At 39.1% G+C, this 72,089-nt stretch overlaps 2 protein-coding genes across 2 annotated transcripts in view; both read left to right on the top strand.

Annotated features, from left to right (window-relative positions):
- Window positions 1–21,793: 21,793 nt before the first annotated feature.
- Window positions 21,794–52,967, top strand: vdac1 (voltage-dependent anion channel 1). Its single transcript, XM_061934298.1, has 10 exons — window positions 21,794–21,812; window positions 21,920–22,041; window positions 34,927–34,996; window positions 35,124–35,173; window positions 42,847–42,999; window positions 43,074–43,126; window positions 43,186–43,413; window positions 46,721–46,871; window positions 49,192–49,249; window positions 52,158–52,967. Exons 3-10 carry the CDS (start codon window positions 34,930–34,932, stop codon window positions 52,247–52,249), a joined length of 852 nt encoding a protein of 283 aa, XP_061790282.1. The 5' UTR covers window positions 21,794–21,812; window positions 21,920–22,041; window positions 34,927–34,929; the 3' UTR covers window positions 52,250–52,967.
- A 5,303-nt stretch (window positions 52,968–58,270) lies between these two features.
- Window positions 58,271–72,089, top strand: part of lg03h5orf15 (linkage group 03 C5orf15 homolog) — a 15,023-nt gene continuing 1,204 nt past the window's right edge. The window contains exons 1-2 of the mRNA XM_061934288.1: window positions 58,271–58,432; window positions 67,798–68,675. Of these exons, the coding sequence (XP_061790272.1) occupies window positions 58,321–58,432; window positions 67,798–68,675 (990 nt within the window). The 5' untranslated portion in view covers window positions 58,271–58,320. The remainder of the gene's footprint in view (window positions 58,433–67,797; window positions 68,676–72,089) is intronic.

Genomic DNA, 72,089 nt, shown 5'->3' with positions numbered 1-72,089 from the left:
ACCTAGTGTGTGTGTGACAATCATTGGCACTTTAACTTTAACTTTAACTTTAAAAGTGTGTAGCTAATTTAGCTTAACACCTTACAGTAACAGTAGGTTGTTTTTAGAGCTGTGTGAGAACTTTCAAGTCAACATGACTGATGGGGTTTTAATAACAGCGCCACCATGTGGTGTGTAAAAAGAATAGCACACGGTATTTTTTGGCACTTCCATAAAGGAAATAGCGTTACTCGTTTGATTGATTGATTGATTGATTGATTGATTGAAACTTTTATTAGTAGATTGCACAGTACAGTACATATTCCGTACAATTGACCAATAAATGGTAACACCCGAATAAGTTTTTCAACTTGTTTAAGTCGGGTTCCACGTTAATCAATTCATGGTATTAATATATACTATCATCATACTACAGTCATCACACAAGTTAATCATCAGAGTATATACATTGAAGTATTTACATTATTTACAATAGGGTTCGTGAACGTTTAGGGGGCTTTAACGTGGTGGTCTCCAACTGATGAGTCCTCAGGTGTACCTAATGAAGTGGTATATGCGTGCACGTAAAAAGCCCACCAAACGCGAGCCGACAGCCCCTTACCTGCCAGGTTAGTCGTGAAATCCCGATTTCCTCGGCTGGTGTCTCGGGGGGGCCAACGTCTGCGGTCGCCGAGATACCACGCCGACCCTTTGATGTCGGCGAGGAACCCGAGGGCGACAATATGGAAGACATTTCTCCGATTATTAAGAACGCTCGCTCGCGGTTAGATAATTTGTGCTTTAAAACTGAAAAAAAAAACAAAAAAACCACAAAAAGAAAGCACTGGCACAGGTGGAAAAAGTCTCTTCGCTGTGTCTCAGCTAGCATACGTTAAGTTGTCTCTCGGCTAATTGTTATTCTTTAGGTTATGAGCAAAAATTTAGGTTAGGAGCCTCCGCACGGCGAGTTGGCGTAGTGAATGTCACAGTGAACACGTAAGATCCAACCAAAACATCTGCTCTTACTCGCTAGCATTAGCTTATAGCTAGCATTAGCTTAAAGCTAGCATTAGTTTATAGCTAGCATTAGCCTATAGCTAGCATTAGTTTATAGCTAGCATTAGCTTATAGCTAGCATTCGTTTATAGCTACCATTAGCTTATAGCTAGCATTAGTTTATAGCTAGCATTAGCTTACAGCTAGCATTAGTTTATAGCTAGCATTAGCTTACAGCTAGCATTAGTTTATAGCTAGCATTAGCTTATAGCTAGCATTAGTTTATAGCTAGCATTAGCTTACAGCTAGCATTAGTTTAATGCTAGCTATTTCTAGTTTATAGCTAGAAATAGCTTATAGCTAGCAATAGCTTATAGCTAGAATTAGTTTATAGCTAGCATTAGTTTAAAGCTAGCATTAGTTTAAAAAGCTAGAAATAGCTTATAGCTAGCATTAGCTTATAGCTAGAATTAGTTTATTGCTAGCATTAGCTTACAGCTAGCATCAGCTTAAAAATCTGTTGACACAAAGTTTTTTTAATGTTTCATGCCCTTTTTTTTACGGCAAAACCACAAATTATGCAAAATTTTCCTCAAAACATTTTTCAAGCTAGCATTAGTTTATAGCTAGCATTAGCTTACAGCTAGCATTAGTTTATAGCTAGCATTATCTTATAGCTAGCATTTGTTTATAGCTAGCATTAGCTTACAGCTAGCATTAGCTTATAGCAGGGGTGTCCAAACTTTTTCCACTGAGGGCCGCACACTGAAATATCAAAAAAGTCTTATATAATATGTTTTTGTTTTACTTCAAATATTAAAAATCTGTTGATATAAAGTTATTTTTTCATGTTTTATGCCCTTGTTTATGGCAAAACCACAAATTATGCAACATTTTCTTCAAAACATTTTTCAAGCTTGCATTAGTTCATAGCTAGCATTAGCTTACAGCTAGCATTAGTTTATAGCTAGCATTAGCTTATAGCCAGCATTTGTTTATAGCTAGCATTAGTTTATAGCTAGCATTCGTTTAAAGCTAGCATTAGTTTATAGCTAGCATTAGTTTATAGCTAGAAATAACTTATAGCTAGTATTAGCTTATAGCTAGAATTAGTTTATTGCTAGCATTAGCTTACAGCTAGCATCAGTTTAAAAATCTGTTGACAAAGTTTTTTTTATGTTGTATGCCCTTTTTTACGGCAAAACCACAAATTATGCAAAATTGTCTTCAAAACATTTTTCAAGCTTGCATTAGTTTATAGCTAGCATTAGCTTACAGCTAGCATTAGTTTATAGTAAGCATTATCTTATAGCTAGCATTAGCTTACAGCTAGCATTAGCTTATATCAGGGGTGTTCAAACTTTTTCCACTGAGGGCCGCGCACTGAAAAATCAAAAAAGTCCTATATATTTTGTTTTTGTTTTACTTCAAATATTAAAAATCTGTTGACATAAAGTTATTTTTTTTAATGTTTTATGCCCTTTTTTATGGCAAAACCACAAATTATACAAAACTTTCTTCAAAACATTTTTCAAGCTAGCATTAGTTTATAGCTAGCATTAGCTTACAGCTAGCATTAGTTTATAGCTAGCATTATCGTATAGCTAGCATTAGTTTATAGCTAGCATTAGCTTACAGCTAGCATCAGTTTAAAAATCTGTTGACATAAAGTTTTTTTTAATGTTTTATGCCCTTTTTTACGGCAAAACCACAAATTATGCAAAATTTTCCTCAAAACATTTTTCAAGCTAGCATTAGTTTATAGCTAGCATTAGCTTACAGCTAGCATTAGTTTAAAGCTAGCATTATCGTATAGCTAGCATTAGTTTATAGCTAGCATTAGCTTACAGCTAGCATTACCTTATAGCAGGGGTGTCCAAATTTTTCCACTGAGGGCCGCGCACTGAAACATCAAAAAAGTCCTGTATATTTTGTTTTTGTTTTACTTCAAATATTAAAAATCTGTTGACATAAAGTTATTTTTTTATGTTTTATGACCTTTTTTATGGCAAAACCACAAATTATGCAAAATTTTCTTCACAACATTTTTCAAGCTTGCATTAGTTTATAGCTAGCATTAGCTTACAGCTAGCATTAGCTTATAGCAGGGGTGTCTAAACTTTTTCCACTGAGGGCCGCAAAATGAAATATCAAAAAAGTACTATATATTTTGTTTTTGTTTTACTTCAAATATTAAAAATCTGTTGACATAAAGTAATTTTTTTTAATGTTTTATGCCCTTTTTTATGGCAAAACCACAAATTATGCAAAATTTTCTTCAAAACATTTTTCAAGCTTGCATTAGTTTATAGCTAGCATTAGCTTACAGCTAGCATTAGTTTATAGCTAGCATTAGCTTATAGCTAGCATTAGTTTATAGCTAGCATTAATTTATAGCTAGAAATAGCTTATAGCTAGCATTAGCTTATAGCTAGAATTAGTTTATTGCTAGCATTAGCTTACAGCTAGCACCAGCTTAAAGATCTGTTGACATAAAGTTTTTTTTTAATGTTGTATGCCCTTTTTTACGGCAAAACCACAAATTATGCAAAATTTTCCTCAAAACATTTTTCAAACTAGCATTAGTTTATAGCTAGCATTAGTTTATAGCTAGCATTAGCTTATAGCTAGCATTAGTTTATAGCTAGCATTTGCTTACAACAGAGGTGTCCAAACTTTTTCCTCTGAGGGCCGCACACTGACATATCAAAAAAGTCCTATATATTTTGTTTTTGTTTTACTTCAATTATTAAAAATCTGTTGACATAAAGTTATTTTTTTTTTTTTAAATGTTTTTGCCCTTTTTTACGGCAAAACCACAAATTATGCAAAATTTTACCCAAAACATTTTTCAAGCTAGCATTAGTTTATAGCTAGCATTAGCTTACAGCTAGCATTGGCTTACAGCTAGCATTAGCTTATAGCAGGGGTTTACAGTTTAAGAAGATCATTTCTCAATGAGCTTTTGCAAGGAATTTAGGGATTTCACCATCTATGGTCCGTAATATCATCAAAAGGTTCAGAGAATCTGGAGAAATAACTGCACGTAAGTGGCAAGTCCGTGACGTTTGAGCCCTCTGTCGGTACTGCATCAAAAACCGACATCAGTGTGTAAAGGACATCACCACATGGGCTCAGGAACACTTCAGAAAACCACTGTCAGTAACTACAGTTGGTCGCTACATCTGTAAGGGCAAGTTAAAACTCTACTCTGTAAAGCCAAAGCCATTTATCAACAACACCCAGAAACGCCGCCGGCTTCGCTGGGCCCGAGCTCATCTAAGATGGACTGATGCAATGTGGAAAAGTGTTCTGTGGACTGACGAGTCCACATTTCAAATAGTTTATGCAAACTGTGGACGTCGTGTCCACCGGAACAAAGAGGAAAAGAACCATCCGGATTGTTATAGGCGCAAAGTTGAAAAGCCAGCATCTGTGATGGTATGGGGGTGTATTAGTGCCCAAGGCATGGGTAACTTACACATCTGTGAAGCCACCATTAATGCTGAAAGGTACATACAGGTTTTGGAGCAACATATGTTGCCATCCAAGCAACGTTATCGTGGACGCCCCTGCTTATTTCAGCAAGGCAATGCCAAGCCACGTGACTGTATAGTAAAAGAGTATCTTATCCACCTGCAAATATCAAACTAAGGGGCCTTATCCTATTATGTGCTCAAACTGAGCTACCACAATTTAATTAAACTTGGTGGTTTGCTTTCTCCAAGGTGAATATGAACATTCACCATATGCAAAACATAATATGATGTCATTAATTCACTTCAATGTGTAAAAATAGGAACATTCAAAATATTTTTTGACTCTGTCAGTGATGGCACAATTCCACCTTTCACCTGCAGGGGGCGCCAGCAAACGCACAACCTTGAAAAAAGAACAATATCGGACCGTATGGTGCAGCGTTCAAGAATATTGATAATTATTGATCATAGTGGTTAGCAATTGGCTACATTAGCATAGCATCTCAACGGTTGCCATGGAGACACCAGGTGTCACAGGTGGACCAGCCTGGACCGCTTTCATGTCGCATCGGTGCCAGCTGGGAATTGCTTTCCAAACCAAAGATGATAAAAAGGTGCCTGCGCGACATTTTTATAAACATAACGTTTGTAGCGCGGTTATGAAACTAACACAGTTAAATATGAAGTAAGAGTTGATTTTGGAACAAATGTAACCACACTGCTCCGTTTCCTACAGGTGTGTGTGTGTGTGTGTGTGTGTGTGTGTGTGTGTGTGTGTGTGTGTGTGTGTGTGTGTGTGTGTGTGTCGCAACACAACAACGCTTATCTGCATATCTGTGCCACACTGACTGTACACAGCTGTACATTTCCTTGCACACACACACACACACTCACACACACACAAGCAAACACACACACACACACACACACACACAGCTGAGTGGGAGTCAGTGGGGCTGCATGCCGCTTTGACATTTTCTCGCGTGTAATTTAACGACGTTTAGACAGGAAGGCAGCCGTCGCCGTCTCGCTCTTCCCAGCCTGGCGACCACATGCCGTTCCAAAATTAAACTAGCAAAGATTTATTCTAGACTTTGCATGTGTAAGTTATATGCTACCGGAATGATCTGATACTTGTTCGTATCGACAAATGCGCTTTTATCAATCAACGGTTATTACGTATGTCTGGCTTGTGTGCTTGGCTGTTGTGTAGCTGTTCGCAAAAAAATCACATACAAGTAAACAGGGCTGCAGGACGGCTTGTATCGTATTTCACATAATATCGCACACTTGAAAGATACTGCAGGACTGCTTGTATTGTATTGCACATGATGTCGCGCACTGTAAGGATACTGCAGGACTGCTTGTATTTTATTGCACATGATATCGTACCCAAGTAAAGACACTGCAGGACTGCTTGTATCGAATTGCATATGATATCTCACACAAGTAAAGACAACGCAGGACTGCTTGTATCGTATTGCACATGATATCGCACACAAGTAAAGACACTGCAGGACTGCATGTATCACACATGGGATCACACACAAGTAAACACGCTGCAGGATTGCTTGTATCGCACATGATATTGCACACAAATAAAGACTGCAAAACTGAATGTATCGCACATGATGTTGCACACAAGTAAAGACAGTGCAGGACTGCTTGTATCGCACATGATATCACACACAAGTAAACACCCTGCAGGAGTGCTTGTATCACACATGATGTCACACACAAGTAAACACGCTGCAGGACTGCTTGTATCGCACATGATATCACACACAAGTAAAGACACTGCAGGACTGCGTGTATCACACATGATCTCACACACAAGTAAACACGCTGCAGGACTGCTTGTATCGCACATGATATTGCACACAAGTAAAGACACTGCAAGACTGCTTGTATCGCACATGATGTCCCTCACAAGTAAAGACACTGCAGAACTGCTTGTATCGTACATGATATCACACACAAATAAAGACGCTGAAGGACTGCTTGTATCGCACATGATATCACACACAAGTAAACACTGGAGGAATGCTTATATCATACATGATATCATACATAAGTAAACACACTGCAGGAATGCTTGTACCGCACATGATGTCACACACAAGTAAACACACTGCAGGACTGCTTGTATTGCACATGATACCGCACACAAGTAAAGACACTGCAAGACTGCTTGTATTGCACATTATATCATACACAAGTAAACACGCTGCAGGAATGCTTGTATCGCACATTATATCGCACACAAGTAAAGACACTGCAGGACTGCTTGTATCGCACATGATATCCCACACGATTAAAGACACTGCAGGACTGCTTGTATCGCACATTATACCGAACACAAGTAAACACACTGCAGGACTACTTGTATCGTACATGACATCACTCACAATTAAACACACTGCAGGACTGCTTGTATCGCACATGATGTCACACACAATTAAACCCCCTGCAGGAATGCTTGTATCGCACATGATGTCACACACAATTAAATACACTGCAAGACTGCTTGTATTGCACATGATATTGCACACAAGTAAACACACTGCAGGACTGCTTGTATCGATCGTATTGTGTATGATATCATGTGCAATACGATACAAGCAGTCATGCAGTGTCTTTATAGTGCGCGATATCATAAGCAATACAATACAAGCAGTCCTGCAGGATCTTTACTTGTGTGCGATATCATGTGCGATACGATACAAGCAGTCCTGTAGGGTCTTTACTTGTGTGCGATATCATGTGCAATATGATACAAGCAGTACTGCAGTGTCTCTATAGTGCGCGATCTCATTGTGGAATACGATACAAACAGTCCTGCAGGGTCTTTACTTGTGCGAGATCTCATGTGCAATACGATACAAGCAGTCCTGCAGTGTCTTTACTTGTTTGCGATATCATGTGCAATACGATACAAGCAGTCCTGCAGCGTGTTTACTTGTGTGAGTAAACACGCTTGTACCGTCTTGCACATATCGTACACAAGTAAAGACATTGCAGGACTGCTTGTATCGCACATGAAATCAAACACAAGTAAACACGCTGCAGGACGGCTTGTATTGTATTGCACATGATATCGCACACAAAGTAAAGACACTGCAGGACTGCTTGTATCGTACTGCACATGATATTGCGCACTATAGAGACACTGCAGGACTGCTTGTTTCGTATTGCACATGATATCGCGCACTATAAAGACACTGCAGGACTGCTTGTATCGTACATGATATCACACATAAGTAAACACACTGCAGGAATGCGTGTATCACACATGATCTCACACACAAGCATACACGCTGCAGGACTGCTTGTATCGCACATGATCTCACACACAAGTAAACACGCTGCAGGATTGCTTGTATCGCACATGATGTCACACACGAGTAAACACGCTGCAGGACTGCTTGTATCGCACATGATATCGCACACAAGTAAAGACACTGCAGGACTGCTTGTATCGCACATTATATCATACACAAGTAAACACGCTGCAGGACTGCTTGTATCGCACATGATATCAGACACAAGTAAACCCGCTGCAGGACTGCTTGTATCGCACATGATATCGAACACAAGTAAGCATGCGGCAGGACTGCTTGTATCGCACATGATATCACACACAATTAAACACCCTGCAGGACTGGTTGTATCGCACATGATATCGAACACAAGTAAGCACGCGGCAGGACTGCTTGTATCGTACATGATATCACACACAATCAAACACCCTGCAGGAATGCTTGTATCGCACATGATGTCACACACAAGTAAACACGCTGCAGGACTGCTTGTATCGCACATGATATCGCACACAAGTAAAGACACTGCAAGACTGCTTGTATCGCACATTATATCATACACAAGTAAACACGCTGCAGGACTGCTTGTATCGCACACGATATCAGACACAAGTAAACCTGCTGCAGGACTGCTTGTATCGCACATGAAGTCACACACAAGTAAACACGCTGCAGGACTGCTTGTATCGCACATGATATCGCACACAAGTAAAGACACTGCAAGACTGCTTGTATCGCACATTATATCATACACAAGTAAACACGCTGCAGGACTGCTTGTATCGCACACGATATCAGACACAAGTAAACCTGCTGCAGGACTGCTTGTATCGCACATGAAGTCACACACAAGTAAACACGCTGCAGGACTGCTTGTATTGCACATGACATCACATACAAGTAAACACGCTGCAGGACTGCTTGTATCGCACATGATATCGAACACAAGTAAGCACGCGGCAGGACTGCTTGTATCGTACATGATATCACACACAATCAAACACCCTGCAGGACTGCTTGTATCGCACATGGTATCACACACAAGTTGTATTCAAATATACAATAATAGTTTTAGTTAATTTTGTCCTCCACACTTTTTTTTAGCAATGTTTGCAAATGCATTTAAAATGAAAATAAATATTCACAGCCTTTGCCGTGAAGCTCTAAAGTGAGCTCAGGTGCATCCTGTTTGAACTGATCTTCAACTGTAAATACAAATATTATATTCATACAATCTGGCAAAAGAAGTGAATTTATCGACTATATTTATCTAATTCCATCATTTCCAGAGCTCCAAAGATTGATGAGGAAAAGAAATGTTATGAATAATCCCCAGAAAGCAAAGTGCTTATTATCATAAAGCACAACTGGCATGGGACTTTTTTTAATTGCTGCCCTCCAAACTTCCATCATGGAAAGAAAAAAAACATTTGCTGACATTAAAAGAAATTAAATGTTGACCGTGTTGTAAAAAAAAAAGAGTTTGGTTATGATCGTGGAAAAACATTAAAGTCCTGAGCAGCACATGAAAGAAGTTAGAAGTGGGCGTGAAAGAAGAAGACATTTTGTAAATCTGTCATTGTTTTTGTCTTGTCACACATAATATTCATACAAACATCTTTCAGATCAATCGTGCGTGTTTGCTGCAATGATACTAAGTAATCAAACATGACATTATTGCAATGCAATAATGTCATAACAATAATGTAATAATACAATAATGCAATAAGGCTATATTGAAATAATGAAACAATAACAATAATGCAATAATGCTATATTACAATAATGTAATATTGACTATAATGACAACATTGCAATAATAAAGACAATGCAATAATGACAACATGACATTAATGCAATAATGCTACAATGACAACAATGCTCTATTGCAATAATAACAATAATGAAATAATGCAATAATGCTATATTACAATAATGTAATATTTACAATAATGCAATAATAAAGATAATGTAATAATGACAATATGACATTAATGCAATAATGCTACAATGACAATAAGGCTATATTGCAATATGCAATAATAACAATAAAGCAATAATGCTATATACCAATAATGTAATATTGACAATAATGACAATATGACATTAATGCAATAACGCTACAATGGCAATAATGCTATATTGCAACAATGAATTAATAACAATAGTGCAATAATAACAACAATAATTCAACAATTCTATATTACAATAATGTAATATTGACAGTAATGACAGTAATGCAATAATAAAGACAATGCAATAATGACAATATGACATTAATGCAATAATGCTACAATGACAATAATATTTTATTGTAATAATGCAATAATAACAATAATGAAATAATGCAATAATGTTATATTACAATAATGTAATATTTACAATAATGACAATAATGCAATAATAAAGATAATGTAATAATGCTACAATGACAATAAGGCTATATTGCAATAACGCAATAATGCAATAATGCAAAAATGCTATATACCAATAATGTAATATTGACAATAATGACAATATGACATTAATGCAATAACGCTACAATGGCAATAATGCTATATTGCAATAATGCAATAATGAAATAATAACAATAGTGCAATAATAACAACAATAATGCAATAATGCTATATTACAATAATGTAATATTTACAATAATGACAATAATGCAATAATAAAGATAATGTAATAATGACAATATGACATTAATGCAATAATGCTACAATGACAATAAGGCTATATTGCAATAATGCAATAATAACAATAATGCAATAATGCTATATACCAATAATGTAATATTGACAATAATGACAATATGACATTAATGCAATAACGCTACAATAACAATAATGCTATATTGCAATAATGCAATAATGAAATAATAACAATAGTGCAATAATAAAAAATAATGCAATAATGACAATATGACATTCATGCAATCATGCTACAATGACAATAATGCTTTATTGCAATAATGCTACAATGACAATAATGCTATATTGCAATAATGCAATAATGTAATAATGCAATAATGGAATGATGGAACAATGACAATAATTACAATAATGACAAAAATGCATCAATCTATAATGCAATAATGACAATAATAAAAATATTGCAATGATGCAATATTGACAATAATGACAATAATGCAAAAATGCAATATTGCAATAATGCTATATTACAATAATGTAATATTGACAATAATAACAATAATACAATAATGCAATAATGACAATATGATATTAATGTAATAATGCAATATTGACAATGACAATAATGCAATAATTCATTTATGCAATAATGACAATAATAAATATGCAATAATGCAATGACAATAATGCAAGACTGCAATAATAACAAAAATGCAATAATGCAATAATGGAATAATGGAACAATGACAATAACTACAATAATGACAATAATGCAATAATGTATAATGCAATAAGCGACCCCCTGCGACCCCGAAAGGGATAAGCGGTAGAAAATGGATGGATGGAGGGCAATAAAGACAATAATGCAAAAATAACAATAGTGCAATAATGCAATATTTAATAATGTAATAATGCAAAAAGGCAAAAATAACAATAGTGCAAGAATGCAAGATGCAATAATGTAATAATGCAATATGCAATAATGTAATGATGCAATAATAACAATAAGGCTATAATGCAATAATACAATAATGCAGTGCTTCTCAATTATTTTCTGTTACGCCCCCTCTTGGAAACAGAAAATATTTTGCGCCTCCTCCACTCTCCACCGTGACTATAAATGGTATAAAATTGTTGTAACTATACCTCTGCATAACTTTGTAAGTTAATTGACATTAAAGGAGACAACACACCGGTCTTTCCTCGTCTCTCACCGTGGTAACGGTGAAGCCAAGTGCGACATACGCTTCATCATATTCTGGTACGGCAAAAAAAGCATGTTACTTGAGGTGACACACGCACCGTGCCTCCCCAAGGAGGCCCACCCCACTATTTGAAAAGGACTGCAATAATGGAATAATATAATAATGCAATATTGATATAATACAATAATGTAATAATGCAATAATATAATAATGAAATATTGATATAATACAATAATGCAATAATACAATAATACAATAATGTAATATTGACAATAATGTAATAATGCAATAATGACAATGATGCAATCATGTAATAATTAGGGCTGTCAAAATTAACACGTTAACTATAATGTCACTATTTTTAAAACATTTTTGCGCACGTTTTTTTTTACCCTTTGGCCGTTCCGTAACGGGAGGAACTTGGCTGCGTTCACTTGTTACTAATGGGCCACAAGCGGGAAAATAATGAGCAGAAATGGATTAAGACATTGTCAAGCAGAGATATGAATACCATGTACAACATGTAATGTACAGAATATCATAAGCATCTATTCAGGTAGAAATATCACAGATTTACCTTACAAAACATTGTAGACAATCAAAACATGATCGTAACAATCCACATTTTGTGTTATTAATGTGTGAAACTGGTATCTGTCATGATCCGTGGTCCGGATCATGTTTTGTTTAGTTATGTTCTGTTAGTTTTGGACTTCTTTAGTTCCCGTTTAGGCTTCCTTGTTTGCTTTTGTCACCATGGCGACTTATTGTATTCACCTGTCTCTGATTAGTGCTCGCCCGCTCACCTGCTTCCCGAGCACTAGTCAGAGGCATTATTTAAGTTGCCTTTGCCAGTCAGTCGGCCTGGCTTCACTGTTTATGTCACAGTGTTTACGTCACGCCTGTACCAAGTGAGTTTCTTGTTCCATGCCACAGCTTCTGTTAAGTCCTAGCTTCACGTGTTTTAGGGACGCCTTTCTTTTTGTTGTGTTGTTTGTGTTTTTGGTAGTTTGGATTATTTATGTTAATAAATCCCATCCTACCTTTACGCCTTCGTCCGCAGCCGTCTTTTTGCATTGAAAGAACGAACCGCAGCAAGCTGCAACCCCCACGTGACAGTATCTAGCTCCTCTACAGTCAGGCAATTTTTTATTTTTATTAAAAGTATGTTTATGTCCTTTTTGTATTTGGATATTTAAAAAGCATAATGATTCAAAAACATTTCATTAAACCAAATTAATTGTCCAGTCATGCTGTTAAAACCTGAACTTTATCTGTCAAGAGTAGACGTATTAATAATGAAAAACTATATCCATCTGTGATTATCGCGATTAATTTTGAGTTGACTACGAACAATGCGATTAATCGCGATAAATATTTTAATTGTTTGACAGTCTTAGTAATAAAACAAGAGTACAATATTAAAATAATGCAATAATGCAACAGTGTAATGTAATGTAGTAATGTCAATAATGCAATGATAAAGTAATGTAATAATTTAATGATAAAGTAATGTAATTACGCAATGATAAAATAATGTAATAATGCAATAATAAAATAATGTAATAAGAAAATAATGTAATAGTGTAATGATAGAATAATGTAATAATGCAATAATACAATAATGGAATGAAAGAATAATGTAATTATGCAATAATAAAATTATGTAATAATGCAATGATAAAACAATGTAATAATGCAATAATAAAATAAAGTAATAATGGAATTAAAAATAATGTAATAATGCAATAATAAAATAATGTAATAATCCAATGATAAAATAACGTAATATGCAATAATAAAATAATGGAATGAAAAAATTATGTAATAATGCAATAATAAAATAATGTAATAAGGCAATGATAAAATAATGTAATAATGCAATAATGAAATTATGCAATAATGCAACGATCAAATAATGTAATAATGAAATAATACAATTATGTAATAATGCAATGATAAAATAATGTAATAATGCAATGATAAAATAATGTAATAATGCAATGAAAAAAATGTAATAATGCAATATAAATAATTTAATAATGCAATAATAAAATTATGTAATAATGCAATGATGAAATTATGTAATAATGCAATAATAAAATTATGTAATAATGTAATGATAAAATAATGTAATAATGCAATGATAAAATAATGTAATAATGCAATGACAAAAAATGTAATAATGCAATAATAAAACAATGTAATAATGCACTGATAAAATAATGTAATAATGCAATAATAAATTAATGTAATAATGCAATGATAAAATAATGTAATAATACAATAATAAAATAATGTAATAATGCAATAATAACATAATGTAATAATGCAATGATAAAATAATGTAACCATGCAATGATAAAATAATGTAATAATGCAATGATAAAATAATGTAATAATATGTAATAATAAAACAATGACAACGCTTTTAGACAGAAGAAAAAACATCAAAAACAAAAAACATGTGCTGTCTTAAAATCCATCATCCAAGTACGGTAGCTGCTCTGAGCTTGTGGCTCATAAAAAGCACACACTTGGACTCAATCAATCAATCAATCAATCAATCAATCAATCAATCAAATTAAGATGTATAGTAAAAAAAGAAAAAGAAGATTTAAAGGATTGGAAAAGACGAGATGAAAATTTCAAGAAAAAAAAACCTTCAGAAGTTTGTGTTTAATTGCCTGCAGTGAAATTGAGATCATGTGTAATATTTCATATTTAATACAAACCCTCGCAGACAAGAGACGACATGTTTCATCTTGTTAATCTCATCAAGTCAAAATGTTTGGCTTGTTAATCCTTCTCCACAAATAATTTCATGTAACCAAGCACAATATTGCGTTTGCATTGATCTATTTAATAGAAAATATGAAAAAAGTGAATTTGGAAGAGATGCAATGTAATAATAAATATATTGTATAAAATAAATACCACTATTACTGATAACAATATTGGATCAACAAACTATACAACTCTACTGTAATATATGTGAAATTATTATTTTATTTTATTATTTGTATTTTATTTTTATACTTTAAAAAAAAAGAAGAAGTAATATTTGGTAAGGAAAATGCAGCTCAAAAAGATTAATTATGTCTTCTCTTTCATATACTTTTAAATTGTATTGAAAATTACATGAAAAGTGTACAGTAGTCCCACTCCAGCCAAATAATACAAATTGTTATCTAAATAGTAATATTTCTTCACATAGACATTTTTTAAGTTTACAATTTAAATAAAAATATACAAAAACAACAAAACTGCAAAAAACAACAACAAACACACAAAAAACATGGCATTCTTTATTCAGTTAAAGTTAATTTGATTCTAGAAAAAATATACTTTTAATAAAACTTAGCTAAATTATAAAACAAATACACACATCGGTTTTAAAACGTTGTTAAAGTAACTTTAAACGGTTTTTTTTTAAATATTATTTTTGGTACAATTTGTGTAACATTTCAAACAGCATTTGAAATATGAAGCCACAGAATAGTGTGTGAGATGAGGTCAACACTGACATCTAGCGGCTGTAGAGGATCACTGCATTGCTACAAATCAACACGTAGTATCTATTAGAGAAGGTGACAATATTCCATCCATCCATTTTACTACCGCTTGTCCCTTTTGGGGGTGGCGGGGGGTGCTGGAGCCTATCTCAGCTGCATTCGGGCAATATTATTGCATGAAAATGTTTGGCTGTTAATCAAAAGCCAGCAAGTCCAATAATAATTTAGGCTGAAATGAAAGTCATTCATGTCAAATAAGTAAAGACTATAGCTATGGGCCTGCTGCAATGCCAGCGCCCATTCACTGCTGAGCAGCCCATATTATTATTGCTCATACTTCAACTTTTGTTATTTTTATTTTTTTATTATAGTTCCGCATGTTTCTCTTACGCTTAATATGAGACGAACCGGCCAACGAACACCCACATATGTGTGCTAACGTTAGAATGCTAGAACGCTAACGCAATGGTCAATAAAGTGGTTTAAAATGTGGAAGACGTAGTCAAAAAGGGAAAAAATTAGAAAGACAGCGATTATGAATAGTGGGAATTTCAGTAAAAGCGGGAATTTTTGGAATTTTTAAAATTGTTCGTTCGATTATGCGTGCTAACAGTTAGTATGCGTCAAGTAACAACATATTTTAGTCTGAGGTAAATACTGCAAAACAAGCTAAACCCATAGCATACTAACTGTCAGAATAATTGTATCTAAGTTATCACAAAACTTTGTGTTGCTATGAGTTCCCGGCGAGAAGGCAAAAGCTGTCTTTGATCCTACCAAACAAAAGGCTTGTAAAACTCCACTGTGTAGGATGTGAAGCAACACGAAGATGTTCTGTTTCTTTCATGTATTGTAATCAACAGAAAGATATTGTCTTGACCCGAGATCTACAAAGCGAAGAGGAGGCAGGACCAGACTCCCCTCCAGGCGCCGCTTCTTTGAACTGTTTTACGACCTTTTCTTTGAACTGTTCTGTAACCAAAGGCGATTGCTGTTTACGACCCCCGTCCCTTAGAAACAGTTGTTGCCATGTAATCAGGGGAAGTCCAAATAAAAGAGGAGGCGTACAATCATTCGGCAGAGCGTAATGACACTGTGTAAGGGTACAGATGTACACGTTTCTCCTCACTGAGCCAAATTGAATTCTGTCTTTGTTTGATTCTTTGCTTCTTGTCTTGTTTAATACATGTCATCAGTGTTTGAACCTGACACTAACTGTTAGCATACTAACACTATACCTGTAAACCCGTATACCTGCAAAATATAGCTAAAATAGCTACTATACTAACATGTGAACAATAGCATGCTGACAGTTAGCATACGTCCAGTAACAATTTTTTTGACTCGAGCAACAATTGCTAAGAAGCTAGCATGCTAATATTAAAACATTAGCATGTGAACATTAGTTAATTATTGAATTATTACATTGATAGTTTATGTAGGAGTCCATCAAATAGTCTTGGGTGTCTTCTTCTGGGCGGTACAGCTCGGTTGGTAGAGTGGCCGTGCCGGCAACTTGAGGGTTCCAGGTTCGATCCCCGCTTCCGCCATCCTAGTCACTGCCGTTGTGCCCTTGGGCAAGACACTTTACCCACCTGCTTCCGGTGCCACCCACACTGGTTAAATTTAACTTAGATATTGGGTTTCACTATGTAAAAGCGCTTTGAGTCACGAGAGGAAAAGCGCTGTATAAATATAATTCACTTCACTCAGCCAGGTCACATCTTATTTTGAGTTCAAACAGGATTTTATATTAATGTTTAATATCAAAATCATGCGCATATTTTTTTTTAACATTTGACTACAATAGGATTTTATATACATTTTTAATATCAACATTTTTTTTCTTCGATATTTTCCAGGTCATAATTTATTTTTAACATTTGACTACAATATGATTTTTTTTTAAATTTTAAAAATAAAAAATAAAAAAAATTACAAAAAATAAAAATAATTATTTTTTCCTTATTTTGAGTTCCATCCATCCATCCATCCATCTTCTTCCGCTTATCCGAGGTCGGGTCGCGGGGGCAGCAGCCTAAGCAGGGAAGCCCAGACTTCCCTCTCCCCAGCCACTTCGTCCAGCTCCTCCCGGGGGATCCCGAGGCGTTCCCAGGCCAGCCGGGAGACATAGTCTTCCCAACGTGTCCTGGGTCTTCCTCGTGGCCTCCTACCGGTCGGACATGCCCTAAACACCTCCTTAGGGAGGCGCTCGGGTGGCATCCTGACCAGATGCCCGAACCACCTCATCTGGCTCCTCTCGATGCGGAGGAGCAGCGGCTTTACTTTGAGCTCCCCCCGGATGACAGAGCTTCTCACCCTATCTCTAAGGGAGAGCCCCGCCACCCGGCGGAGGAAACTCATTTCGGCCGCTTGTACCCGTGATCTTGTCCTTTCGGTCATAACCCAAAGCTCATGACCATAGGTGAGGATGGGAACGTAGATCGACCGGTAAATTGAGAGCTTTGCCTTCCGGCTCAGCTCCTTCTTCACCACAACGGATCGATACAGCGTCCGCATTACTGAAGACGCCGCACCGATCCGCCTGTCGATCTCACGATCCACTCTTCCCTCACTCGTGAACAAGACTCCGAGGTACTTGAACTCCTCCACTTGGGGCAAGATCTCCTCCCCAACCCGGAGATGGCACTCCACCCTTTTCCGGGCGAGAACCATGGACTCGGACTTGGAGGTGCTGATTCTCATCCCAGTCGCTTCACACTCAGCTGCGAACCGATCCAGTGAGAGCTGAAGATCCTGGCCAGATGAAGCCATCAGGACCAAATCATCTGCAAAAAGCAGAGACCTAATCCTGCAGCCACCAAACCGGATCCCCTCAACGCCTTGACTGCGCCTAGAAATTCTGTCCATAAAAGTTATGAACAGAATCGGTGACAAAGGGCAGCCTTGGCGGAGTCCAACCCTCACCGGAAACGTGTCCGACTTACTGCCGGCAATGCGAACCAAGCTCTGACACTGATCATACAGAGAGCGGACCGCCACAATCAGACAGTCCGAAACCCCATACTCTCTGAGCACTCCCCACAGGACTTCCCGAGGGACACGGTCGAATGCCTTCTCCAAGTCCACAAAGCACATGTAGACTGGTTGGGCAAACTCCCATGCACCCTCAAGGACCCTGCCGAGAGTATAGAGCTGGTCCACAGTTCCACGACCAGGACGAAAACCACACTGTTCCTCCTGAATCCGAGGTTCGACTATCCGGCGTAGCCTCCTCTCCAGTACACCTGAATAGACCTTACCGGGAAGGCTGAGGAGTGTGATCCCACGATAGTTAGAACACACCCTCCGGTTCCCCTTTTTAAAGAGAGGAACCACCACCCCGGTCTGCCAATCCAGAGGTACTGCCCCCGATGTCCACGCGATGCTGCAGAGTCTTGTCAACCAAGACAGCCCTACAGCATCCAGAGCCTTAAGGAACTCCGGGCGGATCTCATCCACCCCCGGGGCCTTGCCACCGAGGAGCTTTTTAACTACCTCAGCAACCTCAGCCCCAGAAATAGGAGAGCCCACCACAGATTCCTCAGGCACTGCTTCCTCATAGGACGACGTGTTGGTGGGATTGAGGAGGTCTTCGAAGTATTCCCTCCACCGATCCACAACTTCCGCAGTCGAGGTCAGCAGAACACCATCCGCACCATACACGGTGTTGGTAGTGCACTGCTTCCCCTTCCTGAGGCGGCGGATGGTGGTCCAGAATCGCTTCGAAGCCGTCCGGAAGTCGTTTTCCATGGCTTCCCCGAACTCCTCCCATGTCCGAGTTTTTGCCTCCGCGACCGCTGAAGCCGCACACCGCTTGGCCTGTCGGTACCTGTCCGCTGCCTCAGGAGTCCCATGAGCCAAAAGAACCCGATAGGACTCCTTCTTCAGCTTGACGGCATCCCTCACCGCCGGTGTCCACCAACGGGTTCTAGGATTACCGCCACGACAGGCACCAACTACCTTGCGGCCACAGCTCCAATCAGCCGCCTCGACAATAGAGGTGCGGAACATGGTCCACTCGGACTCAATGTCCAGCACCTCCCTCGTGACATGTTCAAAGTTCTTCCGGAGGTGGGAATTGAAACTCTCTCTGACAGGAGACTCTGCCAGACGTTCCCAGCAAACCCTCACAATGCGTTTGGGCCTGCCAGGTCTGTCCGGCATCCTCCCCCACCATCGCAGCCAACTCACCACCAGGTGGTGATCGGTAGAAAGCTCCGCCCCTCTCTTCACCCGAGTGTCCAAAACATGAGGCCGCAAATCCGATGACACAACTACAAAGTCGATCATAGAACTGCGGCCTAGGGTGTCCTGGTGCCAAGTGCACATATGGACACCCTTATGCTTGAACATGGTGTTCGTTATGGACAATCCGTGACGGGCACAAAAGTCCAATAACAAAACACCACTTGGGTTCAGATCCGGGCGGCCATTCTTCCCAATCACGCCTCTCCAGGTTTCACTGTCGTTGCCAATATGAGCGTTGAAGTCCCCCAGTAGAACGAGGGAATCACCCGGGGGAGCACTCTCAAGTACTCCCTCGAGTGAATCCAAAAAGGGTGGGTACTCTGAGCTGCTGTTTGGCGCGTAAGCGCAAACAACAGTCAGGACCCGTCCCCCCACCCGAAGGCGGAGGGAAGCTACCCTCTCGTCCACCGGGTTGAACTCCAACATGCAGGCTCTGAGCCGGGGGGCAACAAGAATTGCCACCCCAGCCCGTCGCCTCTCACTGCTGGCAACGCCAGAGTGGAAGAGAGTCCAGCCCCTCTCGAGAGAACTGGTTCCAGAGCCCTTGCTGTGCGTCGAGGTGAGTCCGACTATATCCAACCGGAACTTCTCTACCTCGCGCACTAGCTCAGGCTCCTTCCCCCCCAGCGAGGTGACGTTCCACGTCCCAAGAGCTAGCTTCTGTAGCCGAGGATCGGACCGCCAAGTGCCCTGCCTTCGGCTACCGCCCAGCTCACATTGCACCCGACCTCTATGGCCCCTGCTATGGGTGGTGAGCCCATTGGAGGGGGGACCCACGTTGCCTCTTCGGGCTGTGCCCGGCCGGGCCCCATGGGGACAGGCCCGGCCACCAGGCGCTCGCCATCGTGCCCCAACTCCGGGCCTGGCTCCGGAGGGGGGCCCCGGTGACCCGCGTCCGGGCGAGGGAAATCTGAGTCTCGGTTCTTGCATTTCCATAGAAGTCTTTGAGCTGCTCTTTGTCTGATCCCTCACCTAGGACCTGTTTGTCTTGGGAGACCCTACCAGGGGGCATGGAAGCCCCCGGACAACATAGCTCCTAGGATCATTGGGACACGCAAACTCCTCTACCACGTTAAGGTGGCAGCTCAGAGAGGAGTATTTTGAGTTCAAACAGGATTTTATATTAATTTTTGAGTTCAAACAGGATTTTATATTAATTTTTAGTGTCAAAATCATGCGCATATTTTTTTATTAAACATTTGACTACAATAGGATTTTATATACATTTTTAAGAGTAAAACATTATTTTTTTTCTTTGATATTTTCCAGATCATATTTTATTTTTAACATTTGACTACAAAAGGATTTTATATACATTTTTAATATTAAAAAATGATTTTTTTCTTCTATATTTTCCAGGTCATGTTTGATTTTTAACATTTGACTACAATATGATTTTTTTTTTAAATAAAAAATAAATAAAAAATAAATAAATAAAATAATTATTATTTTTTCCTTATTTTGAGTTCAAACAGGATTTTATATTAATTTTTAGTATCAAAATCATGCACATATTTTTTTTTTTTACATTTGACAACAATGGGATTTTCTATACATTTTTAATAGTAAAAAATTATTTTTTTCTTCGATATTTTCCGGGTCATATTTTATTTTTAACATTTGACTACAATAGGATTTTATATACATTTTTAATATTAAAAAATGATATTTTTTTTTATAAGTTGATTGGCAACACTAAATTGGCCCTAGTGTGTGAATGTGAGTGTGAATGTTGTCTGTCTATCTGTGTTGGCCCTGCAATGAGGTTGCGACTTGTCCAGGGTGTACCCCGTCTTCCGCCCGATTGTAGCTGAGATAGGCTCCAGCGCCCCCCGTGACCCCGAAGGGAATAAGCGGTAGAAAATGGATGGATGGATGGATTTTTTTTTTCTTCGTTATTTTCCAGGTCATGTTTTATTTTTAACATTTGACCACAATAGGATTTTATATACATTTTTTATATTACATTTTTTTTCCCGATATTTTCCAGGTCATATTTTATTTTTAACATTTGACTACAATAAGATTTTATATACATTTTTAATATTAAAAAATGCTTATTTTTCATTGATATTTTCCAGGTCACGTGACCTAGAAACTTAATTCCACTTCATATCAGTAGTGCTCGTCTTGCTAAGCTCAGACCAAACCCCCAGTAACAGAGTGGGAGTCATCTTGCCGCCATTGTTTCCTGCTGTATCTATGACGGCTGCTCACTAACAGAGGGGGGAGTCATCTTGCCGCCATTGCCTCATGTTGTATCTTTGACGGCTGCGAACTAGAACGGGGGGGGGGAGGGGGGAGTCATCGTACCCCCATTGCCTCCTTTTGTATCTTTGACAGCTGCTAGTGAACAGAGGGGGAGTCATCTTGACACCTGTTGTATCTTTGACAGCTGCTGGCTAACAGAGGCGGGGTAATTTTGACGCCATTGCCTTCTGTTGTAGCTTTGATGACTTCTAGCTAACACGGGGAGTCATCTTGCCCCTTTCGCCTCCTGTTGTATCTTTGATGGCTTGCTAGCTTGTTGCGTGACTGCTAACGTGCCGACGCCGACCTTCCTCCTCCTTCTTTCGGCATCCCTCTTTGGTGCAGTCCACACTTCTCCAGCGCGGCCCGGACAAGGAGAGCACACACCCAGCGAGGTAAGAAGGTTTCATGTCTCAAATGTGAGCTTTGTGTGTCCTCCATGTTAGCAGGTAGCATTAAGCATGTAGAGCTACTGAATATAACAGCATAGTAGAGTGGAGGCCCTCTGCTAGCTCGGCGGCTAATAATGACTTTGTCATAACAACAAGGTTGCAGGACTAATGTTCCATGTTAGGCATAATTATCTAAAAAGATATAATCTTTTTAACCCAGCACGGTGTGCTGTGTTCAACTCATATAGACTACAAGGCAGCAAAAGGGCGTGTTTGTCCGCCGGCCACCTTGGACACAAGCTAATGCTTATCCGTCAGAATGTCATCATCTAAACTAACATTAAACTAAATGTAGTTGACTATTAAACACACACACATGTATTTAACATGCAACACTGGTTTACATCAATTATAAAATATACAACATAATGTTCTTTTACTTCACTGCAGTGAAAATCCTCCATTGAATTAGAATATAGGTCTTCCATCTAACTGTCCATCTAACTGTCATCCATCTAACTGTCATCCATCTATCTGTCATCCACCTATCTGTCATCCACCTATCTGTCCATCTATGTATCATCCATCCATCTATGTATCATCCATCTATCTGTCCATCTATCTTGTCATCCAGCTATCTCATCCATATATCTGTCCATCTATACATCATCCATCTATCTGTCATCCATATATCTGTCCATCTATGTATCATCCATCTATCTGTCCATCTATGTATCATCCATCTATCTTGTCATCCAGCTATCTCATCCATATATCTGTCCATCTATACATCATCCATCTATCTGTCATCTATCTATTTATCATCCATCTGTCTGTCCATCCATCCATCAGCCATCTATTTATTATCCATCTATCTGTCATCCATCTATCTGTCCATCTATTTATCATCCACCTTTCTGTCCGTCCAACCATCATCCATCTATCTGTCCGTCCATCTATCTACATGTCCATCCATCTATCTGCCCATCATTGATCATCCATCCATCTGTCCATCTATTTATCATCCATGTATCTGTCCATCTATTTATCATCCATCTGTCCATCCATCTTCCATCTATCTTGATCATCCATCTATTTATCATCCATCTATCTGTCCATCCATTTACCATCTATCTGTCCATCCATTTACCATCCATCTATCTGTCCATCTATTTATCATCCATGTATCTGTCCATCTATTTATCATCCATCTGTCTGTCCGTCCATCCATCATCCATCTATCTGTCCATCCATTGATAATCCATCTATCTGTCCATCTATTTATCATCCATCTATCTGTCCACCCATTGATCACAGCGTGGGAGTCATCTGTTCATCCATTTATCTGTCCATCCATTTATCTGTCGATCCATTTATCTGTCCATCTATTTATCATAAATCTTTCTGTTCATCCATCGATCATCCATCTATCTGTCCATCCATCTATCTGTCCATCTATTTATCGTCCATCTATTTATCATCCATCTATCTGTCATCCATTGATCATCCATCCATCTATCTTTTTGTCCATCTATCTGTCCATCCATCCATCTATCTGTCCATTCATCTGTCTGACCATCCATTTATTTTCCCATCTATTTATCATCGATCTATCTGTCCATCTATTTATCATCCATGTATCTGTCCATCTATTTATCATCCATCTGTCTGTCCGTCCATCCATCATCCATCTATCTGTCCATCCATTGATCATCCATCTATCTGTCCATCTATTTATCATCCATCTATCTGTCCACCCATTGATCACCGCGTGGGAGTCATCTGTTCATCCATTTATCTGTCCATCCATTTATCTGTCCATCCATTTATCTGTCCATCTATTTATCATAAATCTTTCTGTTCATCCATCGATCATCCATCTATCTGTCCATCCATCTATCTGTCCATCTATTTATCGTCCATCTATTTATCATCCATCTATCTGTCATCCATTGATCATCCATCCATCTATCTTTTTGTCCATCTATCTGTCATCCATCCATCTATCTGTCCATTCATCTGTCTGTCCATCCATTTATTTTTCCATCTATTTATCATCGATCTATCTGTCCATCTATTTATCGTCCATCTATTTATCATCCATCTATCTGTCATCCATTGATCATCCATCTATCTGTCCATTTATTTATCATCCATCTATGTGTCCATCTATTTATCATCCATCTATCTGTCCATCTATTTATCATCCATCCATTGATCATCCATCATTCTGTCCATCCATTGATCATCGATCCATCTATCTGTCCATTTATTTATCATCCATCTATCTGTCCATCAATTTATCTGTGCATCTATTTATCATCAATCTTTTTGTCCATCTATCTGTCCATCCATCTGTCCATCCATCTATCTGTCCATCCATTTATTTGTCCATCTATTTATCATCGATCTTTCTGTCCATCCATCTATCTGTCCATCATTTATCGTCCATCTATTTATCATCCATCTATCTGTCCATCTATTTATCATCCATCTATCTGTCCATCTATTTATCATCGATCTATCTGTCCATCTATTTATCGTCCATCTATTTATCATCCATCTATCTGTCATCCATTGATCATCCATCTATCTGTCCATTTATTTATCATCCATCTATGTGTCCATCTATTTATCATCCATCTATCTGTCCATCTATTTATCATCCATCCATTGATCATCCATCATTCTGTCCATCCATTGATCATCGATCCATCTATCTGTCCATTTATTTATCATCCATCTATCTGTCCATCAATTTATCTGTGCATCTATTTATCATCAATCTTTTTGTCCATCTATCTGTCCATCCATCTGTCCATCCATCTATCTGTCCATCCATTTATTTGTCCATCTATTTATCATCGATCTTTCTGTCCATCCATCTATCTGTCCATCATTTATCGTCCATCTATTTATCATCCATCTATCTGTCCATCTATTTATCATCCATCTATCTGTCCATCTATTTATCATCCATCTATCTGTCCATCTATTTATCATCCATCCATTGATCATCCATCATTCTGTCCATCCATTGATCATCCATCCATCAATCTGTCCATTTATTTATCATCATCCATCTATCTGTCCATCAATTCATCATCCATCTATTTGTCTATCCGTTTATTCTATCTGTCCATTCATCTATTCTATCTTGTCCATCCATTTATCATCCATCTATCTGTCAATTAATTCATCATCAATCTATATGTCCATTCATATATTCTATCTGTACATTAATTATCATCCCTATATCCTTCCATCCATCTATTCTATCCATCCATCCGTCTATTCTCTGTTCGTCCATTTGTTATATCTGTGTATCCATATATCTGTCCATCCATCTATTCTATCTCTGTCTATCATCCCGCTGTCTGTCCATCCATTTATCATCCCTTTATCTGTCCGTCCATCTATTCTCTCCATTCATCATCCATCTACCTGTCCATCCATTTATTGTCCCTTTCTATCTGTCCATCCATGTATCATCCATCTATCTGTCCATCCATTCCACTTTTTTTTTACTAGGGTCACTGCTAGCTGGATTCCATGCCAGCTGACTTTGGGTGACAGTTGAAGTGTACCTTGGATTGGTTACCCACACCATACAATTTAAAGTAGGGATGGGCAATAAGAACATCAATAAAATCTATATCACGATATATATATTGCTGCCTCTTGTGGTAACGATATATTAATTACCATATATTATTTGGATTATACATGATAGAACTATTTCAAAACCGGTCGCAAAGTCTCCTAAATATTATATCAAGACTATTATTAATTTACTGTTAATATCGGATAACTTTCTGTTTTTATATGTTCTATCCACATGTAATAATAACCTATACTTCTGTTGTTTGATGCTTTACTTAAGTTTTGGGCGATACTACAATTTTGGGTATATCCAAATTCATACATTTCTGGATTAATAAATTCAATACATTTTTGATGACAACTGTGCTCTGACAAAAGCACAGGATGGGGGAGTAACGATATTAATTAAATATTACAATAATTTTCTTATTTCCCAGTGATGTCCTGCGTCCCTGAGGATTATCTAAAATCAACTCCCTATCCTTGCACCTAATTTTTCCTCACAAAAAAAGATACATTGTTTTGTTTTTTTTGCCGAGCAATGGGAAGAGAAAGAAAGGCGCAAGTAAAAAGTAAACAGTTCAAAGGGACCTTGCTTTTTTTTCATGGCAGTACGGAAACATGTAAAGCTCAGACATATTGGATATCTGGAGGATGCTGTCTCCTCGGTAAAATAGCTAGGTTGTTAGTAGCTAGCTACCAACAGCGAGACAAAGTTTTGTGAAAAATAACTTTAACCATCATTTTAGCCAAAGTTTGCCAGGTAAATTTATCAGTTGGCAAAGTTAGAAATAGATGAAGTACACATTCCAAGTTATTGGAGCAATACTAAAGTGTATTTAAAGAGAAACTGCACTTTTTTTGGAACTTTGTCTATCATTCACAATCCTTAATGTAAGACAAGAACACAAATGTTTTTCCTTTTTTTTTATGCATTCTAAATCGTAAATAAACACTAGCAAAACTCAGCTAACAATAGCGGCAATGAGGGTCGCTCTGTTCTGCCTATAAAGCGCCCTAAAAACATCTAAAAACCTCCGTCAAGGTTTTAACATCATGTAACATTCGTAATAACATGTACGGTAATATTTGCAGTCATGACCAAAAATATTGGCACCCCTGCATTTCTGTCAGATAATGCACCACTTCTCCCAGAAAATTGTTGAAATGACAAATGCTTTGGTATTCACATGTTTATTTCTTTTGTGCCCTCTGCTGGTTGTTCAGGGGAGTGTGTAGGTCACATTTATTTGTACATCTGGTTTGTGGGAGGAATGTCTCATCGACACAAAAGCAAAAAAGCGATCCACATATGCAAATTCAATACAAATACAAAATCAAGCATATTTATATTCAAATCTCAAAAATATATTTACAAATACACGTTTATTTATACAAATTCTTGATTTATTTGTATGTCACATATTTATATTTATAAATTTTATTTGTCTATATTTTCAAATCTCAAAAATATATTGACAAAAACGCGTTTATTTATACAAATTATTTATTTGTATATCACATTTGTATTTGTATATTTATTAATATGTGCATATGTATTAATATCATATTTATATATATAAGTTGATGTGAGACAATTCTACTTCCATACTCCCAGACTCTGGAACAATTTGCACCAGTCCCTTCGTCATCTTGACTGTGTTGAAACTTTTAAGAAACATTTGAAAACTTCTCTTTTTAGTAAAGCTTTTAGTTAATGCACCTTTTAACTACAATTTTTAATCCACTTTGTATCCTTTTTATGATGTTGCCCCTGTTTTTTTTAATTGAATTGTTTTACTTTACCTATGTTTTGTACAGAGCTTTGATTTTATCTGTGAAAAGCGCTTTATATATAAAATGTACTTACTTACTTATAGTTTGGAATTTATGGTAGTTCCCTACAGTGAAAGGTTGCACTGAGGATGGACATTAGCCACTATCAAAGATGCTACATTGCATTGAAGACGCTTTTGTTTGCTTTTCACTGTCAAATTTGCAGGACACAGCTAGAATATGTCATCAACAGGCATTATCACGATAGTGTTAAAAGCTCTATCGTCGGCCATATTGTTACCATTTCTATGAGACCTAAGCAAAGGCGTTCCAAAGCACATTCCAACCCAAATCTCCCTAATGGCAGGGTTTCCTGCAGCGCTTTGTTGTTAAGGCGGCCGCCTTAACAAAAAAGAGCCTAAACTAAAGTCTTAACAAGCTGCTCTGCTTAGTTCTGCCTCTGCCTCTGTCAGTACGTCTCTGCATCACCCAGCAGTGTCCCACCCACAGAATCATCTGATTGGTTACACGCAGAGCGGTAACAGCCAATCAGCAGTGCGTATTCAGAGCGCATGTAACAGCCAATCAGCAGTGCGTATTCAGAGCGCATGGAGTCAGTGCTCACGGCAGAGGCAGGCAGAGAGGAGAGACTGTGTTTAGCAGGTGAGCATAAGGCAGCGGACTCTCCCCAAATTATAATAAACACCTCCCAGTCAACTACTAGTAACATCACTATGAGCCCGTTGACGTTCTAGAAACATAAGCGGCAGCTCAGCTCGCTCGCAGTCCTTGAGGTGAAGGCTAATTAGCTTTTAGCGTAACGTTAGCTCATTTTGCGGTGTGTGTGTTACGGAAAGCAAAGCCCTGTCTGTCTGAGAAGAAGACAATCATTATTGACCTACAGTTAACAACTAAGTTATTTCACTTTACCTTTTTCTGTGTTGATTGAGCTGTGTTGAAGCAGCAAAAAACGACACTATGTTAAATGAAGAGTTTCCTGTAGCTGTCTCTGATAGTTGATGTAATAATGTAACTGCATCATAAAGCCTACATGAATTCCATGGTGTTCAGGGATGAATAGTCTCTCCTATTGCTATTGTACTATTTTTTCCAGCTATAGTTATATTAATTATTAGTAATGTAGCAGCCTAGTTTTGAATGGCAGGGTCAGTTGAACATACAGTATGTCAGCATGTGGCATAATCATGACATACGTAGTATCTCAGGTAACTAGGACTGTTTTGTTTTTACTTTACGGAAAAAATATTGAGATATATATTGTATATTGCCATTCAGAAATGGAGCGGAACACACAACCAAAAATTGTAGGCTTCTTCACGCGACGAAGCCGGCCTACTTCACCGCAGTCTGTAGTCAATTGCCCCCCTGGCTGTGGTGGCAGCGACGAGGTGGAGACATGATGGCGACAGGCCGAGTTACACCGATCCTTACACTCACCCACCCCCTTCCCCGGTCTGTCCGCCGGAGAGACACCACCTTAACTAACAAATTTTCTGGGGGAAACACTGCTAATGGAGACCATTTTCCATGAGACATGGTGAAGGGACGATGAGTACGCCACAAATGTTGAAGCCAACTTTGAAAGAGCCACAAGGTGGATTTAGGCTCTTTAAAGGGGAACATTATCACAATTTCAGAAGGGTTAAAACCATTAAAAATCAGTTCCCAGTGGCTTATTTTATTTTTCAAAGTTTTTTTCAAAATTTTACCCATCACGCAATATCCCTAAAAAAAAGCTTCAAGGTGCCTGATTTTAACCATCGTTATATACACCCGTCCATTTTCCTGTGACGTCACACAGTGATGCCAATACAAACAAACATGGCGGATAGAACAGCAAGGTATAGCGACATTAGCTCGGAGTCAGACTCGGATTTCAGCGGCTTAAGCGATTCAACAGATTACGCATTTATTGAAACGGATGGTTGTAGTGTGGAGGCAGGTAGCGAAAATGAAATTGAAGAAGAAACTGAAGCTATTGAGCCATATCGGTTTGAACCGTATGCAAGCGAAACCGACGAAAACGACACGACAGCCAGCGACACGGGAGAAAGCGAGGACGAATTTGGCGATCGCCTTCTAACCAACGATTGGTATGTGTTTGTTTGGCATTAAAGGAAACTAACAACTATGAACTAAGTTTACAGCATATGAAATACATTTGACAACAACATGCACTTTGAGAGTGCAGACAGCCCATTTCAGGCGCGCTAAGAACATATATTTTTCCACGATTTCAGCACTCAGGTTAACCATACCTAAATAGACACAAAATACTGCATTACACAAGACTACCCGAATGTACTCGAATGATTGAAAAAAATAAATGTTTTTAAGCTAAATTGTTGGTAAACACAGTTTATGTATAATAATTTACGTAAAACCGCGAGTAATGAATAAAGTTTTCATCAATTAATATATTCTGTAGACATACCCTCATCCGCTCTCTTTTCCTGAAAGCTGATCTGTCCAGTTTTGGAGTTGATGTCAGCATCTGCTTTGAGTGTCGCAGGATATCCACACATTCTTGCCATCTCTGTCGTAGCATAGCTTTCGTCGGTAAAGTGTGCGGAACAAACGACTGACCATTTCGTCGGCTTTCCCCACAGCCTCGTATTTTGAACAAATTTCGTCCAATTTCTTGCCACTTTCGCATGTTTGGGCCACTGGTGCAACTTGAATCCGTCCCTGTTCGTGTTGTTACACCCTCCGACAACACACCGACGAAAGTGAGAAAATGGCGGATTGCTTCCCGATGTGACGTCACAACGTGACGTCATCGCTCCGAGAGCGAATAATAGAAAGGCGTTTAATTCGCCAAAATTCACCCATTTAGAGTTCGGAAATCGGTTAAAAAAATATATGGTCTTTTTTCTGCAACATCAAGGTATATATTGACGCTTACATAGGTCTGGTGATAATGTTCCCCTTTAAGTCATTTCTTGAGGAAGAAAAAACGGTGCAGTTGTTGCTTAAAAGAGACTTTTATACCCGTTTCCTATTTTGTGGCGCAGAAGGCCAGCCTTGAACTTTGCAGTATACCAAGACGCGCCACTGTGCTGATGGACCTCGTTTCATCATGAAGAAACTTTTTTTCTTCTGCACGTCCGTCACACTTTCAACATACTCGGCGTAGCTGCTATCGAAATGCAGCATAATGTTATCATGAGGCCTGCGTGACTCTTCCAGCGCCATGCTGTGCTCTTGTAACCTGTCTGCAGCAAAAATAACTATGCCTTATTTCCCCACAATTCTATGTGGCAGAGAATACTAAAGAAGGCAGGCTCTCCCACAGGTACAACTGTGTTGCTTATTAAACTAGAATAGAACTAAAAAATACCCTCCGCCAGGCCCTGTTTTTCAATGGGAAAGAGTTCTTTAAAAACAACCTGAATCCGATGGTGATCCGTATCACTTGTTCCTTTACCCCATTTCTGACATTTCTTGAAAGTTTCATCAAAATTAGCTTGTAACTTTTTGAGTTCGGTTGCTAACTAACATACGGACAAACAGGTAATAATTGGATGAATGGAATGACAATTTTCTACATCTGTCTCTTCCAAACATGCTGCGTTACTCTTTGTATTGCTCTCAGCACCTGCTCCTGTTTGTTCTAAAGCGGAATGAAATGAACCGAGTGAACCCTCTTCTCAGTCGTTTACTATCTTTATCTCTGTGGGTGGGCACACACACCGTAAGGTAACATAGTAGAAATGATCCATATGCCCCCCAGAATTACTTGTTCCTGATCCTATTTCTGACATTTTGTGAAGGTTTTATCCAAATACACCTATAACTTTTAAAGGTATGTTGCTAACTGACTAACTAATAGGAATGTAAGGATTAGTGTAATAATAAGCCTTAGTAAAACTCTGGATGGTTAGTGTCACGGTTTTAAATTAAAATTACTGATAAACTCACAGATCAGGGATAATGCTTATCTAGTGGAGACGCAAGCTAGCGGGGAAATGGCTGTGGCGCTAGTTTAAATGCTAACATGAAAACAAGAGACATTGACATATTTCCCTGTTAAGAGAGGACATTCACCAATTTAAACTTATATAAACACATTACCGTATTTTCCGCACTATAAGGCGCACCGGATTATTAGCCGCACCTTCTATGAATTACATATTTCATAATTTTGTCCACCAATAAGCCGCCCCGGACTATAAGCCGCGCCTACGCTGCGCTAAAGTGAATGTCAAAAAAACGCTGCGCTAAAGTGAATGTCAAAAAAACAGTCAGATAGTTCAGTCAAACTTTAATAATATATTGAAAACCAGCGTTCTAACAACTCTGTCCCAAAATGTACGCAAATGTGCAATCACAAACATAGTAAAATTCAAAATGGTGTAGAGCAATAAATAGCAACATAATGTTGCTCGAACGTTAATGTCACAACACACAAAATAAACATAGCGCTCACCTTCTGAAGTTATTCTTCATTCGTAAATCCTTCGAATTCTTCGTCTTCGGTGTCCGAATTGAAAAGTTGCGCAAGCGTGGGATCCAAAAATGGCCGGCTCCGCCTCGTCGAAGTCATCGGATTCAGTGTCGCTGTTGTTGTGCAGCAGTTCTGTGAATCCTGCCTTCCGGAAAGCTCGGACCACAGTTGTGACCGAAACTATCTGCCCAGGCATTTACGATCCACTGGCAGATGTTGGCGTATGTCGACCGGCGCTATCTGCCCGTCTTAGTGAAGGTGTGTTCGCCTTCGGAGCTGTGTGAAAAAAGCCACCCGGCCTCTTCGCGTAAACTTCCCTTAACCACTCGCTCATCTTTTCTTCATCCATCCATCCCTTCGAGTTAGCTTTTATGATGACGCCGGCTGGAAAGGTCTCTTTTGGCAAGGTCTTCCTTTTGAATATCATCATGGGTGGAAGTTAGCATGGCAAGCTAGAACCACAGTGAAGGATGACTTCTCATTCCCTGTGGTGCGAATATTCACCGTACGTGCTCCCGTTCCACAGTGCGGTTCACAGGAATATCAGCTGTGAAATACGGTAGTAATCCGTGTGTGGATGGAGAGATTGCGTCTTTTTATGAACCGGATCGCTTAGTAGGAGCCATTTTGTGGTCTTTACAGATGTAAACAGGAAATGAAACGTACGGTGATATCCGCGCGTTTTTTCTTCTTCTTCCGGGGGCGGGTGAAGCGCTTCCTGTTCTATGGGGGCGGGTGCTTTCCTTGGCGGTTGCTTGCGTAGAAGAAGAAGCGCTTCCTGTTCTACCGGGAAAAAAGATGGCGGCTGTTTACCGAAGTTGCGAGACCGAAACTTTATGAAAATGAATCGTAATAAAGCGCACCGGGTTATAAGGCGCACTGTCAGCTTTTGAGAAAAATTGTGGTTTTTAGGTGCGCCTTATAGTGCGGAAAATACGGCACTGTTTGAGCAACTGAGATATTCAAATGTGTACATTGAACCTACAAGCTGTGCAACTAGAGTGATTGATCCATACTCAAAGAAATATAACACCAATAGGCCTGAACAGTACATTTATTTTATTTTATTTCATCCATCCATCCATTTTCTACCGCTTGTCCCTTTCGGGGTTTATTGATAAATTTAATATTTTTGTTGTAGACGGTTAAAAAAAAATATCATTTTTTTTCTCCTTTTGTTCCGGCAAATTATTTGCCCCCAGTGACTTCGGTAGCTTCTGCCTTACTTCTTATTTCCTTAGCGAAGCGTCACACGCCTCGGAAAAAAATGACTAACCCAAACAAGAGCGAGCCGCTTGTTCCAAAGAAAAGAAAAGTGCTGTCAGTGGTTAGGTTTTGCGGCAACAGGCGTGGAACAAATGACTGCACGCTGCAAAGTTTCTTTAAAAAAGGCAGCAGCACAACAAATATATTCCATCATCTGAAACCGAAACATCTAGCCGAGTGGGAGAAATGTAACAAGAACATGACAACAAACAAACTCCCGCTATAAAGCAGCCTACTCTAGTGGACTCATTTACACGATACCATGTTTGATTAAAAAAAAAAAGCAAAGGGAAAAACTTATCAATAAACGGTCGCTTTGCAAAGATGTGGTGCACAAACAGTGGAAAACACTATTTTTATCCACCCATTAAAACTACAGAGACCTGATTAGTACCGTATTTTCTGGACCATAGGGCGCACCGGATTATAAAACGCACTGCCGATGAGCGGGTCTATTCAGGTCTTTTTTCATACCAAATGTGCACCGGATTATAAGGCGCCTTAAAGGGCTCATATTATGATTTTTTTCTAAATTCAAAACATTTCCTTGTTGTCTACATAACATGTAATGGTGGTTCTTTCGTCAAAATGTTGCATAGATGATGTTTTACAGATCATCTTCAAGTCACTTTCTGACAGTCGCTTCAAAATGCGCCGTTTTGTGGGCGGTCTTTAAGTGGCTCACCTTCGGCTGAGTCTTCTCCCCGTCATCTTTGTCATAGCGGTGTAGCGTGCAAGGACGGGAGTGGAAGAAGTGTCAGAAGATGGAGCTAAGTTTTTTTCATGACTTTTAAAAACTTTACTTAAATCAATAACGGACCTCATTCGTGGCTCACTAGTGCAACAACACCGGAAATGTGTCCGGAACTCTCTTATAACTAAAGTTCCGTGGGTGAATAATGTAAACCCACTACACTGGTAGTTTTTAGCGATTTCATAGCGACATATAAGTTGGAACTTTACGCTGCTTTATATTAGAAATGGCAACAGCAGAGGGTAAATGCCACATAACAAGAAGATAGTGAAAAAGAAGAAGCTTATTGACGGTGACTTGCGCACATTTTCAGGACTTATGCAGATCTCAAATACACATCAGCAGGTACCAGAAGGTAAGAAAAGTTGGTTTTGCATAATATTGTGAAACAAAACGCCAGATAATGTCTGTTAATGGGTGCCATTTTGCAGTCCTTATACACACACCATAGTAATACTTGTATCTCTGACTACGGTAGCCATAATGGGCCGACAATCCATCAAGCGGTGCAGCTTCAAAGTCATACTAAAACCTTTTGACAGATTTTTGAGTGCCGTGTGTAATGTTCTTTATTTTCAATGGAACATTTAAAGTTTTGGCGTTGTTTACTGGCGTCATATTGCAGTCTACACGTATCTCTTATGTGTGACTACCATCTACTGGTCACACATATCATTACACCATGTACCAAATACAATTGCTTCGAGGTCCGTAAGCACAACCAGAATTATTCCGGATAAAAAAGCAATAAGGTGCATATATAAATAAATAAATATATATATAAATATATATATATATATATATATATATATATATATAAAAAAATAAATAAATATATAAATAAATAAATAGATTACTGTACCGATATATATATTGCACTTTTTCACATGCGTCCACGTTTATGGATGTTATATTGTCTTTTTTACACAATCACGGCCTTATTGGAAAAGATGGAAATTCCACATGGCTGACAGTCAGTACGTCTGCTTCTTTCCTGATGGCATCATACCTGTCTTTTCAGATCATGGCCGTACCTCCGACCTACGTCGACCTGGGAAAGTCTGCCAGGGATGTTTTCACCAAGGGATACGGTGAGCGCTGCGCCGTTCTAACCGTGGACAATGTGCTGATGCTTCACTCGTGCTTCCTCACACGCCACAGGAGCGTCACGCGGTATATGTTTGCTAACTCACAGCCTTGCTTGTGGTTTCTCTGCAGGCTTCGGGCTCATCAAGCTGGACCTAAAAACCAAGTCTGAAAATGGACTGGTAAGTCTTAAATAGATGATTCTTCTGATGTGTTCCAGGTCTACACAATGTATGTAGACATTATCTACACTTCCAGTCAATGAATCAATCAATCAATCAATCAATCAATCAATCAATATCCTTTATTTAACCAGGTAAAAACTAATTTAGATTAAAATCTCTTTTCCAAGACTAACCAGCAAAACAGTTACACAAATACATATAACAACAACAAAAACAGCAGCAGTCATACACCACAATTAAATTACTTACACACATTAACATAAAAACACATTATAGGTAAAAAAATAAAAAATAAAATGTCTCAGTAAAAACCATTTTAAAAACGAATGCTCTTTTCCTTCGGATTTAAAACTCCTTCCATCAATCCACAGAGCCTTTGCTGCCTTATGAATGAACTCTGAGACATTCAAAACTCTCAGTCCAAAGATTCCTTCGAAAAAACTATCTGCTGTCGGTCTTTCTTTACTTTGGACGTGCATCTGCTTAGATACATTTTTGCTCAAAGCGTCATGTTCGTAGCACAATCCAAGATCTTTTTTTGATGCTGTCTGCTATTTAACATCAGCATAGCCATTAGAGACACAGTATTTCTAATCGTTGTCAATATTACAGCAGACATCACAACATAGCTAGGCTGTTAACTTGTTAGAAGCAACAGACACCTAATGTGACATCATACAGGTCAACCGGAAAATAAATTAAACACGCTAAAAGGAAATAAAAACGCCCCCCCAGTGTACGCGAGGCACACTGGGTATTAGAGATGCGCGGTTTGCGGGCACAACCGCGGAGTCCGCGGATTATCCGCGGATCGGGCGGATGAAATTTAAAAAAATTAGATTTTATCCGCGGGTCGGGTCGGGTCGGGTGGTTGAAATAAAAAAAAAAATTGATTTTAAATAGATTCAGGCGGGTGGCAGTTAAACCAATTCGGAAATATATATACATAGTTAAATGTTGTTACCCACATACGAAACACGAACAGGCACCTGCAGCATATGCCACAACAGAAGAAAAAAAAAAAAAGAGATGGACACTTTTACGGAGCGGAGAAGGGACGCCTCGCCGGGGTCCGGGACCGAGGCCCCTTCCCCCGAGAGGGCCCCACCGGGAGCCGTAGCTGAGGCGATCCGCGAGAAGGGCCCGACGCACGTCCAGGGTCACCACCGCGCCCACCGCACCGACACCCCGCCTCGTCCGCCTTGGCGGCGGCCGGCGTCACGCGCAGCAGGTAAGCAGCTTACCTGCCCGCCACCCCCGGGGCCGGGGGATCGTAACAGGGGTCACTCCGCGCGCTCCGCCCGCGCAGCTTACCTGCCCGCCACCCCTGTTGCCGGGGGCGCGTAACAGGGGTCACTCCGCGCGCAATGCGCTCACGAAAGGGGTGGGGCTCACCCTGGTTGATATAGACAGCAGCTAGACGGTGGCCATGGAAGTCGGAACCCGCTAAGGAGTGTGTAACAACCCACCTGCCGAATCAACTAGCCCTGAAAATGGATGGCGCTGGAGCGTCAGGCCCATACCCGGCCGTCGCCGGCAGCGAGACGCGCTTGGAGGTGCGCTCAGCGCGGCTCCCATATGATTGTGCACTGGTGTGCGTCTGGGTCGTGACAGCGTGGCACGCGAATGTCTGTGCTGCATTGGATCAGTCTCCTTTCTTTAACAGGCAAAAGCTTTATAACCTCACTAATGCCTTGCATCGTCTATATTAGATATATAACAGCGGGCGGGTGCGGTTCTGATCAAATGTTACATCGGGTGGATGGCGGATGGTTGACGACTTTCTGATGCGGTTGCGGATGAAATAATTGCCTATCCGCGCATCTCTACTGCGTATGACAAATAGTCGCATTAGAGAGTTTGCATGGAATCTTGGACTTCACACAGAGGGGTGAAAATACAAAAATAAGAAATATTTTTTAAAATCTGACTAATTTAGTGCATGGAAACATAGTGAGTGATATACAGCATCCATCCATTTTCTACCGCTTGTCCCTCTCGGGGTAGCAGTTTTTTCAAATAAGTGGCGAGTGCATTCATAAAGAGCAAGTTTCCATAATCCAGCAAAGCCATGAAAGTGGTCAGGATCCAGCGTTTCCTAACTTGTCGGGAAAAGCAGGACTTGTTTCTTGCGGGAAAAAAAACTATTACATTTTAGGTTTTGACAAGTTTTTCAACTTGAGATTTAAAAGACAAACTCTGATCAAATACAATCCCCAAGTACTAGGGGTGTAACGGTACACAAAAATTTCGGTTCGGTACGTACGTTTAGAGGTCACGGTTCGGTTCAATTTCGGTACAGTAAGAAAACAACAAAATATAAATTTTTGGGTTATTTATTTACCAAATTTGCAAAATCTTGCACCAAAAATATTTTTATTAGTGGAATATTTGATGTGAAGTAATCGGAACCTTGGATAGGTCAATAATTCATAGTACCATTGAATTTGATTCAATATTATGTTTTGAGTAATGACAGTTTGAAAGAAAAAAAAAACAGCTTTGTTTTATTAGTCAACATTGCAACTTTTTCTAAATTACCATCCATCCATCCATCCATCTTCTTCCGCTTATCCGAGGTCAGGTCGCGGGGGCAGCAGCCTAAGCAGGGAAGCCCATACTTCCCTCTCCCCAGCCACTTCGTCCAGCTCTTCCTGTGGGACCCCGAGGCGTTCCCAGGCCAGCCGGGAGACATAGTCTTCCCAACGTGTCCTGGGTCTTCCCCGCGGCCTCCTACCGGTCGGACGTGCCCTAAACACCTCCCTAGGGAGGCGTTCGGGTGGCATCCTGACCAGATGCCCGAACCACCTCATCTGGCTCCTCTCGATGTGGAGGAGCAGCGGCTTTACTTTGAGCTCACCCCCGGATGACAGAGCTTCTCACCCTATCTCTAAGGGAGAGCCCCGCCACCCGGCGGAGGAAACTCATTTCGGCCGCTTGTACCCGTGATCTTGTCCTTTCGTTCATAACCCAAAGCTCATGACCATAGGTGAGGATGGGAACGTAGATCGACCGGTAAATTGAGAGCTTTGCCTTCCGGCTCAGCTCCTTCTTCACCACAACGGAATCGATACAGCGTCCGCATTACTGAAGACGCCGCACCGATCCGCCTGTCGATCTCACGATCCACTCTTCCCTCACTTGTGAACAAGACTCCTAAATTACATTTAACCTTAAAGCTTTTTTATTTCACTTTTGTTATGTTTTTGTTTATTTTAATAGTATTTTTAGAATGTGCCGTGGGCCTTTAAAACATTAGCTGTGGGCCGCAAACTTTTGACACACCTGCTATAGATAATAAAAAATTTAATCTGATAAATCTATGGATAAAAAGCAGAGCCTGGCGACGCATGCGCGTTTATTATAACTCTCGCTCTTTCTGTCTCTGCCCCTCCCTCACCAATGCTGCTGCGCGCACAATTTGTTTTGTTTTGAACCCCTTCTTAACCCTGAACGTACATTGAAAATACACGCAACCCTAACTCAAAATGCCGGACATTTGAGGCATATAAGAAACTCCGCCCTGACAGCTCCGCAAAAGACGACATGAAAAGAGGACGTATGGTCAGTCTATCGTAGCCCGTTAGCTGCTAGCATGCCATGTGTTGTGCCTCGGTGTGCATTGTTTACACAACGTGCGTTACGCTACTTAATATGTCCGTGTGGAAACTCGTTCAGTAGACCTCCGAACTGAACCGGAACCCCCATACCGAAACGGTTCAATACAAATACACGTACCGTTAAACCCCTACCAAGTACTTATATGTTGTTACTATTTCAAGTTTAACCCTAGAAGCAGTTGATATTTTTGGAATGTTTAGTGGAAGTTGTTTGCCATTTGAAAATAACTTCACCTTAGATTTCTCTGTATTTAGCACTGGTCTAAGCTGAGTCAGATGGGACTGAACAACATCAAAAGCAGACTGCTGCGCTACAGCGAGGGATGAACATTATATGATTTTTCAATATATGGTAAAAATTAAAAACGCAGCATCCGACATGTTATCACCGAGATTATTTACATTGATGGAAAACAACAATGGGCCTAACATGGAACCCTGAAGTACACCCTTTAATATAGGGAGGAAAGACGAAGAGGAAACAGGTAATTGGAAAACCACTTTACAGCATGCAGAGATACGCCAATCATGTGCAGTCTGTCTGCCAAAATGATATGGTCGAACGTATAAAATGCTTTTGACAGGTCGATAAATAGAGCTGAACAATATTTCTTGCAATTTAATGCCTCATTAATGTCATTCATAACTTTAATAGCAGTGATTACGGTGTTACTGTATGTCTCTTTCTGAAACCTGATGAATGTTGAGAATAAGTTTAACAATTCTTAGTTGTTCACTAACAAACTTTTCAAGAACTTTAGCTAGAATGCATAACTTGGAGATGGGTCTATAGTTATTAACAGCTGTGAGATCTCCTCCTTCCAACAAAGGTAGAACAAAGGCAGATTTACATATGTTAGGAATCTCATTACTGGACAAGATTTATGAGCTGCCTAAAAACCGTCCAGTCAGTGTGGGATTTGGTATTTCTAGCCTTGGCCCAGGCAGCATCCCTTTTTTTTCCAGTAGGTTGGACAGTTAAGGAGAAAACCAAGGATTATTTCTTCTGAGTTGTCTATTATGGTGTAAGTACGTAGCGGGACATGCCAGCATAGCAACAGTGAATTCCACAAAGACGACGAGGACATCAACAATTGATGACACATTCTTTACATTCTGTATCTGACCGTTCTCTGTCCACCAATCAACACACAAACCGTTTATAGCTCCACCCCCTTTAGGCACCCTACCACTGTTCAATATGCCAACAGCAGGCTGGCAAAATGTGCAATACACTGGTACCTCCATTCATGACTGTCATTGGTTCTTGAACAGGGTTCATAAATAGCAAATTTCTCCATAAGAAACAATGTAAACATTTTACACGATATCAAACAAGGAAGAGATGGATCAACGTTCTGCAAGATACAAGATGTATTTGTCATTCCACCCAAAAAGTACAACAAAACTTGCAGTTGACCCATCCAAGAAACACAAATATGACAAGTAGAGATGTCCGATGATATCGGAGTGCAGATATTATCGGCCGATAAATGCTTTAAAATGTAATATCGGAAATGATCAATATCGGTTTCAAAAAGTAAAATTTATGACTTTTTAAAACACCGCTGTACGGAGTGGTACAAGGACGTAGGAAGAAGTACAGAGCGCCAATAAACCTTAAAGGCACTGCCTTTGCGTGCGGGCCCAATCACATAATATCTACGGCTTTTCACACACACAAGTGAATGCAAGCCATACGTGGTCAACACCCATACAGGTCACACTGAGGGTGGCCGTATAAACAACTTTAACACTGTTACAAATATGCGCCACACTGTGAACCCACACCAAACAAGAATGACAAACACATTTCGGGAGAACATCCGCACCGTAACACAACATAAACACAACAGAACAAATACCCAGAAACCCTTGCAGCACTAACTCTTCCGGGACGCTACAATATACACCCCCCGCTAACACCCCCATCTCAACCCCGCCCACCTCAACCTCGAATCCGCCAAGGAAAGCATGTCCCAAATTCCAAGCTGCTGTTTTGAGGCATGTTAAAAAAAGTAATGCACTTTGTGACTTCAATAATAAATATGGCAGTGCCATGTTGGCATTTGTTTCCATAACTTGAGTTGATTTATTTTGGAAAACCTTGTTACATTGTTTAATGCATCCAGCGGGGCATCACAACAAAATTAGGCATAATAATGTGTTAATTCCACAACTGTATTTATCGGTATCGGTTGATATCGGAATCGGTAATTAAGAGTTGGACAATATAGGAATATCGGATATCGGCAAAAAAGCCATTGTCGGACATCTCTAATGACAAGAGTTGACTGGACAAGAAAAAAAAATAAAACAAGAGGAGGCAAGATTTAGAAAAAAAGCCGATCACACACTATGCTCCTGTAGGTGTACTTACACTTTGAAATCACAAAACTCCTTTTGTGATTTCTAGGTCACTACCATGATTAAGAATGTAAAATAAAATCCACCTTGTTGGTTAATCTTCTTGGTGTTCAGCCAAAAGAGTAGGAGGGGGTCGCAGTGTCAACAACGCTGTGGATACTTCCTTGAATTAGGGCTGGGCGATATGGCCTTTTATTAATATCTCGATATTTTTAGGCCATGTCACGATACACGATATATATCTTGATAATTTTGCCTTAGCCTTGAATGAACACTTGATGCATATAATCACAGCAGTATGATGATTCTATGTGTCTACATTAAAACATTCTTCTTCATACTGCATTAATATATGCTCATTTTAAACTTTCATGCAGAGAAATCACAATTAAGTCAATTGACCAAAACTGTATTTATTTAACAGTTATTAAGCAGTGGCACAAACATTCATGTAAATTCCAAAACAGAAAGTGCAAGATTGTCAGAGACATTTTAAAACAAGCTATTAGTGCACTTTTGTGCATGATGTCACTAAGATGACATATCAAAACAACACTAAATTAAAGTGTACTTTTTGTACAGAACGCCACTACAATAGTTTAAAACATATAAAGTGCACTTTTGTGCATGATGTCACACAAGATATTTCAATAACTGTCAAATAAAAATGAGCTGCATAATAGGAAATCAAATAGTGTATGTCCTTCGCTATGTGGTAGGTTACTGCGGATGTTATCTCCTTCGGTTGTTGACTATTTTTTTCATACGGTGTTGATGTGGAAATGGTTGCTTGGGCATTTTGTTGGTGTGGCACCGGCTGAAATGTTGACAAGCGGAGTTTCAAGCACTCTTCATTCTCTAGCGGATGACTTTTCAAATGGTGCTACATTAGGAGTGGTGCTACTTTTTGTAGCAACGCTTTTGCCGCATACTTGTAAAACATCTTCCCACTTGAAGCCAAACCACCGCCAGACGATGGACCCCGTGCTGTTTTTCTTGGGAATTAATTCTTCCTTCATTTGTTACCAGATTCGCACCTTCTCTCTCTCGTATTACCACTCACACCACTCCGTTAGCACCACTGCTAACGTTACCCATGCCGCTACCTCTTTGCTCGGCGACGGCGTATGACGTTGCACGCGCATTAGTATGTGACGTATGTAAGAAGGTGCGCTTGTTTTATCTCACTGTGAGAAGGAGAGACTAGAAAGAGTGAGAAACGCCTGTAGTGTAATGCCCGCAACTAAAAGCAACTGTGTTAGGACGTATACTCGAATATCACGATATAGTCATTTTCTATATCGCACAGAGACAAACCCGCGATATATCGAGTATATTCGATATATCGCCCAGCCCTACCTTGAATGCTTTAAAGCACACATCGCTTGTCCATTGCTTTCTTTGGACTCATTTTGAACTAGCAAAACTAGAAAAATGCTGGCTAAAAATAGTTAAAAAGCACACCAAGTAGCAATTGTTACGTTAATACAATGAGACAAGGTTCGTACAACAAAATAGAATACCTGGGACTGTTGAATACAAAAGTTTGTACGATGAAGGGTTTGTACATCGAGGTTTCACTGACCAGGAATAAAAGTATTTCTGTACTTGACATCTTTTGACCACATCCTGAATATTTATTGCTTGGTGCAAAGGCAGCTAAATATTTACTATTTCTGTTAGGAGTTCACCAGCACAGGCTCCGCCAACACGGAGACCAGCAAGGTGGCCGGGTCCTTGGAGACCAAGTACAAGTGGGCGGAGCATGGGCTGACCTTCACGGAGAAGTGGAATACTGACAACACCCTTGGCACCGAGATCACCATCGAAGACCAGGTTGGTGATTGCGAGCGGACATTTTCCCCTTCTTTCCACCTCAACTTACACCGCTTTCTAAACCTTCTCCGCAGCTGGCGAAGGGTCTGAAGCTGACCTTTGACTCGTCCTTCTCGCCAAACACCGGGTAAGTAAGGCACCGCCCACTCGGAGCAGCCTCGGAGTTCTGAAACCCGCTCCCTGCAGCAAAAAGGGCGGCAAGCTGAAGACGGGCTACAAGTGCGACCACATCAACCTGGGCTGCGACGTCAACTACGACATCAACGGCACGGCCGTGCACGGCGCCGGCGTGGTGGGCTACGAGGGCTGGCTCGCCGGCTACCAGATGACCTTTGAGGCCGGCAGGAACAGGATCACGCAGAGCAACTTTGCAGTCGGGTACAAGACGGACGAGTTCCAGCTGCATACAAACGTGTAAGTTTAAAAGCTTCTTGCATTGATAGCATAGCCCAGTCATTCGCAAACAGTGGCTCCATCTAGTGGTACGCGAAAGAATAACTTAAATATTCAAACACAGTGTTACTGTTCAAACTGTGTGTAATGTTACAGTGGCCAAAATATTAAATATATTTATTAAAACTTCTGCTTTGTTTTAATAAATACTAGAGATGTCCGATAATGGCTTTTTTACCGATATCCAATATTCCGATATTGTCCAACTCTTAATTACGGATACCGATATCAACCGATACAGATGTATACAGTCGTGGAATTAACACATTATTATGCCTAATTTTGTTGTGATGCCCTGCTGGATGCATTAAACAATGTTACAAGGTTTTCCAAAATAAATCAACTCAAGTTATGGAAAAATATGCCAACATGGCACTGCCATATTTATTATTGAAGTCACAAAGTGCATTATTTTTTTTTTAACATGCCTCAAAACAGTAGCTTGGAATTTGGGACATGCTCTCCCTGGCGGGGTTTGGGAGGCGAAGTTGAGGTGTGTGTGTAGGGGGGGAGGGCGGTTAGTGCTGCAAGGGGTTCTGGGTATTTGTTCTGTTGTGTTTATGTTGTGTTACAGTGCGGACGTTCACCCGAAATGTGTTTGTCATTCTTGTTTGGTGTGGGTTCACAGTGTGGCGCATATTTGTAATATGGTGACAGCAACTATCTTGCCTGTAATTGATTAAGGAGATGTGCTTTATTTTAGTGCTTCATCTAAATGCCTCCAGTCCTTGGACACTGTTTTTCACTCAGTACTAAGATTTGTTACTGGCTGTCGTAGTCTCACCCACCATTGTCAACTGTATATGAAGTCAGACTTATCTTCATTGAGTGCACGCAGATACACACATTGGCTGACTATCATTTATAAGGCTCTTTTAGGTTTAATACCTCCATACTTGTGTACTCTGTTACAAAGAAAAAGCAGCTCTTACGCATTACGTTCTAACAATTTGTATGTTTTAACTGTTCCTCATGTACGGACGGAATTTGGCAAAAGAGCTTTTGGCATTGCTGCTCCTATAACATGGAATGCATTGCAGACGAAACTGAAACTTACAGAACTACTTCCATTTGGAGCCTTCCGTTCTGTCCTGAGGGACAGACAGCGAGAGACGTTTGCACAGTGCCTGTGTTTTTAAAAGGTGTAAATCTTTATTGTTTTACAGTTCTCTTACGTATTTTAAAATGTATGTCTTTACGTATTATTTTTTTGAAACTGCTCTGTGACATGTGCTGTTGACCTCTTGGCCAGGTCACCCTTGTGAAAGAGATCTTGATCTCAATGGGTTTCCTCATCTGGTTAAATAAAGGTTCTAACAGTGTTAAAGTTGTTTATACGGCCACCCTCAGTGTGACCTGTATGGCTGTTGACCAAGTATGCCTTGCATTAACTTGTGAATGTGAAAAGACTTAGATATTATGTGACTGGGCTGGCACGCAAAGGAAGTGCCTTTAAGGTTTATTGGCGCTCTGTACCTCTCCCTACGTCCGTGTTAGGGATGTCCCGATCCAGGTTTTTGCACGTCCGATCCGATACCGATATTGTTTTTGCACTTCCGATCCGATACCGATACTGGCCTATCCGAGCATGTATTAAAGTTTGAAGTTATTTAGCCTACTTAGTTGTCAGAATCATGTTGAAAAGGGTTTTAGTACTCTTGATAACAACTAGCCAGCTGAATTAGGTGAGTTTGAATAATACACAATGGTTGGTAACAAGAAACTGACCTGTTTATTCAAGAATAAACACAAAATAGACAAAATTATACATGACAAACAGAAATGGCATCATTGAACTAGGGCTGGGCGATATGGCCTTTTTTTAATATTGTGATATTTTAAGGCCATGTCACGATACACCATATATATGTGGATATTTTGCCTTAGCCTTGAATGAACACTTGATGCATATAATCACAGCAGTATGATGATTCTATGTGTCTACATTAAAACATTCTTCTTCATACTGCATTAATATATGCTACTTTTAAACTTTCATGCAGAGAAGGAAATCACAACTAAAAAAATCACTATTTTTTTCATACGGTGTTGATCTGGAAATGTTTGCCTCGGCATTTTGATGGTGTGGACGTGTGGCACCGAATGGAGATAAGCGTCTCGACAGACGTCACAATATTTGAACAATGATGACGAAAACTGTTTTCTCTGTCGTGTCCGTGTGTCGAAAATTGTTATGCGCTTATTTTTTTATTTGATTTTGTGCGTGGCATAGATTTGCCGTGCGCAATTGCACAGGCGCGCACCTTAGAGGGAGCGTTGCTCGCACGGCTGCGCTAGCATCACAGCTAACGTTAGCCTTGCTGTTACCTGCTTGGGGAGGGCGTATACGTACGTGACGTATGACGTGACAGTATGTGACGTATGACGTGACAGTATGTGACGTGTGTAAGAAGGTGCGCTTGCTGTCTGTGAGAGGGAGACACAGTAAAGAGTGAGAAGAGCCTGTCGTGTAATGCCAGCAGCTAAAAGCAACTGCGTGAGAATCCACAGACCTGTGGATGTGTTGAAGGTGTGCTGGAAAATGCGGAACGGAAATTAGGGAGCAGCAGAAAAGTGGAATGTATTATTTAAATCGGTGTGTTGGAAAACACGGACCGGAGTTTTTTTTAAAACTGGATCTGGATCGGCATTTTCCCATGCCTTGCCGATACGCATTTTTTGGCAAATATCGGCGGCCGATCCGATCCAAATATCGGATCGGGACATCCCTAGTCCGTGTACACAGCGGCGTTTTAAAAAGTCATAAATTTTACTTTTTGAAACCGATATCGATAATTATGAAACAGATACCGATAATTTCCGATATTACATTTTAAAGCATTTATCGGCCAATAATATCGGCAGTCCGATATTTTCGGACATCCCTAATAAATCCTTAGGCTTACTACGCTATTGTATTTTTATGTTGGTCACTATGTTGGTACTTGGAGAGCCAAGTGTTTTCTGAAGTGGTACTTGGTGAAACCACTGGCAAAGCCAAAACGCAGCGCTAGACGCTCTTAAGTCTGCTCTGTCGGGCGTCCTGGTGCCTCAGTTATTTTTACAACCACCTGATGGGATTTGCCACATTGTAGTTGAGACTTAAGAAGTGAAAAGGATGGAGCCACGTAATGCCACACACGCTGCGTGAAGGGGGCAACGGCAGGGCATGTAACCCCCCGCCACGCCCCACCCGCTGTGCTCTTAGCTAAGCCCGTCTGTGTCTTGTGGCCAATATCACGTTCCGCTTCGTTCCCTGCCCTTGCAGAAATGATGGCACCGAGTTTGGCGGCTCCATCTACCAAAAGGTGAACGAGCAGCTGGAGACGGCCGTCAACTTGGCGTGGACCGCCGGCAACAGCAACACCCGCTTTGGCATCGCCGCCAAGTACCAGATTGACCCCGACGCCTCTTTCTCGGTGTGTAAACTTTACTGCTTGTTGCCGCTTTTAGTCTGAATTATTAGATATTAAAATACAACGATAAATGAAAATGAACTTAAGTTTCTTGTGCATGTTTGTTTTCTTTGTCTCTTTACGTTCAAACAAAGGGTAAAAGAGTTCACTCGTCATCGGTGTCAGCATTTTGGCACGTTTGTTCTACAGAGGAATGATAATCAATAAAAAAAAAGCTCTATTGAGACAAGATGAGCTGTACTGGGCTGTAGGTGGGTTAGGGCAGGCCTGGGCAATTATTTTGACACGGGTGGGGCCACATTTAGGGAAAAAAATGTGTCTGGGGGCCTATCTATCCATGTGTATATATATGTATATATATATATATATATATATATATATATATATATATGTGTGTATATATATATATATATATATATATATATATATATATATATATATATATATATATATACATATATATATATATATATATGTATATATATATATACATATATATATATATATATATATATATATATATATATATATATATATATATATATATATATATATATATATATATATATATATATATATATATATATACACATACATAGTCGAGGTTTCTGTGGTTTATCCATTATACAGTGCTCAATACCGGGGTGTAGCGGAATACACAATAGGTCAGGAAAAAACACAAAGGCTATCTCATCCCTACAAGTCTGTTTCTCAGGTTTCCCTGTAGGCTTGTAGGGATGATATACCCTCTGTGTTTTTTTTCTGACCTAACATATATACTGTATTGTTCGGAGTATAAGTCGCTTCGGCCGAAAATGCGTAATAAAGAAGGAAAAAAACATATATAAGTCGCACTGGAGTATAAGTCGCATTTTTGGGGGAAATTTATTTGATAAAACTCAACACCAAGAATAGACATTTGAAAGGCAATTTAAAATAAATAAAGAATAGTGAACAACAGGCTGAATAAGTGTACGTTATGTGAGGCATAAATAACCAACTGAGAACGTGCCTGGTATGTTAACGTAACATATTATGTTAAGAGTCATTCAAATAACTATAACATATAGAACATGCTATACGTTTAGCAAACTATCTGTCACTCCTAATCGCTAAATCCCATGAAATCTTATACGTCTAGTCTCTTACGTGAATGAGCTAAATAATATTATTTGGTATTTTACGGTAATGAGTTAGTAATTTCACACATAAGTCGCTCCTGAGTATAAGTCGCACCCCCGGCCAAACTATGGAAAAAACTGCGACATATAGTCCGAAAAATACGGTATATATATATATATATATATATATATATATATATATATATATATGCACACACACACACACACACACACACACATATATAAGCTGTGACAATCTGCTGTACAATATGTGTGTGTTTGGGTCCTATTTGTAGGAACAGTCATACAAAAACTCACAATAATGTCTGATTGAATGCTAAAAACGTTATGACAGACCGTCGTCAAAAACGTAATGGAATTTTACATTTTCTGCTGAATGAGACACCCAGAAGGTACATGAAAATAATGTGGGATTTACGATCAACCATGAACGATAAAGCACGGAATATTGACAGCGTATGAACGTCGCTACTCTTTTCCTTCTCACACCTCTTCTTGATCGAAATTATTTACAATAAAGCGAAACACAACAAAAATGCAACAAACACGGCGAAATATGAATGCGAAGGGTAAAAAACCCCCACCTATAATCTGATATAATATCACTTTTCTTGTAGAACTTTGTTGTAAAAATCTCAGATTCCAACATCAAGACTTCCGGTAATTTGAAAACATCACTACACATCATAATGGCAGCTACAGTTTCAATCTTAAAGATCTAAAAAAATTTGGGGGAATGTCCGGCGGGCCAGATTGAAAAGCTTAACGGGCCACATGCGGCCCTCAGGCCTTCATTTTCCCAGGTCTGGGTTAGGGTATACTACTTAAAAGAAAACTGGTTTTGTTTAATAAAGTTCTATCCAAACATTTAATAAAGTGGTTGGACAGGACAGATTTTAAAAATATATACATATATGTATCTATATATATTTTTTAGATCGTTTTTTTTCTTTTCATTATTACAAATAATCCCCGATTCATTTGAAAATCGATTTTTTTGACACCCCTAGCTGACGATGCAAATTAGTATAAAATCTCAAAAAATAATAATAAAGCTTATTTTTTACAACATGCTGAGGGTCAATAAAAATGTGCTCATCTTGTAAGACATATTCCTTTTTGTTGTTTGTGTGTACTCAGTGTGATGATCATTTTAATAAGGAAAATGTTGTCTTTCACAGGCCAAGGTGAACAACTCCAGCCTTATAGGTCTGGGATACACTCAGACTCTTAAGCCAGGTGAGTGGTCGACTACTTCATTTACTTAGTACACAGCAGTACCGCCACACTTTGTTTTCGTCATATTGCTTTTATAAAAAATGTGTTCTTTGGTGGCGATATTTAGATTAGAGATCAACCGATAGTTTTTTTTCAGGGCCGATATTGATTAGTAGTAGTCAAGAAGGCCAACAACAGATATTTTGAGCCAATATTCATTTGCAGTAGAAGTTATTTAAACATGAATAGCATACAACAGTAAACAGCTAGACAAGGCTTTAAGTTGTTTTTTTAACATTATTTATTAGGAAACATGGGAGCAATACTGACATATTTTATCCGGCGCTAATGTTGTGGTTAATTTAGCAGCAGAAACCAAGCGCTGTAGTGCGAAAAAAGGTAGCTTTTTTCATGCGAGGCAAAAGGGCTGGTACTTGAGCCGTGTTTTTAAAAAATACTGAATACTGGTGTATGTGTATTAGGGTTGTCTCCATACCAATATTTTGGTACCGGTACCAAAATGTTTTTCCATACTTGTGCGATACTTTTCTAAATAAAGGGGACCACAAAAAATGGCATTATTGGCTTTTTTTTTTTTTTTTTTTTAAATCTTACGGTATATCAAACACATGTTTCTTATTGCAATTTTGTTGTAAATAAAATAGTCCACATACTGGACAACTTGTCTTTTATTAGTAAGTAAGCAAACAAAGGCTCCTGATTTAGCTGCTGACATATGCAGTAACATATTGTGTCATTTATCATTTTATTATTTTGTCAACATTATTAAGGACAAGTGGTAGAAAATTAATTATTAATCTACTTGTTCATTTACTGTTAATATCTGCTTACTTTGTCTTTTAACATGTTCTATCTACACCTCTGTTAAAATGTAATAATCACTTATTATTCTGTTGTTCGGATACTTTACATCAGTTTTGGATGATACCACACATTTGGGTATCAATCCGATACCAAGTAGTTACAGGATCATACATTGGTCATATTCAAAGTCCTCATGTGTCCAGGGACGTATTTCCCGGGTTTATAAATATAACATAAATTAAGAAAAAATGAAAAAAGTTTTTGTGATGCTAAAAATATTGATGTAATCATAGTAAACTAGATACGGTCCTGTACTTGGTATCATTACAGTGGATGTCAGGTGTAGATCCACCAATGGCGTTTGTTTACATTTTGACGCCGGTGAGTTACGGTGTGTAGTGAAGCATGTTTAGCTATTCCTCGTCCTACTTGTAGGAAACTTACTTTGTTCGTCGCCATGGAGACAAGGATTAGTGATTTAGAAGTAGCTACAACGCTGCAGACTGCAGATGGACTTTAGCCGCTAGCTAGCTAGCCATGTCTTAAAGCACCTCTTCCTGAGGGCGTTTCAGTGTTATAACTTCACCTTTATCGTTAGTTTTTAAGCCAAAATGCGTCCGTTCTCCCTTTTCTGTCTACACACTGTGTCTGCTTTTAAGTACTCTGTGATTATGCATTGCCGAACATGCTCGTCTTTTTAGAGGCGGTATAGTACCGAATATCATTCATTAGTATCGTGGTTTATACTAGTACCGGTATACTGTACAACCCTAATGTGTATACAGTATACAGACCTACTCAGTGGCTTAGTGGTTAGAGTGTCCGCCCTGAGATCGGTAGGTTGTGAGTTTGAACCCCGGCCGAGTCATACTAAAGACTATAAAAATGGGACCCATTACCTCCCTGCTTGGCACTCAGCAATAAGGGTTGGAATTGGGGGTTGAATCACCAAAAATGATTCCTGGGCGCGGCCACCGCTGCTGCCCACTGCTCCCCTCACCTCCCAGGGGGTGATCAAGGGTGATTGGTCAAATGTAGATAATTTCGCCACACCTCGTGTGTGTGTGACAATCATTGGTACTTTAACTTTAACTTTATATTGTACATGCTGATGTACAATATATACACATCAAAATGTCAAATATCCGTTGATCTCTAATTAGGGACCGCAATGTCCCTTTGGGACAGAGGACCCTATTGTATTTGTAAGGTTTTATTATTATTTTTCCACCGCCTCTTTGAGCTGTAATTTGACCCCCTTAACATGCTTCAAAACTCACCATATTTGACACACACATCAAATCCCAAAACTCAAAATTGCGCTCCAGCGCCTCCTAGGAAGAAAACAGACAAAACTGCCTACAACTTCCAGTAGAAATGTCGTAGTGACATGAAACAAAAACCTCTATGTAGGTCTCACTTAGACCTACATTTCATACACTAACACCCTTAAACAAAAATCAACAAGAAGTTGCTAATTCTCCCTTCAAAACAAAAGTTTTGTAAAAACAGTCACATTTGCCTCTTTGAGCTACAATTTGACCCCCTTAACATGCTTCAAAACTCACCAAACTGGACACACACATCAGGACTGGCAAAAATTGCGATCTAATGAAAAAACCCAACCCCAAAACTCAAAATTGCGCTCTAGCGCCCCCTAGGAATAAAACACAGACAAAACTGCTCCTAGGAAGAAAACACAGACAAAACTGCCTGTAACTTCCAGTAGGAATGTCGTAGAGACATGAAACAAAAACCATTATGTAGGTCTCACTTAGACCTACATTTCATAAATTGACAACCCACAGCAAAAATCAACAAGAAATTTGCAATTCCCCCTTCAAAACAAAAGTTTTGTAAAAACCGGTCACCTTTTTTAAAAAATTATCTTCTCTGAGCACGTTTGTTGTGTCGGCTTCAAACTAGCACAGGAGAGAGATTGAACCCTTCTGATTAAAAGTTGACGAAAGAGTTTTAATTACTGCTCCGGTTTGGATTTTATGTGCCGTCAAAGTCGGTCCCGTCCATCGCTGCTTGCAGCTTTAATTTAGACATTGTGTTTTTGGATGAAAGCCAACTTATTTGCACGTCTTGTTTCTCGCAGGCATCAAGCTGACGCTCTCCGCCCTTCTTGACGGCAAGAACATCAACGCCGGCGGCCACAAGCTGGGTCTCGGCCTGGAGTTCCAGGCGTAGAAGCTCTCGCCACTGACGCCCCCTCCAGCCCTCCCGACGTCCCCCCCCCCACTTCAATTGAATTATAACGGGAAAAATTATTTAGCCCTCACGTTCCTCCTGTAGCCCCCGCCCTCCCACCCTTAGATGTGCCACAGCTGGAAGACAAACGGGCGCCTGAGTCGGGACCACCTCCCACATTTAAAGGACCACGTTTAAGGGAACGTTATATTTTGAAAACTAGAACCCAGCTAAGAACAAAAGTCAAAAGGGGAGTTTGAAGCGTGTCGCTGGCAAAAAGGGAACAACGTTCACCCCAGTCATTTATTCATGTGAGCGTTTCACTTGTCCGAGAAAGTACGCAGAAAGAATTGAGGGATGAAAACGACACGCAAAAGAGCTTAAGAACCGAGTAAGCGTTCCTGTCTCTTTTTTTTTTGCTGGTGTTGCTCCTGAGAGAAGATGGAAGCAGCTGGCAGTAGCACACATCACACTACACCCCCCCCATGTGTACATTCTGTCTCTCGTGTCTGTTACTTCTAGCAAAACTATTTTATTGACTGTCCGTGTAGCTGAGTCCACCGGGGAAGTCTTACTAGCAGGACGGCAAAGACCGGGTCGGATCACACGGACACATGAGTTACGCCGAACAGGAAACTTGAGCTTTTTTGTCTTCCACTTGCAATCATGCTTAGTGTTTATGACGCTCATTTCTTCAATAAAGAACATCTTGAACCGACGTTGTTTTGTCCCTTTTTAGTTATGACATCCCTGTGGGCGGTATAGCTCGGTTGGTATAGTGGCCGTGCCAGCAACTTGAGGGTTCCAGGTTCGATCCCCGCTTCCGCCATCCTAGTCACTGCCGTTGTGTCCTTGGGCAAGACACTTTACCCACCTGCTCCCAGTGCCACCCACACTGGTTTAAATGTAAATTAGATACTGGGTTTCACTATGTAAAAGTGCTTTGAGTCACTAGAGAAAAGCGCTATATAAATATACTTCACTTCACTTCAAAACATTAAAATTACTGAGATAATCATTAGACCAGTGGTGTCCAAAGTAGGGTTGTACGGTATACCGGTATTAGTATAGTACCGCGATATTAATGAATCATGTTCGGTACTATACTGCCTCCAATAAGTACCGTATTTTTCGGATTATAAGTCGCTCCCGAGTATAAATCGCACCGGCCGAAAATGCATAATGAAGGAAAAAAACATATATAAGGTACATTATATAAGGTATAAGTCACATTTTTGGGGGAAATTTATTTGATAAAACCCAACACCAAGAATAGACATTTGAAAGGCAATTTAAGATAAATAAAGAATAGTGAACAGGCTGAATAAGTGTACGTTATATGAGGCATAAATAACCAACTGAGAACGTGCCTGGTATGTTAACGTAACATATTATGGTAAGAGTCAATCAAATAACTATAACATATAGAACATGCTATACGTTTACCAAACAATCTGGTCACTCCTAATCGCTAAATCCCATGAAATCTTCCTCCTCGTTGTCTCTTCTAAATAATATTATTTTGATATTTTACGGTAATGTGTTAATAATTTCACACACAAGTCGCTCCAGAGTGTAAATCGCACCCCCGGCCAAAGTATGAAAAAAAACTGCGATTTATAATCCGAAAAATACGGTACGTGTCATGCAGACGACATGTCACATTTTCTATTTTTTGTCTCCATGGCGACTAGAAATGTATATTTATTTCAAGTAGTAGCTACATATGCTTCTCCACACACTGCAGCACACCAGACTCATCACATTGGACATGATAAACTAGACTTTAACTGTCAAAGCCAGGTCAAAATTTCACTATGTCTGATAATTGTTCATTAAGATGGTCATCTTACCTTAGCTCCCACTACATACAAGTGAATGAAGCGCATACTCACTCAACAGCCATACATGTCACACAAAGGGTAGCCGTAAGAACAACGGCAACACTGTCATAAACATGTGCCATATAGTGAAACCATACTAAACAACAATGACAAACACATTTTGGGAGATTATTTGCACCGCAACACAGCATAAACACTCCAGAACAAATTCCCAGAATTCCCTGCAGCACCCACTCTTCCGGGATGCTACAATATAAACAAACGCCATTGGTGGATCTACTCCTAACATCCACTGTAATGATATCAAGTACAGTAACGTATCAAGTCGATACTACCGTACTATGATTACCAGAGGTGGGACCAAGTCATTGTTTTGCAAGTCACAAGTAAGTCTCAAGTCTTTGCCCTCAAGTCCGAGTCAAGTCCCGAGTCAAGACAGGCAAGCCCCGAGTCAAGTCCAAAGTCAAGACTGGAAAGTCTCAAGTCAAGTCCTAAGTCCTGCATTTTGAGTTTCGAGTCCTTTCAAGTCCTTTTAACCACAGACTAATATATTAACACAGATTGTGTATGCTTTTCAAACGCTGTATTTATTTATTAAAACAAGTGCATTTTAAATTGCAGGAAAGAAAATTGTGCTGACATTGCACTTTATAATAGCACTATTAACCAGTCATTTTAAACATTAACTCATTCCTTTACAGAACAAACACATTAAAAAATAAAGTGCAAATGTACTTATTTGTACAAAAGTGTTAACATTGAAAAAACATGACATATACGTGAACATAACAAAAAAGTTGTACTTTTTATATGTCAGGGCCCTATGCTGCATTGCATTTGCAAAAGACCAAATTAGCCAAGAGTCTGTCAGTCATTTGTGCACGATGGGGGCGTAGTATGATGCCACCATGGCTGAAAACTCGCTCCACTGGAGCACTGGAGGCAGGCACTGCCAAGACTCTCATGGCCACTCGGAACAGTGAAGGAAGAGTCTTCATGTTCAATGCCCAGAACAAAAGGGGGGAGAGAGTTGTTTTGGGTTGGTGCACTACTTGTAAGTGTATCTTGTGTTTTTTATGTTGATTTAATTAAAAAAAAAAAAAAAAAAAAAATGATTTCTTGTGCGGCCCGATACCAATCGATCCACGGACCAGTACCGGGCCGCGGCCCGGTGGTTGGGGACCACTGAGGTAAACAACCAACAGTATGTCAGAAAGCTAGCTAAAACGGTACACATATTCATAATATAGTATACATTTTAACTGACCTTTATTTTACTATTTTTGTCTTTTTTTAGGTGGCTAAAATACGCGGTGCTGCTGACCGCCGTCTAACGTTACGTGTGATATATTGACTAACGTAACCCTGCTTAAAAAAAAATCACTGAACAAAAAGTATGAATAAGGTAGTGAACTGCAACAGATTCCCGTGTTTGCAATAACGTTATAACGTTAGCAGTGAGTTTACAGCCTCACTGATTTAACTACACAGCAAATAAAAGTCACGTTACTTAGCCAATAAACGTTATCTTACATTCAAAACTTACCGTTCTTTGTGCAACTTCAAATGCCGGACGAAGTTGGAAGTTGTTGCCTCTCCATCAGTAATTTTCGAACCGCATGTGTTGCATACTGCAAACCGTTTTGTGTTGACCACCTCGTCATTTTTATACCCAAACAAAATTATTTTAGGTATCATTTTTTGTTCACTGGCGTGTGGTTTGGACATGTCTTCTTCGTTGGTTGTCCTGCAATTTGATTGGATGAATGCTGTGTGATGAAAACAAAGTAGATCTAATTTGATTGGCTGTTGTACTGAGACCACACCAGCTGACACACGCAACGCTGATAGACAAGTACACAATGAAAAATACGGAGCGCTCCCGAATAACTTTTTCATCTTTGGGTTTTGGGGAAAGTAGCAAGTCATGTCAAGTCATGTAAATTCAAAAGGCTCAAGTCCAAGTGAAGTCACAAGTCATTGATGTTAAAGTCTAAGTCGAGTTGCAAGTCTTTTTACATTTTGTCAAGTCGAGTCTAAAGTCATCAAATTCATGACTCGAGTCTGACTCGAGTCCAAGTCATGTGACTCGAGTCCACACCTCTGATGATTACATCAATATTTTTTAGCATCACAAAATCTTCTTTTGTTTTTTTAAATGTATATTATGTTTATAAACTCAGGAAATATGTCAAACATGAAGACTAATGTATGATCCCGTAACTACTTGGTGTCGGATCGATACCCAAGTTTGTGGTATCATCCAAAACTAATGTAAAGTATCAAACAACAGAAGAATAAATGATTATTACAATTTAACAGAAGTGTAGATAGAACATGTTGAAATATTAACAGTAAATGAACAAGTAGATTAATAATCAATTTTTACAGCTTGTCCTTAATAATTTTGACAAAATAATAGAATGGAAAATGACACAATATGTTACTGCATATGTCAGCAGACTAATTGGGAGCCTTTGTTTGTTTACTTACTACTAAAAGACAAGTTGTCTTGTATGCTCAATGTTTTATTTAAAGACAAACTTGCAATTCGAAACATGTTTAATGTACCGTAAGATTTAAAAAAATAATAAAAATAAAGCCAATAATGTCATTTTTTTGTGGTCCCCTTTACTTAGAAAAGTACCGAAATACATTTTAGTAAAAACAATTAAAGTGATTTAGGTAGCCCTTTCTGTCTTTAAAAAAAAAAAATTGTATTATTATTATTTATTAATATTTAATACTCTATCTAAATTTTATTTTGTTTTCTTTCCTTGTTGTTGAAAGGGCCTTGACTGTTGTGTGATTTATAAATGTATGTTTGTTGTTCAATTTATAATAAAAAATAAAAAAAACTTTCAAGGGGTTGCATCACCATGGCAACCACTTGTGGCTTCAAAAGTCCAACGATTTATTTACATAATAATCGCCGTGGGACAATTTCACAATGTTTACGTACGTTACGTGCTGACTAAATATGTTCACCCTGTTACAACCGCAACACAGGTGTGGTGATCTTTTAAAACTTTGGAGCACATTTCCAAGTTATGTTTTTTTTTTTAATAAAACAGTTGAAATTACAGAGAAAGTCACAATTTGACAAACATAAAATTGTAATACCAACATTTTCTCCATGATATACAAAGACAGCAACTTTTACTGTAATATTAGGACCTTATTCTCGCAAAAATAATTTCTTATTCCCAGTAATATTACAACATATTATTCTTATGCATTTATATGTTATTTTGAATTTGTGAAAATCCTCCCCATGTAATATCACTTTTTTCCCCACTTGTAAAATGCAATCTTACAGTAGCTGTTTTTCTTTATAAAATCAATACACCTCTACAATATCACTTTATTCTGTTATTTTTTTCAAAATTATTTCTGGAATATTTCAGCATGACTTTATTCTTATGTATTTTATGTATGTATAAAAAAGCCCTTTTTTTCTTCTTTTTTTTTTTTTTTTTTTTAGATATATGCATACTAGTTATAGCTATTTGGCTGTTCTAGTTTTAATTTTTATTAATTTTTTTATTATCTTTGTATTGATTTATTTATTTAATATTATTATTTTTTTAATACACTGTAGCACTTTGAGATCGTTTACTCAATATAAAGTGCTTTTTACAAATAAAATCTATTATTATAGGGGACGGCGTGGCGCAGTGGAAGAGTGGCCGTGCGCAACCCGTGGTTCAATCCCCACCTAGTACCAACCTCGTCATGTCCGTTGTGTCCTGAGCAAGACACTTCACCCTTGCTCCTGATGGGTGCTGGTTAGCGCCTTGCATGGCAGCTCCCTCCATCAGTGTGTGAATGTGTGTGTGAATGGGTAAATGTGGAAGTAGTGTCAAAGCGCTTTGAGTACCTTGAAGGTAGAAAAGCGCTATACAAGTACAACCCATTTATTATTATTATTATTATTTTTTGTACCTTTTCGGTGTTGCCCTTGACGTCACATGACACATCAAAAGACTTTACATTTGTACATGGAGAAAAAAAAGAAGTATATATTTAGAAATAAACATTGTGAGAACTTTAGGATGATAATCCTTGTATAGGAAGTATGTTGCTTTTCAAAATAAAACACTAGCCCGGTTATTTCCAAATTATGTTTAAGGTAAACGTACGCGTCACCACTTCCTGGCCGCCACTGTCACGTGTTCCATTTTAAGCCACTCCCCCTCCAAGTCTTCCTGGACAGTCACAGCAAACATGGCGACGATGGAACCAAGCAGGAAGAGCATTTTCGCCGTCTCTTTCCTTATTTACCTACACCTCTTGCTCGGTGGCTGCCTGGCGGCTCCGACGAAAATCACTACGGAAGGTAAATTCGTGTTCGTGTGGGTTATTGGCTGTTTTTGTGACAGCTTTACCGGGTTTCTGACAGTTAGCCTGCTAAGGCTACGTGGCTAAGCTAGAATGCTAACAGGTTTTGATTGATAGGACGATAAATTATGTCATAACATTGTATCTACTTTTCATTATTGTTTCACATTATTACATTCTAATGTGACATGTTATCTTTATAGTAGTACAATCAAATTTTCACCATGATAACATGTTGAGATTTAAACTGAAGTATTATTGTGCCTTTAGCTTGTGTTCTGCTTGACGGTATTTGTTAACTGCAGAGAGCACCAAGCTTCATGCACAGTTCAGCCTGTGACGTTTTCCTGCCTGTTATATACATACTTGCCAACCCTCCCGATTTTTCCGAGAGACTCCCGAATTTCAGTCTCTCCCGAAAATCTCCCGGGACAACCATTCTCCCGAAAATCTCCCGATTTCCAGCCGGACAACTATATTGGGGGCGTGCCTTAAAGGCACTGCCTTTAGCGTCGTCTCTCACCTGGAAAGGAGACTATTATATATGTCTCCGTTATCCATAGGTTTATATATAACCCATAAAGTAGGCAGGCACGGAACTATTTCTCAGCGTGTGTTTATTCCAGCCGGCACGTTAATACACTGACACACAACATCCGGATTCCCATCATGCATTGTTTCAAAACTACTGCAATTTCCAGCCGGACAAACAATATTGGGGGCGTGCCTTAAAGGCGCTGCGTTTAGCGTCCTCTCACCTGAAAAAGAGACTATTATATATGTCTCCGTTATCCATAAGTTGATCTATAACCCATAACACGGTGGCCGAATGGATATAGTCACTCATGAACGGTCAGAGAAGCAGAAGGGGGCGGCAACGCATGTATTATGGGCCACCTTGCAAGCAACATCCCGTTCTCATTTGCGGATGTTTTCAACAAATCTGTGAAGGATATGTTCCCGGATTCAGAGATCGCTCGCCAGTACTCAAATAGTGAAAGGTAAGTGTTATTTTTTTTTTTAAGTAAGCAGCAAGTACAGTACAGTTAGTAGAACAACTGTGTTTTCATTAGTGTTTACTGTACTATACATATATATATATTTATATTTATATTTTCGGCAAGTACCATAACACTAGTATACACTAGCGTTTAGTCAAGTACCAAAACACTAGTATACACTAGCTTTTCGTCAAGTACCAAAACACTAGTATACACTAGCTTTTAGTCAAGTACCAAAACATTAGTATACACTAGCTTTTAGTCAAGTACCAAAACATTAGTATACACTTGACTAGTGTTTAGTCAAGGACCAAAAAACTACTATACACTAGTGTTTAGTCAAGTACCAAAACACTAGTATACACTAGCGTTTAGTGAAGAACCAAAACACCAGTATACACTAGCATTTAGGTACCTGCCGAAAATGCATAACAAAAAAGGAAAAAAACATATATAAGTCGCACTGGAGCCCGGCCAAACTATGAAAAAAACTGGGGGGGGGGGTTGTGTGCATGTAGCGTGCTTAGTCTGGAGGCTAAATACACACAGTGTGTTATGTAACTGTTGTTTAGTGTTGATATTCTTTGCTTAGTTTGATAAATGTTGGAGCAGTTTGCTTCATCAGGAGGGTGAAGTCGCTCAATTTAAAGTGTTGGATTTAACTGTGTTGGTGAGGGCGTAGAAAAAGGGGCATTTTTCTACCAGTAGACAGCGTTTAAGATTGAGTGTTTTACTGCTAAATTAATAATATATTTATATTGAATATGGATTTTAAATATGTATCTAAATAGGTGGTTAATTGGTTAGGTATTTATGTATTTGCATATTGGGTTTTCTGTTGCATTTATCTATTGTGTTTCTGGTGTTAAATGTATTTTATATGTATCTTGGTGCATTTATGTTGAGACAATTTATTTAAAATCTGTTTTAACTTAAAGGGAAAAGATGTGTCCATTTTCTTGCACTTGTTTAATGGTTAAGAGTTTGATAGCCTAATTAATAGTTGTAAATTATGGGATTGATAATTGATTGATTTTTTACAGCATGTTAATCTTGTGGTGTTTTGTCCTTAAAGGTTTTTCACCTACTAAAGAAGCTAAAGGCTACTAAAGGCTACTAAAGACAGCTAATGACAGCTAAAGAAACTAAAGTCTATTAACACTGCTAAAGACTGCTAAAAAGACTAAAGAAGAAAAAAGAAGCTGTTTCTTGGTTGGAAAAACTGTTGCAAACTAAAGGAAAATAAAAGGAAAAAGTAACTACGGTCTGGTCTTTTGAGTGAAATCCAGAAGCCACATTCAGCATTGGTACATCCCTTCAAGTGTGGGATAAGCACAGCGAAAAAAGCAAAACACTTGACAGTTGTTGTATGCACACTGTGTCGAGCGGAAATGGCCTATCATAGCAGCACAACGGTTATGAAGGAACATTTGAAAAGAAAACACCCGACAGCGTTCTTGCCATCACCATCAACTAGTCAATCGTCCGCGTGAGTATACGTTGTCATCATTACACAAAATCATGAATGTGTCATTTGTATCTGCGTTGTAAATTCATAAACTAAAACACTGTTTCGCTCTGAGAGGCGCGTTTGGCGTGCCTGTTCAGTGTTTACAAAGACGCGCTCCTCTTTAACGCTAACGTTAATTAGTTGTGCAAATACCTTTTACAACATTAACAGTTACATATACTATGTACAAACCAACAATTAACTTTCACTTTAATCATACTATCATTGTTGTGTTATTAAGCAAAATAAGCAATACTTTTACTTTTGTTGAAATGTTTACACTGTTACAGAATATTTCGTTTTGCACTTTTTTGTATTGGATGTTTATCTTTATTTTTGCACATTTTAAAGCAAAATAAGCAATACTTTTACTTTAGAAATGCTTATACTATTGCAGAATATTAAGATTTGCACTGGATGTTTACTTTTATATTTGCACATTAAAAAGCAAATAAGCTACTTTTAATTTTGTTAAATGTTAAAAGTTTTAAATGTTTACATTGTTACAGAATATTTTGTCATGTTGTTGTCAATGTTGACTGAGTGGCCATACTTTTTTTTTTGTATATAAAAGTCATGCCTTTTGAAAAAAACTGGCCAACAGTTATTTTTTCATCTTCATTTTAAATAAAAAAAATAATCGGTAAAAGGAAAAATAATCTATAGATTAATTGAAAAAATAATCTATAGATTAACCGATTAATCGAAAAAAATAATCTATAGATTAATCGATAGAAAAATAATCGTTAGCTGCAGCCTTAAATTGAAGTAATAATCGACAGATTAATCGATTATCAAATTAATCGTTAGTTGCAGCCCTATTATATATATGATAACAGTCATCGTTTCTAATGAAACATCAGTAGAAAGACACTAAACTAGGGGTGTCAAAGTCATTTTAGATCGGGGGCCCACGTGGAGAAAAATCTACTCCCAAGTGGGCCAGATTGGTAAAGTCACGGCACGATATCTTAAAAATAAAGACAACTTCAGATTGTTTGCTTTGTTTAAAAATAAACAAGCACATTCTAAAAATTTACAAATCTGAATGTTTTTTATTTTTTACACTTACATGTTGCAGTTAATATTATTCTATCTTTATTTGTTGTTATTAATACTCTCTGAATAAAGTATGTGATAATATTCATTAGTCAACTCATTTGTGTTAATTTTCAATCCATTAATTAATTTTCAAACAGAAGAGGCCACAGAAGGACGGCAGAGTCCACAAGAACTGAAACTTCCGTAAAATTCCATCCATCCATCCATTTTCTACCGCTTATTCCCTTTGGGGTCGCGGGGGGCGCTGGAGCCTATCTCAGCTACAATCGGGCGGAAGGCGGGGTACACCCTGGACAAGTCGCCACCTCATCGCAGGGCCAACACAGATAGACAGACAACATTCACACTCACATCCACACACTAGGGCCAATTTAGTGTTGCCAATCAACTTATCCCCAGGTGCATGTCTTTGGAGGTGGGAGGAAGCCGGAGTACCCGGAGGGAACCCACGCAGTCACGGGGAGAACATGCAAACTCCACACAGAAAGATCCCAAGCCCGGGATTGAACCCAAGACTACTCAGGACCTTCGTATTGTGAGGCAGATGCACTAACCCCTCTCCCACCGTGAAGCCCTCCGTAAAATTCAACATTGAAAATAAGCCAAAAGAAGGACGGCGGAGTCCAGAAAAACTCAAACTTCCGTAAAACCAGTGTGAAAGATGTGAACGTGAGAGTGTGTGGGAGTGATCGCCATTAGGCGATCACTCCATACTAAAGTTGTGAGAAGTAGTAGTGGGTTATTATGGAAGCTCTTGGCAAGACATCTCCACTGGGGGGGAAAAACCTCCAGCAGAAGTGTCGTGTACCACAATAATAAATTAAACCACTATCTTACAACAAAGAAAAAAGTAATCCTTATAAGGATTATAAGGGGACGGCTCTGTAGGGGACGACGGATGACTCCAAATTCTCAAAATGTGAAAAGGGACAACTAAACCAAAGGTTTGTCCAAAAGAAGAGTTAAAATGTAAAGACTGGAAAGCAGTAGAAAAAACTAATCCAGACTTACTGAAATTTCTCGATCTCAAAACATGAATTTACCGGACGCCTCAAAGTAGGTGATATATTAAAACTTCATGGATAAAAAAACAAACCAAAAAAAAAAAATCAAAATCAAATTACAGGACGTTATTTATGTAGTTTGCTCATTTTCCTCGACCAGTGCACTAACGTGGTTTATTTTTCTTTACATAAGTAGCATCATCTACAAAGATACAAAGAATTGCTATTGCGACATCTAGTAGACACATTTAGAACAGCAGTTTCTTTCATCCAAAAATTTCAGGTTCGTTTTTATACTTAGCAAACTCATCCCGCGGGCCGGGTAAAACCTGTTTGCGAGCCTGATCCGGCCCGCGGCCCGTACGTTTGCCATCCCTGCACTAAACTAAGTCAAAACCATACAAGTAATGTCAGTTTAAAGGTGCTATCATGTAGACCGAAAGTACACACGCTCGTTTAAATAACATAAATGAAGTAAAGCTGTTAAGTGTTTAGTTTAACTCTACTTTTGTGCTCTGGTGCTGTATACAGGTAAGTAATATTCAATGTATGTAATACTACTTTTGTTGCATTTACTTATATGCAGATGTCCTTGTCATGTGGGATTTGTTCCTGAAAGCTGTGGCGCTCTTTGAAGTTGAGCGAATTAAGGAGGCTCCTTTTGAAGTGTGGTAAAAAGCAGCGAGCGTCTGAATGACGCCTTCGTCATTGTGCTGCCGGAGCTATTGATTTTATTTTGTGTCTACGTGTTTCATGTTCTTCTGTCATTGTTCCTGACACACCTATGTCCTTAGCGTCGACACACCTGGGAGTGAGATGTTTGTCGGATTACTGAGTCACTCACAGAAATGGAAACAACTAGATATAATGCAACCTTAAAGTTTCAAACACCTTTTTGACATTGAAAGAAATTCTTATACGAACGAAGAAATCCTGCAGGTATTAAACATGTTTAAAGGGTGAAGGTTTAAAAAGTACTGCTACCAGTGTCTCCTCCAGGTAACACGTAGATGGACTGCATTTATGTTGTCAATGCCTTCTTTAAGTCGCGTTGCCACAAAGACTTTCTTTCTGTTCACTAAAGTGTTTATGCTACTTGCAGTCCATGTTGATGAATAGTTCCTTTCTCCCCTCGGAACCCGTGGCTCAGCGCTTCAAATCCCCCGTGTCCTCCTCCTGGGCAACCTGATCAGCTATGTTGGCTAAACACTAGTGTGTACTAGTGTTTTGGTACCTCACTAAACGCTAGTGTATACTAGTGTTTTGGTACCTCACTAAACGCTAGTGTATACCAGTGTTTTGGTACCTCACTAAACGCTAGTATATACTAGTGTTTTGGTACCTCACTAAACACTAGTGTATACTAGTGTTTTGGTACTCGATTAAACGCTAGTGTATACTAGTGTTTTGGTACCTCACTAAACACTAGTGTATACTAGTGTTTGGGTTCCTCACTAAACGCTAGTGTATACTAGTGTTTTGGTACCTCACTAAATGCTAGTGTATACTAGTGTTTTGGTACTTGACTAAACTCTAGTGTATACTAGTGTTTTGGTACTCGACTAAACGCTAGTGTATACTAGTGTTTTGGTATTTGACTAAATGCTAGTGTATACTAATGTTTTGGTATTTGACTAAATGTTATTGTATACTAGTGTTTTGGTATTTGACTAAATGCTAGTGTGTACTAGTGTTTTGGTACTTGACTAAACGCTAGTGTATACTAGTTTTTTGGTCCTTGACTAGAAGCTAGTGTATACTAATGTTTTGGTACTTGACTAAAAGCTAGTGTATACTAATGTTTTGGTACTTGACTAAAAGCTAGTGTATACTAGTGTTTTGGTACTTGACTAAATGCTAGTGTGGACTAGTGTCTTGGTACGTCACTAAGCGCTTGTGTATATTAGTGTTTTGGTACATCACTAAATGCTGGCGTCTACTAGAGTTTTGGTATGTCAATAAACGCTAGTGTATACTAATATTTTGGTACGTCACTAAACGCAAATGTCTACTAGTGTTTTGGTACGTCACAAAACGCAAGTGTCTACGTGTGTTTTGGTACGTCATTAAATGCAAGTGTCTACGTGTGTTTTGGTGCGTCACTAAACACTAGTGTATACTAGAGTTTTGGTACGTCACTAAACGCTAGTGTATACTACTGTTTTGGTACATTACTAAACGCTAGTGTATATTAGTGTTTTGGTATGTAACTAAACACAAGTGTCTACTAGTGTTTTGGTTTTGACTAAATGCTAGTATATACTAGTGTTTTGGTACCTCACTAAACACTAGTCTATACTAGTGTTTTGGTACTCGATTAAACGCTAGTGTATACTAGTGTTTTGGTACCTCACTAAACACTAGTGTATACTAGTGTTTTGGTACTCGATTAAACGCTAGTGTATACTAGTGTTTTGGTACTTGACTAAACGCTAGTGTATACTAGTGTTTTGGTACCTCACTAAACACTAGTGTATACTAGTGTTTGGGTACCTCACTAAACGCTAGTGTATACTAGTGTTTTGGTACCTCACTAAATGCTAGTGTATACTAGTGTTTTGGTACTTGACTAAACTCTAGTCTATACTAGTGTTTTGGTACTCGACTAAACGCTAGTGTATACTAGTGTTTTGGTATTTGACTAAATGCTAGTGTATACTAGTGTTTTGGTATTTGACTAAATGCTAGTGTGTACTAGTGTTTTGGTACTTGACTAAACGCTAGTGTGTACTAGTTTTTTGGTCCTTGACTAGAAGCTAGTGTATACTAATGTTTTGGTACTTGACTAAAAGCTAGTGTATACTAATGTTTTGGTACTTGACTAAAAGCTAGTGTATACTAGTGTTTTGGTACTTGACTAAATGCTAGTGTGGACTAGTGTCTTGGTACGTCACTAAACGCTTGTGTATATTAGTGTTTTGGTATGTAACTAAACACAAGTGTCTACTAGTGTTTTGGTTTTGACTAAATGCTAGTATATACTAGTGTTTTGGTACATCACTAAACGCTAGTGCACACTAGTATTTTGGTACTTTACTAAATGCTAGTGTATACTGGTGTTTTGGTACTTCACTAATTGTTAGTGTATACTAGTGTTTTGGTACTTCACTAATTGTTAGTGTATACTAATGTTTTGGTACTTGACTAAACGTTAGTGTATACTGGTGTTTTGGTACTTCACTAGACGTTAGTGTATACTAGTATTTTGGTACTTGACTAAACGCTAGTCAAGTGTATACTAATGTTTTGGTACTTCACTAAACGTTAGGGTATACTAGTGTTTTGGTACTTCACTAAACGCTAGTGTATACTAGTGTTTTGGTACTTCACTAAACGCTAGTGTATACTAGTGTTTTGGTACCGTACTTCACTAAACGCTAGTGTATACTAGTGTTTTGGTACATTGCTAAACAATAGTGTCTACAAGTGTTTTGGTACGTCACAAAATGCTAGTGTTTACTAGTGTTTTGGTTTGTCACTAAACGCTAGTGTGTACTAGTGTTTTGGTAAGTCATAAAACACTAGTGTCTCCTAGTGTTTTGGTACTTCACTAAACGCTAGTGTATACTAGTGTTTTGGTACTTCACTAAACGCTAGTGTATACCGGTACTAGTGTTTTGGTACATTGCTAAACGCTAGTGTATACTAGTGTTTTGGTACATTGCTAAACAATAGTGTCTACAAGTGTTTTGGTACGTCACAAAATGCTAGTGTTTACTAGTGTTTTGGTTTGTCACTAAACGCTAGTGTGTACAATTTTTTGGTACATCACTAAACGCTAGAGTCTAACAGTGTTTTGGTACGTCACTAAACGCTAGTGTTGGATTTGAAATATTGTATTCATTTATTGTGTGAACATTGTAGATTCTGAATGAGCTCACATTAGGAAGGTAATGACCTCACAGCACTCCCTTAGCAGCTGTAGTGGCTGCCAGGTTACGGTAAATGCCTCGGTAATGGCCTGCAATTAAAATGTTAGCTTGCTAGCTCTTAACACATATATCATTTTAATATTAGCACAGCAATGTAAGCTTGTGCAAATTGTTAGTGATTAAGTTTACACAAAAAGTTGAGTGACTAGTTAAGGACTATCAAGCAGAACATGTTATACACAATATTTTACCCTGCCAGGAAATTTCCCCCCTATATTCCTCAACTGATGTACTAGCATTTATTAAGGTAGAAATATCACAGATTACGTTACAAAACATCTTTGACAAAGCATGATCGTAATGTAACTCATTTTTCATTTTGGTTATTGTAGTTGGACCCGACGCGATGTGACGCGTAGGGCTTTTATTTGGAAGTTAAAAGTGTGTGTTGGTTTGAGAAGAGGTGTCTGCTCAGCTGGTATCTCATCTTACAAAAGCAGTTACAGTCACACTCTACATTTTACGTGATCAATGTGGACTACACTGTAATCTAAACACGAAAGTGAAACTCTACTACTCTGAATGCAAGTGCTCCAGTCGACATTTTCTGCAGTGATGCGGTGATGGTGGATGAAAATAGTCTTGTCTTCTTAGGAGAACCATTTGCCTTTGCTTTGGATCTGGTATTTCCACGATGTAGCCTTTTTTTTTTGGCTCAACCGTAACTGAACGCAGATACATTTTCCCACGCTAAAGAATGGACCAAGGGTCGAACAGGACGCGTGAACGTTGATCATATTTCCAACCTGTCGTTTGCCAACGCGTCAGGAGTAGAAGACTGTCACCATGATGTGGCGTCCAATGACTGTAAAGGATGAATGGTTGCTTATAATGTGTTTCTGTCCACGTTTTAGATGTAACAACAAGTAAACCGGAAAGTCCTCCCGCCAAAAGCGGAAAGAATGAAACCACTCAAGCAAAACTTTTGTCAACCCCAGCCGGCCCCAAAATTTTGGCAACAACCACCGGCAACGACTCAGCACCAGTGATCCAGCTCCCTAAAATCAACCAGACCGTGTCCAGCCAAGCCACGGATCTGGTCGTCATCGCCTCCTCTGACAGCAAACTGGGGCAAACGCCTGATGAACCCGAGCCTGCAAAATCACAGGAAACCAATGCTAAGACTCTGACCAATGGGACCACGACTGACAGACCCGCCGCTCCTAAAGCCGCTTCCAAAGCCGCTTCCAAAGCCGCTCCCGAGCCTGCAAAATCACAGGAAACCAATGCTAAGACTCTGACCAATGGGACCACGACTGACAGACCCGCCGCTCCTAAAGCCGCTTCCAAAGCCGCTTCCAACCCAGAAGCCACCACCGCCACCTCTGTCACAACCCCTGAACCTACCAAGTACACCGAGGAGACCACCGCCATGGTCTCCAAATACTTTGACACTCAGAGCACCACGGTCCTGCACGATTTTGAGCTGGAGATGCTGCAGCCCGCCGGAAAAGAAGGCGTAGAGCAATACGTGGAAGAGGACGAGGACGACGACGACGATTATGGCGACGGCGAAGACCTGAACGCCCAATTTCACCTGGAGGACAACGAGGACAACGGCAAAGACCAGACGCTGATCCGGGTGGAGGAGCCGTTCGGGAAGCAAGACGTCAGCTACAAGGGTCCCGCCGTCTACAACACAGAGGATGAGGACTCGCACTTCTTCTTCCATCTGGTCATCCTGGCCTTCCTGGTGGCCATCATCTACATCACCTACCACAACAAGAGGAAGGTCAGTCCTTGCTTTAGCAGCTTGCATAATTCACACTCGATCATGTTCCATAGTACCATCGCTGCAGAAGAAGCTATCAGTCTTTTATTCCGCTGCTGAATGAATGCAGACTCGGCAAACTGCAACATCTTGTAAGTAACGAAGCGTCCCGACAGAAGCACATACAGTCTGCTGCTAATATTTAAATGTATTGCCGACCTTAAAGTGGAACTGCACTTTTCTTTAAAGCATGCCTATCATTCATAATCCTTAGGTAAGACAAGAACACTTATATTTTTCTTTTTTAATGTACCGGTATTCCAAATTGTAAATAAACATTGGCAAAAGTCAGCTAACAATTGAGTCAATGGGAGTACACTATTCCGCCCACAAAGTCCTCTGTAAAAACATCCAAAAAGTGCCAACAATACTCCATTTACATGTCGTGAACTGATTATTAAAGTATTAGCGATATTTTTACTATAAGCGTTAACGCAGATAAACTTTAGCAGCGCCGTGATCATAGAGAACTAACTTATACTGTTATATTGACATTGAGGTGCTAAATTGCCTCTGAGTTGGTGAAAGGTAATTCCGGATGATAAATCATGCCTTTCACCTGGATAGTAGAAGGTTGTGGACATAAACCAAATAGTTGATAAACTTCGAAATCCAACTTGGACAGAGAGATGGCGATAAAGACACAGAAATGCTTGTTTTTTTGTGTGAGGAGTATGACTATTTCTTCAACTGAACGGGAAGATGTAAACATCCAAACAGTCAACATCCTAGTGAGATTAGACATTGTACAGTAAGTTTGTCTTATTATGTTCATAGTTAGTATTTTTTATGTTTAGCACTTAGCAATACTGCTACATGATGCTTAGTGTTTCACTAAAGCTGTGTCTGTTTAGCACACAGCTTCTAAAACCTGTAGATCATCCTCCTTATATTCAGGATAAAAAAATACAAGGTTCTGAATCATCATTTGTCCCAAAGTAGTCTTTGTTGTCTCTCATGAAGTCTGCCGTGATTAATACTGTTGTTGAAGGAAAAAGCGAAAGTTGTGACGCGTCTATGAAATGAATACACTGCCGTATGTTTAAAATGAGCAAAATACGTAAATATTATGTTGTTATTAATGTTACTACATTAAATATATACTTACAGTCTGTATATAAAACGTTGGTGGGGGCTTTTGGATGTTTTTACAGGCGGAATAGAGCTGACTTTTGCTAGCATGATTTTACTAGTTTTAATTAGGGATGTCCGATAATATCGGACTGCCGATATTATCGGCCAATAATTGCTTTAAAATGTAATATCGGAAATGATCGGTATCTGTTTCAAGTTTTATGACTTTTTAAAACGCCGCTGTGTACACGGACGTAGGGAGAAGTACATAGAGCCAATAAACCTTAAAGGCACTGTCTTTGCGTGCCGGCCCAATCACATAATATCGACGGCTTTTCACACACACAAGTGAATGCAAGCATACTTGGTCAACAGCCATACAGGTCACACTGAGGGTGGCCGTATAAACAACTTTAACACTGTTACAAATATGCGCCACACTGTGACAAACACATTTCGGGAGAACATCTGCACCATAACACAACATAAACACAACAGAACAAATACCCAGAACCCCTTGCAGCACTAACTCTTCCGGGACGCTACAATATACACCCCCCGCTACCCCCTACATCCCCGCCCTCAACACCTCAACCTCCTCATGCTCTCTCAGGGAGAGCATGTCCCAAATTCCAAGCTGCTGTTTTGAGGCATGTTAAAAAATATAATGCACTTTGTGACTTCAATAATAAATATGGCAGTGCCATGTTGGCATTTGTTTTAGAGATGTCCGATAATATATCGGCCTGCCGATATCGGCCGATAAATGCGTTAAAATGTAATATCAGAAATGATCGGTATCGTTTTTTTTTTATTATCGGTATCGTTTTTTCATTTATTTTTTTTATTTTTTTATTAAATCAACATAAAAAACACAAGATACACTTACAATTAGTGCACCAACCCAAAAAACCTTCCTCCCCCATTCACACTCATTCACACAAAAGGGTTGTTTCTTTCTGTTGTTAATATTCTGGTTCCTACATTATATATCAATATATATCAATACAGTCTGCAAGGGATACAGTCCGTAAGCACACATGATTGTGCGTGCTGCTGGTCCACTAATAGTACTAACCTTTAACAGTTAATTTGACAAATTTTCATTAATTACTAGTTTCAATGTAACTGTTTTTATATTGTATTCCTTTTTTTTTTATTCAAGAAAATGTTTTTAATTTATTTATCTTATTTTATTTTATAAATTTTTTTTAAAAGTACCTTATCTTCACCATACCTGGTTGTCCAAATTAGGCATAATAATGTGTTAATTCCACGACTGTATATATCGGTTGATATCGGTATCGGTTGCTATCGGTATCGGTAATTAAAGAGTTGGACAGTATCGGAATATCGGATATCGGCAAAAAGCCATTATCGGACATCCCTAATTTGTTTCCATAACTTGAGTTGATTTATTTTGGAAAACCTTGTTACATTGTTTAATGCATCCAGCGGGGCATCACAACAAAATTAGGCATAATAATGTGTTAATCCCACGACTGTATATATTGGTATCGGTTGATATCGGAAACGGTAATTAAGAGTTGGACAATATCGGAATATCGGATATCGGCAAAAAAGCCATTATCGAACATTTCTAGTTGTAATGCATAAAAAAAATGTGTTCTTGTCTTACATAAGGATTGTGAATGGTAGGCAAAATTCCTAAAAAAGTGCAGTTCCCCTTTTATCTTGCTAATAGCAACACTCATAACAGCGTTAGCATAGCAAGTAACCACAACAACATGGCACTTCCTCATTATCATCTGTCGCTACACCATCAGTACCCGAAGACACGATTAAACGACGTATGCGTAAAAAAACCCCGTCCCTTTTTGTCAACTTATTTGACAGCAGTAACGTTACGTTTGTGGTTTTACTTTTTTTAAAAGCAATATTTAACAACAGTGGTCTACCAGCTGCAAAGCGCATACAAGCAAGGCATTTATGATACAGTTGAAAATGTATGTATTAAAAAAATAATATCTAAAAAGGTAGGCAATAAACTGGCATATAGAAGTGTGTATACATGTAAATATACAAATTAGGTACAAAACAACATTATATATCAAGGATTTGGGATTGGTATTGAATCCGATACTTCCCGCCGGTCCTACCAGGCACGATTCCATCCAACGGTACCATGTTTAGGTACCTGGGTTGCGAGTGACGTCAGGTCCAGTTGCCAACTAAGCAGCTCTTTGCACTTGGTGATCACTCAAGCAGCACTGAGAGCAGACTCAGCCAAACTACTTGTAGGTATATGTTGACATTTTACATGCCAACAAAAAAATTGAC

The sequence above is a fragment of the Nerophis lumbriciformis genome, linkage group LG03, assembly GCF_033978685.3.
Source record: "Nerophis lumbriciformis linkage group LG03, RoL_Nlum_v2.1, whole genome shotgun sequence".
In the NCBI taxonomy this organism is placed as follows: domain Eukaryota; kingdom Metazoa; phylum Chordata; class Actinopteri; order Syngnathiformes; family Syngnathidae; genus Nerophis; species Nerophis lumbriciformis.
This window is presented reverse-complemented; position numbering and strand designations above follow the sequence as displayed.

Excerpts from the sequence above, each read along its gene's own strand:
- vdac1 (XM_061934298.1), top strand. The coding sequence starts at position 34,930 with ATGGCCGTACCTCCGACCTACGTCGACCTGGGAAAGTCTGCCAGGGAT. Across the intron at positions 34,997-35,123 it reads TGTTTTCACCAAGGGATACG|GCTTCGGGCTCATCAAGCTG; the intron begins GTGAGCGCTGCG and ends GTTTCTCTGCAG. Across the intron at positions 49,250-52,157 it reads CACTCAGACTCTTAAGCCAG|GCATCAAGCTGACGCTCTCC; the intron begins GTGAGTGGTCGA and ends TGTTTCTCGCAG.